The sequence below is a fragment of the Hyperolius riggenbachi genome, chromosome 1 (genome assembly GCF_040937935.1).
Source record: "Hyperolius riggenbachi isolate aHypRig1 chromosome 1, aHypRig1.pri, whole genome shotgun sequence".
NCBI classification, from domain to species: Eukaryota; Metazoa; Chordata; class Amphibia; order Anura; family Hyperoliidae; genus Hyperolius; species Hyperolius riggenbachi.
In genome coordinates, this window is record NC_090646.1 from 595,765,264 (window position 1) to 595,837,352 (window position 72,089).

The 72,089-nt window shown below is 44.5% G+C and overlaps 1 protein-coding gene across 1 annotated transcript; it reads right to left on the reverse strand.

The window, feature by feature from the left end:
* Positions 1-3,684: 3,684 nt before the first annotated feature.
* SNX18 (sorting nexin 18) lies at positions 3,685-54,381 on the reverse strand. Its single transcript, XM_068249409.1, has 2 exons — positions 52,759-54,381; positions 3,685-4,438 (listed from the first exon to the last, which is right to left on the reverse strand). The coding sequence occupies exons 1-2, from the start codon at positions 54,263-54,265 to the stop codon at positions 4,185-4,187; spliced, it is 1,761 nt and encodes a 586-aa protein (XP_068105510.1). The 5' UTR covers positions 54,266-54,381; the 3' UTR covers positions 3,685-4,184.
* Positions 54,382-72,089: the final 17,708 nt, after the last annotated feature.

Consider the following 72,089-nt stretch of genomic DNA (forward strand, 5'->3'; position numbering starts at 1 on the left):
AGACAGAGCTCTCTGCCACTTTGAAAGTTGTGGATCTCAATGGCTCTTTTGCATAGATATCAACTGGAGTGTCTTAACTTCTACTGTACTTTTTAATCAGTTTTTACATCCGATTCTGATTTTTAATCTTTACTGCATGCTGCGTTTTTGATCCGTTTTTCTGTTGACTGTATTTAGGGAAAATCAGAATCGGAAACGTAATACGAATCGAAAAAACGGATTTGCAGTGTGCGTTAGACTCATGTCTCTGCTCCTAATGTTGTATTTCTTAGCTGTACTACACATACAAATCATATCAAAAGTTTATTTTCACTTCAGATTCCCTTTAAGTCAACTTTCGATATTACTGGAAGCATTTGAACATATACGTAAATGAAAATGAATAAGTTGGGGGGGGGGGGGGGGGGTTTACAGGTTTTACATCACAGGATTTGGATGCAGCATTTCTTTAAGGGCCCATTCACACCAGAAGTGCTTTTCTGAGCGTTTTGCGATTGATTATAGTTTTTTTTAAATCACTCCCATTCACTTTCATTAAAATTGCTGTAAAATCGCCACGATTTTGCGCACGTGCTCGCGAAATCGCAGCGATTTTTATGAAAGTGAATGGGAGCGATTTTAAAAAACGATTCTAGTGTAAAAGGGCCCTAAAGCACAACTGATGTGAGAAGGAAATTGAGACTGATGTACTGACTTCCTTTTTAGCAATGAAACTTATCCTGTGCCTCTAATAGGATTAGCCACAGACCCTGAACAAGCATGCACATCAGGCCCCTGACTGAAGTCTGACTAGATTATCTGCATGCTTGTTTCAGGTATGTGATTCAGGTACTACTGCAGCAAAAGAGATCAGCAGGACTGACAGACAATGTTTAGTTCCTTAGTTGGTTGAAAAAAACAACAACACATTTGTCTTTCAAGTCCAGCCAGAAATCTGCATTGTTTAAAAGGAAAAAAAATGGCAGCCTCCACATCCCTCTCACTTAATTAGCTACCTGACTCCTGGGATGTATACAACCCCCACCCTATAAGTTTCCTTCAGCTTTCCAGTCTCTGTATCCAGTGATCTATGAGATGTTAATTATTCCAGTGTTCTCCCCAGAATTTTTTTCCAGCCGGGTGGCATTAAAAAGTAGCCGGGTGGGGCGAAAGGAGAAAATGCAGGGCCGATGCTTCTATGAGCAATTATGCTTACAGCATAGGAGGAGGTGAGCCAATGACAGCCGGGTGGTCACCAAAACTAGCCGGGCGGAGCACCCTGCTAAAAGAGCCTGGGGAGAACACTGTATTCCATATTTTTTTTTCAGACCAATAAAATACTGCAGGTGTTGCATTTTATTAGTCTAAAGTTGTAAGCTGCATAAGGCCTGGGCCCACTAGACCTGTTTCAGTAGCATTTTGGAATTGCCAGTAATTTCAAAAGTACTATGCTAACCCATTAGCAACTTCAATAGAGTTATCTTGTGTGAGATAAGTGCACTGCTTTTGTCTTGCGTCAGCAGAATTTGTTGTGCTGTAAACTATAGTAATGCTTTGATCTCTCTCTACTAGCAGAAAATATAGAAACTGAAAGCAGAAGTCATCCGTTATTGTCCCACACTGCCCCCTAGGGACAAGTAGCCATAAATACACATTACAGCAGTACTAATTAGAAGCAAGGAAATGTAACAAATAAGATATAAAAATCTGTTAAAATAAATTGGCCTGGAGCTCTTGCATGCCTCTAAATAAACTGGCTGCTAACAAAATTCAATGAAGATGATCCCACAGTAGTGATTGCAATCTCCTAAAATCGCATTCGCGGCGCTTACAGCATTTTTGGAGAGTTTGCGTTTCAGTACAAAGTATAGGATTGCCATAAAATCTGTACAAAGTGATTTTGCAGCGTTTTTACTGTCAAACCTATGAAAAAAGCAAATTGTTATGGAAATCACAATAGCTGTACAAATGACGTGCATTAAATCTAAAATAGGTAAAAAAAAAAAACAAAAAAAACAATGGTCATTGTTTTGAAAAATCACAACCAAAAATGACTGGAATGTGTGCTTTCTAGTGGATCCCAGACCTAAAATTGCAGGAATATTAGCATCAGGTCATAATTATCAGCAGCTAACTGACCATCACTGTCTGTACAAAAACACCAGGTATGGGGAAGCGCCCATGTGTGGTGTGCCAAAGCCTTAAAAGGGACTCAGAGCACCTCTCATGGCTATGCCTTTAAAGTGTAACTGTCAGGCATAAAATCAAAAATCAATTCTTTATTTTATCTGGTAAACAAGTAATAAGGATGCTAATCAGGAAATTCAACAGTTACAATCTCTATTACTTTTCTTGTTTATGAATGATCATTCCCCAGTTTACCTGACTCTTATTTGGTATGTTGCTGCAAAAAGGAAGTTGCAGGGCATGCTGGGCTGTGTTTTTTTTGCTTCTTTATTTCCCCTCAGACTTAACTAATGTACAGAAGCAATAAAGGACAACCCAGCATGCCCTGCAACTTCCTTTGTGCGGCAACGTACCAAATAAGAGTCAGGTAAACTGGGGAATGATCATTTATAAACAAGAAAAGTAATAGAGATCTTAACTTTTGGATTGCCAGATTAGCATCCTTATTACTTGTTTACTAGATAAAAATAAAGAATTCATTTTTGATTTTATGCCCGACAGTTACACTTTAGGCCAGACGACTTCCAACAAAGTCGTGCTATGACCCCCCTGGAGGAGCCTCTTGCAATGGCCATGCGTGTCACTTCCTCTTTCTGCTTCATTCAGTGATGCACTTCTCTAACAGAGAAGACAGGGGTGGCAGCCGATTTTTAGATTGAACAAAACTATTTGGTGTAGAACGGCGATTCAGGCATCAAATGAAAGAGGAGAGCACAAGCTACAGAAAGGTATGCATCTTTAAGTACTTTGCAGTACTGGTCAGAGTCTCTTTAAAGGCATGCCCATGAGAGCTGCTCTGAGTCCCTTTAAGTCACAGTTTCAGTGACAAGATTAGCACAAGTCTAAAGAAGCTGGCACTGCCGTCAGTAAAAGCAGCCCTTTATTGAAAAGTAATTTAAATGAAATGCAACAAAACCCCCAGTGCTGCCACCTAGTGTATAACTCTGCCCCCAGTATGTGCATTTATACATTACCTGTTCTGTGTCGCCCACCGCCGGGTGCCCATCCGCAGTTCTTCCTCTATTTGCACCAGCCACCAGCGTATTGCGCATGTGTGACGTCACATGCGCTACACACTAAACTCCAGCAGTGTGTGAGGCGCAAATAGAAGAGGAAGAACCAGAAGAGGGATGGTCAGCCCGCGGTGGGGGACACAGGACAGGTAATGTATAAATGCACACACGGGGGGCACATTTATACACTGGGGGGCAGTGCCGGGGGTTTCGGAGATATTTAAAGCTGAAATCTATCAGGAATTGGCCTGCGGTGAGTGGGCAGCCGACAGATCTCTCTCTTATTAGATTCGATCAGAGAGAGATTTGTCTCTGTCAAATCTGCCCATCATCACCTGTATGGCTACCGTTATTACTTTAATGATTAGATGGCCACTTGAGTAAATGCCAAAACCCTTTGGGGCCTCAATTTCCTTTTCTCTTTTATAATCAAGCGAGGATCAGCTCTCTTTATCTCGAGGTAACACAGAAAGTGACCAGAATACAATGTAAATTCTCCATAGAAATAGGATGCATCATTCTCCTGTGGTAAAATATGAATTTATTACTAGAAAAAAAAAAAACAGGATGTTTAAGAAGGCACAAGAATAGTTGCTCAAGTAGAAGTCCTGTAAACAGAGGATTTGTTAAATCCAAAATGTAATTTAAAAAAAAAAAGGCAACTGATGACGTTTCGTGTGTTAATTAGGAAGTCCGCCCCTTAGTATGCGCCGTGAGATCATATTCCCCAGAACTGGTAAGGCAAGTCTGCATACTCCAGAGCACAGGTAACAAGGGTAGTGTAAGCATAGATAATATAATTTAAATATAAATGTGCTATGCTGGATCTACGTGGAACTATTATACCACGGTTCCATTTTCTGCGTCACAGTATACTAGAAAATAAATGTACGACCATTCGTGTACCACCGCCAATTATTGGCAACAGGTTGTTTCTTGTGGGTGAACCCCGGATTTATAGCTCCCCGTCACGAGGAGAAACAGTTCAGAGTTCCCGGGCCGCGCCTAGGCCGCGTCATACTTCTGTAGCGCCTCCTCCAGCTTTAGCGTCACTTTTTGAAAGAACATTATCTGTTGCTGCAGGAAATGCTGCATTTGTGATTTGAAGTCCCGGACGCGGATTCTGTGGAAATGTTGGATCTCTGCCAGGGTGGCGTAGGAGATAATGTTACAGCGGTCTTGGATGTCGTTGGCTTTCTGCAGCTCCATCTTGCCCTCCTCCACGTGCTTCTTGCTCTCCCGGACTTTGGTTAGCGCACCTGCGAAAAAAACGAGGAGGGGAAGTGGTTACCACATGTATTATTTATAGGAACAGCAATAGCCATTTATCATTACAGATCCATAGAGAACGGACCCATTTTCCACAGCACCTTACAGGAAGTACAGGGCTCACAATGTTATGTTCCATCTGTCTCAGGTGATTAGTGGTGCCCAAACAGGCAAATTCAGCTGGCAAATATTTTTATTATAAACATGTAGTGTTCAAAGAACTCTTAGAAAGAGGTGTCCATGCTAAATAGAGGCATGCTACATGGTGGGTAGCTTTCTTATCTCTCTTTAACCACTTGAGGGCCATAGGCCTACACCCCCCTAGTGACCAGGCTATTCTTCACGATTCAGCGCTTTGCAGAGCCATACAACTTAGCACACATATGGATCCCCCTCCCTTTTCTTCCCCCCAACAGAGTTTTCTGTTGGTGGGCTCTGATCACTGCTGTGATGTTTGCTTGTTTATTTGTTCTTTTATTTTTAATAAATTTGTCTATTTTTTCTTTATTTTCTTTTTCCCCTTCCCTCCCTCCCGAACAGCCAATCCCAGCGATCAGCTCTCATAGGCATCAGCCAGTACCATTATCAGTTGCCTAGCTGTCCTGCTGATCTATTTGGCTGCAGTAGTGTCTGAATAATACCAGGAACAAGCATGCAGCTAATCTTGTCAGATCTGACAATAATGTCAGAAACATCTAATCTGCTGCAAGCTTGTTCCAGGTCTACAACTAAAAGTATGAGGGCCCGTTTCCACTAGCGCGAATCCGCATGCAGACAACGCATGCGGATTCGCATAAGCAATACAAGTGGATGGGACTGTTTTAACTTGTCAGTTTTCATTTGCGTTTTTCTGTGCAGGATTTTTCTGCACGGTAGACCCTGCAGAATTCGCCTGCGTGTGGAATGCAGGCGAATCGCAGGCAATGTATTTAATAGGGAAATCGCATGCGTTTTTTGCATGCGTTTTTTCCCGCGATTTCGCATTGAAAGTAATGTAAATTGACACAGGCAGTGACATGGTTAAAATCGCATATACCCTGCCTATGCGAAATCGTATGCGAAATCGCGGCAAAAAACGCATGCGGAATCGCATCCGCATGCGATTTTGTCAGCGGTGATATGCGGCGATTCCGCACCGCAATAGTGGAAACGGGCCCTTAGAGGCAGAGGATCAGCAGGATAGCAAGGAAACTGATATTGCTCAAAAGGCAATTCGTATGGGCAGCCTCCATTTACCTCTCAGTTCAGGTTCAATGCAACTTTAGAATATATGGCAGATGGGTTAGGACTCCTCTTCTAGGGACAAAGCACTTGCTCTGCTTGGGTCCTGGCTGCTCAGCATGTGTGGAGGGGGGGGGAAGGGGGGGGGGTGAGGAACAATTGAGAGGCACACTGTGGGAACTTCCTTTGAAGTTCCAGGAGACCGTTATCTGACAAGAGCAATGTGCTCTGGCAGGTTATGCGAGGGAAGACCAGTGATACCAATAGGACATCTGTGCATACTTTAGAATCCCAACCAAAATGATCAGGAGCCGTTATTTTGGCAGAGGACTATCAAAACCGTGTAGGCACCTTTAAAGCGGACCTAAACTCAGACCTCCTCTCTGCTCTAAAAGATACACAACAGCATAATAACCTTTAAAAAAAAATTGTTATAGTTGATACAAATCCTAAAATAAATCTGCACAGTTTCTACTTCCTGATTCATGGAAGCAGACATATTGTTTACAGCCTGTGCTTTCAGATGGGCTTATCTGCTCATCTGCCATAGGCAGTCATGTGACACGGGGGGGGAGATAAGATTACAACTAAACTAGACACAAATGAGGGGGAATTACACAGGTTAAATACATACAGGGTGAATTTCTGTTATGTTTTCCTTGTGTCCTGTGCAAGAGAGATCAGGTCCGCTTTAACTACTCCCTCATAAGAACAAGGCTTGAGAAAGCCCCAGGAACAGGATGGCGAATGACCGGATGCATCTTACAAAATTACTGGCAGCTAATTTTTGCATTTTCTTTTATTTTAATGGAACTAGAACTTAAAAATGTCCTACTTGCTCCTAAATTGCTAAAAATATGTTCAACAAAAGGTGTTCTTCCTTCGACAACTGAAAAAAAAAAAAAAAATCAGAATGCTGCAGGAGCTGCTGATTAGCTTCTACACTGCCACTATCAAATCTATCCTCTGCACCTCCAATATCTTTGGCATGCAGACACACAGAGTAATCAACGCTGCTGAGAGGATCATCCGGTTATCCCTGCCACCACTGGACCTACTCCACACATTTAGGTTGTGGATCAGGGCCAAAAGGATACCGCTCGACCACCCCATCCCAGCAGTCATTACTTCAACCTTCGCTGTTATAGAACCATCCCCACCAAAACCTCCAGGCACAAGAACACCTTCTTTCCCCCGGCAGTTCTTCTCCTGAACTCAACTCCCCACACCAGCAAAATCCCCTAACCCCTTACATCTGCTTCTCCTGGTTACCTTTGCATCACTGAACTTAGACTTCAATAACTATGTCCGTTTGTCCACGTTGATTAATGTCTACTAATTGCACTATTGCGGTGTGTACCACAAATAATTCCAGGTGCGACAACTGTCATACTTGGCACATAAAGCTCATCCTCATTCAGATACAGTGTATTAGACAGTTCAGAGTCCGAGTTGTGCAAGACCAAGATTGTTCTAAAATAAGAAACCTTCTTGTGCAAATATATGTGGACACGCCCCATACACACCTGCAAGCCACACAATGAAGAATTGACCAATTGTTACTTCCCAAATCAAACTGGTCTCACGTTTTCCCAATCACTTTCCCTTACATTACAAGCGAGGTAATCGTTTAGGTGTGACATCAAGTTCAGCACAATATAAAAGGTTTTTAGCTACTCTTGTGGTGCCTACAAAGATACTACATATGGTGCGAGAAAAACGTGCAGCTTTTATGATCTTATCTCGGTGACAGGTTTTCTTTAAAAGATTAAATAAAAGTTCAAACATTCTAGCTGTGTGAGCTTCTGATGCATAGGAATGGAATTTATATCTAGGCAGATAATGCTGCCGACACATACGGGCTTCAAAGTCATTTTATTGGGATTTTTACTGAGCGGTTGAAAAAGATCAGCGTGATGCCTATTTCCCTCACATTGCCCTGATACTTTCTGCGTGTGGGCGGTTGGGGGGGCTTTGAAGTTTACACAGGTCACAACCTCTCTGGGTCTGGCCATCTTGTGCACAGTGCAGCATTTGTAGGCCAAGTCTGACATTCTTGGCGTTAATCACAAGCAAATAGCTCCATCTCTATTGATGTAATTACAGTCCTTTGTATTGGATGGCGGCGCACAGTCATGTTTACTGGTCACACTGCAGTAAGCAGAAACAGGACGACCATAGCAAGATGCAGAGGAATCGGGATTCAGGCTACACTCCTGGCCCTGTATGTGGCATCACACAGTAATGTACGACAACACAATGGCTGCAGTCATGCATGGCGGATGTTGTGTTGGTAGTATAGTGCCTTAAAGAGAATCTGTACTCTAATATTCTTACACTAAAAAGCATACCATTCTATTCCTTATTTTCTCCTGTGCCCCTCTGTGCTGTTTCTGCCACTCTCTGCTGCAATCCTGGCTTGTAATTAAAGTTTTAGGCAGTGTTTACAAACAAACTAACCAGCTTGTGATAGGCTCACATAAACAGTGTGTGAGTCATACAGAGTGTGCAGGGGGCCTGCAGAGGGTGTGTATCGCTTCTATCCAATCACAAGCAGCCCTGCACATTTCACACATTCAAACCTTAGCCCGACAGACACGACAGAGGAAAGGAGATAAGATTTATTACAGAGACAGTGCAATTAGGAAAGGCTGCAGTAAGCCAGAGCACATTAGAACAGGCATAGGAACTTATAGGATAGAAGAACTAAGGCTGAAAAATTTGTTACAGAGTCTCTTTAAAGAGAAACTATAACCAAGAATTGAACTTCATCCCAATTAGTAGCCGATACCCCCTTTTACATGAGAAATGTATTCCTTTTCACAAACGGATCATGAGGGCACTCTGTATGGCTGATATTGTGGTGAAACCCCTCCCACAGGAAACTGTGAGGACCATGGTCCTGGCAGCTTCCTGTATGTGAACCTCATTGCACTGTGAGAAATAGCCATTTATAGCGGTTTCCAACTGTCAAAAAAGCAAGCAGCAGCTACTTCCGGTGCCATCACCTGCCAGCAGTAAAAATGTCACCATGTGGTAAATGTCAGAATGCAAATCAGGGAGAGGAAAGATTTTACAAGGGGCAAACACTAACAATCATTTATACATAATTATTGTAAAAATGAAGCACTTCTTTTTAATACATTATTTTCCCTGGAGTTCCTCTTAAAGCTTTCCTGACAAATGTGAAATTCCATTAACTAGACTTGTCAGACTGGATGGTAATCTTATCCGCTGTGTTTCCAAACAAGAAGGTTAAAGAGACACTGTCTCTTTTGAAGGGCTGCGGCGAGACCCCCGAGGGACGGAGGACGGCGTGGGAAGCCTCATTGGGACCCTGAGGCTTCCAGCTCCCGAGGCGAGTACCCCCCAGGGGAACTTTTTGATGTTACAGGTTTTCTTTAAGAGAGTGACAGCTAACAATGACATCATAGACACATCCTGTACTCAGATGTGTGGCAGGAGTTGCTGAAGTCCTCCAGTGATCCTGCAAAGCTGGCATGGATACATGAAAACCCAATTCCAGGCAGAAATTCAAGAATGAGAGGGATATGGAGGCTGTCATATTTCCTTTGAAACAATGCAAGTTGCCTGGCAGCCCTGCTGATCTTCTGCCTCTAATACAATTAGTAATAGACCCTGAACAAGCATGCAAATTAGACTTAAAGCACCACTGAACCGCGGTGAAATCTATTAAGCAAAGCCCATGGTGGGCTAGATTACCTTTTAACAAGTGTCCTGGTGCTGCACGTTGTACTTTGTCTCCTCCCAGTGGAATACGAAACCCAGGAAGCTCCCCCTAGCGATGGCAAGTCATTCGAAAATCGCATATTGGGGAGGGGGCAACGAGCAGAGCCAAGACAATTGTTAAAAAGGTAATATAACTCACCATTGGCTTTATTTAATGGATTTTACCCCGGTTCAGGTGGACTTTAGGTTTGACTGCACTTGCCACATGCTTGTTTCAGGTGTGTGTCAGACACTACTGATGCATGAAAGATCGGCAGGGCTGCCAGGCAACTGGTATTGTTTAAAAAGGACATGAATATGGCAGCCTCCATATACCTCTCTCTTCAGTTGTCCATTAATACTGAGCTGGGCAAATATCAGGAGCCAAGCAGCCAGTTTTTTTTCTGGTGTCAATAAAACTGACGCCTAAAGGCTCGTCCCGAAGACGTGACCTTTTGCACAATTTTCCCGATGACCGGTGATTTTTTTAGTGACGAGCGATTGTTTCCATGATCTCATGACAGATATGTGCACGCTATTAAATGAATGAGGTTTTGCAATGGTTACGACCATCGCAAAGTGCTGCGATCGTTTGACTTCTCATTCGTGCCGTCATATACCGTTGCGTGTTCCTGCAGGTACGAAGGTGGATCGGGGAATGCTCATTCACTCTGTGGCATCGCTATGAAGTTCCCCCGACCCATCTTCTGAAATCTTCAGCTTATATATTTCTTGCTGGTTCATACATACTGTATTTGTCTATCCCAGCATGAGGGCAGGTTCTAGCCCACTTGCCACCTGAAACAAACACCTTCCTGCACCACCCCTTCCCAGGTAGAACTGTGACCACCATCTATGTCACTCTGTACTTCCTCCAGTATGGAAATACAGTAGAATACAAAAGAACCGGCTGTGAGTGAAGTAGTGCCTGGCCATAAATTGCTGACAAATGCAGGTAGAGGTAATTTGCCATTACACTTTCATGAATAGATTATGAGGGAGGCTGCTATCCAATGATTTTTCCAGCAATTGAAAACACACTTCACCTCCAGAGACTACAGAATTGTCTTCTGCAACACACACACACACACACACACACACACACACACACACACACACTGTACACACACACACACACACACTGTACACACACAGTACACACACACGGCCTGAACTCAGAACTCTGCTCTAAAAGATACGCAACAGCATAATAACCTTTAAGGAAAAACATTTTTGTTACAGCTGATACAAAGCCTGAAAAAAAATCTGCAGTTTGTCTACATCCTGCTTTCTTGGAGGCAGACATAGTGTTAACCTCCTGTGTGTACCAATTACCTCACTGCCGTGGCAGTCAGTTGACACAGCTGAGGGATCAAATTAAAAAAATTGTGCTTAGCCACAGATGAGGGGGAATTAGACAGGCTAAACTCTCTAAATACATACAGGGTACACTTCTATAGGTTTTCCTTCTGTCCTGTGAAAGAGTTCAGGTCCACTTTAAAGCCCAACTCAATAGGTTTCCAATAGGTGTCGTACAGCTTCCTGTGCGGTTTGTGCCTCACTTCCTGTCCCTGGGTACTCTATGGAGCTTTGTGGTTTAATAGGCTGAAACCTGGTAGACCTAGGTCAGAAAATGGGATACAGCAATAAAAAACAGTTAGGGATTCTAACTCGACCCTACATAGAAATGTTTTATTTGTTGTGGTCTCTTGCACAGATTTTTCCACTTCCTGTCTAAACAGGAAGTATGGAAGTGATCACAGATGTAGCGGAATACAATTTGAAGAAGAGGCTGTTACCTCTCGCCACATCATTCAAAGCTAAAATACATTTTTTTTTTCTGGAATTGGGAAGTTCCATGAATATCTTTGCCCATCATCCTTCTATGAGATATAACACAGAGCAGACGATGAGGAGACATCCCCTCTGAGCAGCCCGCCTCAGCAGATCTGGGTGCCAGATGGAGTCTGTTTCCCTATGAGTCAGCAGCAGGGACATCCAGCATGATGGGGATGAGGTTGACGAGAGTCCGCAGCAAGATGTGGAATTCACACTTCAGCACAAGAGGAAATGCTGCAGGCAGATCCGATAACCAGGAAGCTAAAGCAAATATTCTACACACATTTTTCCCCTGACATAAAAATATATCACCTGAATTATAAACCCAGGTCTGAAGCACAGCCACGTAGCCCTACAGATCTGTCATTACGCCAAGCTCATAACAGGACTATAACAAGGGGAAAGTCATTACACATCATTTGTTCCACACGGCCAGAGATGTAAGATTATAACTACACTATAGTAATTACATAATCCACCCTCTCTTCAGGTTCAGCAAATATCTAACCACAATGTAAATGTGAACAGAGGCTGACACAGCGGCTTACATCTCTAACATAGCAAATGGGGTGGAATGAATGCACACAAGAAACAAAACTTCCTAACCATGTATTTTTTCCAGTGAGTCCCATGTCAAAACACTGAGCCTTTGCCTAGATACAGCAACTACCTGATAAGCGAGGATAAAGATTGGTGATAGCTCTACAGCAGTGTTCCTCTTAAACTAAAACTGAAGCGAAATAAAAAAATAAAAAAAAAGGTCAGATACTTACCTAAGGAGAAGGAAGGCTCTGGACCCTATAGAGCCTTCTTGTTCCTTTCACCAGGGCTGTGGAGTCAAGGAGTCAGAGCAATTTTGGGTAACCGGAGTCTGTGATTTCATAAACTGAGGAGTCAGAGTCAGATGATTTTTGTACAAAATCCATAGCCCTGGTAAGTATTAGACTAAGGAGTTGGAGCCATTTTGGATACCCGGAGTTGGAGTCTGTGGTTTCATAAACTAAGGAGTCGGAAGATTTTTGTACCGACTCCACAGCCCTGCTTCTCACAGTCCTGTTGTACCATTGTCGTCACTCCTGTAGCTCGTATTCAACCAACTGGTCAAATAAGCCTTTGGGGATTCTCTGTGGCCTTTGAAAGCATTCACATCCCAGGTTGCTTATAAAGATGGGTTGCTTCCTACTGCTCATGCGTAGTATAGAACCGCCCAGCTTCAGAAGCAGTTGGGCGCATAAATACTTCAGAAGCCTTTCAAGGGTTTCCAGGAGGTGGCAAATTTGAGCCAGGGACAGTACTGAACTGCGGGAAGGCTCTACAGGATCCATATAGTGATAAATGGTACTTGTTTTCCACATGTACCTCCAGTCCTTGGGCATTCACGATCTCGCCCTGTCCTGGCTTTCATCCTACCTCTCCACCCGCTCCTTCACAACTGCCTTCAATGAGTCCTCGTCTACCCCCAACCACCTCTCGGTGGGAGTCCCCCAAGGTTCGGTCCTTGGCCCCCTACTGTTCACCCTATACACATCCTCCATTGGCAAGGTTATCTCCTCCATGGGTTTTAACTATCATCTGTATGCAGATGACACCCAGGTCTACCTCCACAGCCCTGACATATCCACCACTACCATGGACAAGGTCTCCTCCTGCCTATCAGCCATCTCCTCCTGGATGTCCGCTAGGTTCCTGAAACTAAATCTAGACAAAACGGAATTTATGATCTTCCCTCCACGGCCATGCACGAACCTCCCAGATGTGCATGTCACTGTTAACCACACTACCATTCGCCCTACCTCTCAAGCCCGCTGTCTGGGTGTCACCCTGCACTTCCACCTTCGTAACATCTGTAAGATTCGCCCTTTCCTGACCTCTGCCACCACCAAACTCCTCATCCATGCCCTTATAACTCCTCATCCATGCCCTTATAATTTCCCGCCTTGACTACTGCAATGCCCTGCTGTCTGGTCTCCCTATGACCCGAACAGCCCCACTGCAGTCCATCATGAATGCGGCAGCCAGAATTATTCACTGCTCCCATCGCTCCACCACGGCAGATCCCCTCCTAGAATCCCTCCACTAGTTTCCTATCCAGTCCAGAATCAGATTCAAGATACTGTGTCTGACCTACAAATCTGTCCACAAAACCTGTCCAACCTACATTTCCGATCTTACTCAGAGGTACACACCTAGCCGCTCACTCTGCTCTTCCAATGAACTTCGCCTAACCGCCCCCCCCCCCCCCCCCCCGCATCACCCAGTCCCATGCACGCCTCCAGGACTTCTCAAGAGCTGCTCCAACACTATGGAACTCCCTACCTCCACCCATTAGGGCAGCCCCCTCCTTCAACATCTTCAAGAAAGCCCTCAAAACTCACCTTTTCACTCTGGCCTACTACCCCTCACAAGTGCTCTAAACTTACAGCTGAACTCTGGTCCCCTACCATTTGTGTCCTTACCTCTCCCTCTAGATTGTAAGCCTTTGGGCAGGGTCCTCCTCCTTTTGTGTCCTACCTGATCTTGCACCTCCATTACTGTGAACCCATGCTATTTATCTGAGTGAACCTAACTTGCCTAATCTCCATGCTCCATCCAGTGACTGACTAAGCATTACCTTGTACTAATACTGTGCTGTGTGATCTGGTTTTCTTGTATTCCTGTATTGTCATATTGCTGTATGTCACCCCTAAATATTGTCTGTAACCTAAATTAATGTTCAGCGCTGCGTAATATGTTGGCGCTTTATACATTCAATAAATAATAATAATAAGAATAATAATATTCTGGCGTATAAGATTACTTTTTAACCCTTGAAAATCGTCCAAAAAGTCAGGGGTCGTCTTATACGCCGGGTGTCACTGATGTCGGGTGATACACCCTATCCTGTTACCAACTCTCAGATCTCACTGCTGAGGACTGTAGTGAAGCGGCGCAGGTGCACATGTGCGAGATCTGAGAGGCAGAGAAGGAGGTAAATAGGATACAAGGGCGGGTCAGAAGGGTAAAAGAGGCGTATTTTATGGGCACAGAGCAATCTGTTCCTCCATACCGCTCTGATAAACAGTTAGACAAGGAGAGCTGACCAATCCAACCAGTCAATCGCCTATATACTGTTATATACTGGGTACCACATACAGTACAGCACCAGTATCTGTTCATACATAGCACCAGTATATTATTATTTTTAAAACATTTATTTGGTGGGTGTTGGAAGAGGTCTTATACGGCAAGTACATCCCAAACTATATTTTAACTGAAAAAGTTGGGGATTGTCTTATACGCCCAGTCGTAATTTTTCTTCTTTGCCTGTATAGGAGCCTGACATCACTTTGCTGGTTGTATCAGCACTATGCACAAAACAGGGACATCTCATTATTTCCAGCTTCTCGTTGATGTGTAAAGGCCCATACCCACCGAATCAGCGAGACGCCCGAGGGACAGAGGACGGCGTGGGAAGCCTCATTGGGACCCTGAGGCTTCCCCCTCCCAAAGTGAGTACCCCCCAGGGGAACTTTTTGATGTTACAGTTTGCCCATTCCTGAGCTAGATGGATGAAAAAGAGATGCAATGAATCCTACTCCCAGCTCTGTTCTGACTGTTGGTCTGCTGTTTTCCCAGGCCATAGCTTGAGTACTCACACCTGTGCACACAGCTTGTCCACAGATGTGAGGAGCCTTCCTCCCGGAGGAATTACTTCAAGTTCCTCTCCACACACAACAAAACAGAGAGGAGAGCACACTGGATAGGTTTAACAAGGCATACAAACTATTGCAATGGCTTCCAGCAAGATCTCCTCAAAAACATTTTTTTTTACAGCAGCTGTACACTGAAGTTGGAAGAAAATATTAAATAGCATTCGATTACAAAACTCTGGTTTATGTTGCACTACAGTCATGTAAGCCATTTACATTGATCTAACCATGAAATGACCATAAAAGCTTAATAAGGGTGATCTGATAAACAATGAAATGTTTAGTCAGTTAACAGAGAATCACTTGCTGATTATTATTATTTATATAGCGCCGACATCTTCCGTAGTGCTGTACAGAGTATATTGTCTTGTCACTAACTGTCCCTCAGAGGGGCTCACAATCTAGTTCCTACCATAGTCCTATGTCTGTGTGTGTATTGTGTAGTGTATGTATCGTAGTCTAGGGACAATTTAGGGGGAAGCCAATTTACTTATCTTTATGTTTTTGGGATATGGGATGAGACCGGAGTGCCCGGAGGAAACCCACGCAAGACACAGGGAGAACATACAAACTCCATGCAAATATGCCCTAAGTCGTATAAAAACTACTTTCAGCACATTTCTAGAGAATAGTCAAAGACATTTATCTGCAGGACAATAAGAGAATCTTCTGCAGACATCAGCTGTTTTATGGATAAAATCTTGCTAGAAACTGAGTTTTACCATTACACACAAAGATGGTGATTGAACTGCATTCAAGCATATCTTTATGGGAAAGTATACAAGTCTTCCAATCAAGGCATTGTTAGTACAAGAACACAGACAGGAAGTGTGGTTTATAGACCCGGCAGCTATTTATAGGCGTTTTATCTGACATGGAAAATAAAAAATGTACATGGTGACCACAGGAGTATTTTTAGTGTGTGTTTTCATTTGTAATCCTTATTGTAGTGAAATTACCACCCAGGCAGAAAGCTGTGCTAGCAGAGACTTCATCCAAGTATGGGCAAGCCGCTGGTACTAAAGTGCTCCAGCTTTTACCCAGATGCTTGGAGTGACAGCAGCATAGTATAGGCTCGTTATAATAAACTCTGATATAGTAAAGCTTCGGGTATAGTAAACAAAATGTCCAGATCCCGGCCAAACACCATTAGTATATGGGAGAAACACCTGGATAAAGTAAACCAAGATAGAACAGGACTTCTGTTCTAGTAAGCCAGTTTTTTGGCCCCTGCAGTATTCGGTATCCGGCTATAGTGGAAAGTGGGCGGGCACATGTCATATGTCGGTCGGAGACCCATGAGCCGTGGTCAGTGGGCGGGGCTGGCAACAACTTATAGCCTGCTTGCCCTCTGTACACTTCTCTAGGCCTGCATGCATTACCTCAAAATTAAGACCTATGCTTCCTGTGTAGGCTGCTGCCTGATTACTGAGGGAATTGCCGGTCATCTGTGAGTTGCTTGTGCATGGCTGCAATGCTACAGTATCATCCAGGCTGCACAGAAATGTGGACAGAGAAGCACACTATAAATATTGTACCTGCATTAACTGGTGAGATCTACAGTAAGTTTATTGCATATTGAGCACTGTGCATTTTGTGTACTGGTACTTTGTACACAAAACAAACCGTGGCCTTTCTGTCGATGACTGAAGCCTAACCATAAAAATAAAATGGCTCCCATCTGGAGTCTAAATGTTGTGGTTAGGACTAGAGTGGCCCTGAGCAGACAAAAGATCTCCAGTCTTCCTAGAGATCCCCTTTAAGACAGCAGTCATTCTGGTCAGCAAGCTTCTTTTATGAATGCCAGCATCAGTCAGGGAAGTTCCCCCTCAGGGCATAACTGGTAATTGTTTTGTTTAAGGGAAGCTAATCCTCTTGCCTATAATCATCATAATTGTTTAAGGTAAATAATTCAAGCTTTAGAGCCCTCTAATTACAGCAAAACCCACAAATTTTGGTGATTGAGAAATCCTTCCATGACTAACACACGACGTAGAATGGATAGAAGCTGCTAAATCATCGTCGCCTATATAACAGGAAAAGGACTTCTGTTATAAAAGCTCAGCCTTCACTCCCACATATTAAATGTTTAATAAAGATTTTCAGCATTGAACTCCATGTGACCACGGCACGTGACTGAAACGTCTAGGGTGCTGCTGGGAATTTTACAGGAACACACTGAGCATGCTCTGTGCCTAGAAAGAAAAGAGCTAACAAAATATTAAAGTGCTATGACGCTCAGATCAGAATTTCTTCTTTGCTCTAAAATATTATTTACAGCAAAAAGATTGCACTACAGTACAATCCCTTTATAGTAAACTCTAAGACCGGGCCAAGTGGTTTATTATATCAGAAATGGTCATACTCAAGCACAAAGTATACTAAAGTACGGTACTTTTTATCTTAATTCAGTCAATAATTGGGAGTAATTTTTAATCTTTTCAATACTTTGACTTGGGTTCTCTTTAAAGGATACCCGAAGTAACATGTGACATGATGATATAAACATGTGTATGTACAGTGCCTATCACACAAATAAATAGGCTGTATTATTTTTTTTCTTTCTCTGCCTAAAAGTTAAAAATCAGGAATGCAAGGGACAGTTTCTGTCCAGGTCGGAACTGGGTCACACTGGGGGCTCGTTTCCACTGTTGCGGTGCTTCGCCTGCATTCCACCGCGGACGAAATCGCATGCGGGTGCGATTCCGAATGCGGTTTTGCCGCGATTTCGCATAGGTAAGGGTATGTGCAAATTTAACCATGTCACTGCCTGTGTAAATTAACATTATACCTATGCAAAATCGCATGCGACTTCGCGACAAAAACCGCATGCTCAAACCGCATGCGGTTTCCCTATTAAAAGCATTAGCGGAGATTCGCGTGCATTCCTCTCGCACGCTAAATCTCACGGCTCTGCCGTGTAGATTTCTGCCGCACACAGAAACGCTCCCGCAGCCACACAAGTGGAAACAGCCCCATCCACTTGCATTGCCTATGCGAATCCAGATTCGCTATAGTGGAAACGAGCCCTGGGTCAGACTATCGCATAACCCTCACTGATAAGGAATTACAACCATAAAACACTTTCCTTTCAGTAAATGGCTTCCTGGAGCAGGAAAGAGATAAAAAAAAGGTCAATTTATAGATCTGAGCTCTAGCATACTTCAATGAAGGTGTCATTGAGCAGTGACAGTGAAAAAGTAAAAACTTAAAAACCAGATTTCAATATAAAATAAAACTGTGGGGTATCTAAAAAAAAAAAAAAGGCATTTGTAGTACAAGGAGGATAGATACAATTGTTTTTCTCATCAGTCTATTTTCACCTCGGATGTCCTTTAAAAGCAGTCTGTGCTTGATTGTTAGTCAAAATAGTTTAAAAAAAAAAAAAAAAAAAAAAGAAGAAGATTAACCACTTAAGGACTGCAGTCATAAAACCCCTTAAGGACCAGAGCCTTTTTTTTCCCATTCGGACCACTGCAGCTTTCACGGTTTATTGCTCAGTCATACAACCTACCACCTAAATGAATTTTACCTCCTTTTCTTGTCACTAATACAGCTTTCTTTCGGTGCTATTTGATTGCTGCTGCGAGTTTTACTTTTTATTATATTCATCAAAAAAGACATGAATTTTGTCAAAAAAATTACTTTTTTAACTTTCTGTGCTGACATTTTTCAAATAAAGTAAAATTTCCTATACATTTGAGCGCGAAAGTTATTCTGCTACATGTCTTTGATAAAAAAAAAAAAACCATTCAGTGTATATTTATTGGTTTGGGTAAAAGTTATAGCGTTTACAAACTATGGTGCCAAAAGTGAATTTTCCCATTTTCAAGCATCTCTGACTTTTCTGCGCACCTGTCAGGTTTCATGAGGGGCTAAAATTCCAGGATAGTACAAATACCCCCCAAATGACCCCATTTTGGAAAGAAGACATCCCAAAGTATTCAGTGAGAGGCATGGTGAGTTCATAGAAGATTTTATTTTTTGTCACAAATTAGCGGAAAATGACACTTTGTAACAGAAAAAAAAAAAAAAGTTTCCATTTCTTCTAACTTGCGACAAAAAAAAAATGAAATCTGCCACGGACTCACTATGCTACTCTCTGAATACCTTGAAGTGTCTACTTTCCAAAATGGGGTCATTTGTGGGGTGTGTTCACTGTCCTGGCATTTTGGGGGGTGCCTAATTGTAAGCACCCCTGTAAAGCCTAAAGATGCTCATTGGACTTTGGGCCCCTTAGCGCAGTTAGGCTGCAAAAAAGTGTCACACATGTGGTATTGCCGTACTCAGGAGAAGTAGTATAATGTGTTTTGGGGTGTATTTTTACACATACCCATGCTGGGTGGGAGAAATATCTCCGTAAATGACAATTGTTTTATTTTTTTTTACACACAATTGTCAATTTATTGAGATATTTCTCCCACTCAGCATGGGTATGTGGAAAAATACACCCCAAAACACATTATACTACTTCTCCTGAGTACGGCGATACCACATGTGTGGCACTTTTTTGCACCCCAACTGCGCTAAGGGGCCCAAAGTCCAATGAGTACCTTTAGGATTTCACAGGTCATTTTGAGAAATTTCGTTTCAAGACTGCTCCTCACGGTTTAGGGCCCCTAAAATGCCAGGACAGTATAGGAATCCCACAAATTACCCCATTTTAGAAAGAAGACACCCCAAGGTATTCCATTAGGAGGATGGTGAGTTCATAGAAGATTTTTTTTTTTTTGTCACAAGTTAGCGGAAATTGATTTTAATTGTTTTTTTTCACAAAGTGTCATTTTCTGCTAACTTGTGACAAAAATAAAATCTTCTATGAACTCACCATACTCCTAACGGAATACCTTGGGGTGTCTTCTTTCTAAAATGGGGTCATTTGTGGGGTTCCTATACTGCCCTGGCATTTTAGGGGCCCTAAACCGTGAGGAGTAGTCTTGAAACCAAATGTCGCAAAATGACCTGTGAAATCCTAAAGGTACTCATTGGACTTTGGGCCCCTTAGCGCACTTAGGGTGCAACAAAGTGCCACACATGTGGTACCGCCGTACTCAGGAGAAGTAGTATAATGTGTTTTGGGGTGTATTTTTACACATACAGATGCTAGGTGGGTGAAATATCTCTGTAAATGACAATTATTTGATTTTTTTTTACACACAATTGTCCATTTACAGAGAGATTTCTCCCACCCAGCATGGGTATGTATAAAAATACACCTCAAAACACATTATACTACTTCTTCTGAGTACGGCGATACCACATGTGTGACACTTTTTTGCAACCTAGGTGCGCTAAGGGGCCTAACGTCCTATTCACAGGTCATTTTGAGGCATTTGGATTCTAGACTACTCCTCACGGTTTAGGGCCCCTAAAATGCCAGGGCAGTATAGGAACCCCACAAGTGACCCCATTTTAGAAAGAAGACACCCCAAGGTATTCCGTTAGGGGTATGGTGAGTTTATAGAAGATTTTTTTTTTGTCACAAGTTAGCGGAAAATGACACTTTGTGAAAAAAAAAAACAATACATATCAATTTCCGCTAACTTGTGACAAAAAATAAAATCTTCTATAAACTCACCATACTCCTAACGGAATACCTTGGGGTGTCTTCTTTCTAGAGTGGGGTCATTTGTGGGGTTCCAATACTGCCCTGGCATTTTAGGGGCCCTAAACCGTGAGGAGTAGTCTTGAACACAAATGTCTCAAAATGACCTGTGAAATCCTAAAGGTACTCATTGGACTTTGGGCCCCTTAGCACAGTTAGGCTGCAAAAAAGTGTCACACATGTGGTATCGCCGTACTCAGAAGAAGTAGTATAATGTGTTTTGTGGTGTATTTTTACATATAACCATGCTGGGTGGGAGAAATATCTCTGTAAATGACACATTTTTGATTTTTTTTACACACAATTGTCCATTTACAGAGAGATTTCTCCCACCCAGCATGGGTATGTGTAAAAATACACCACAAAACACATTATACTACTTCTCCTGAGTATGGCGATACTACATGTGTGACACTTTTTTGCAGCCTAGGTGCGCTAAGGGGCCCAACGTCCTATTCACAGGTCATTTTGAGGCATTTGTTTTCTAGACTACTCCCCACGGTTTAGGGCCCCTAAAATGCCAGGGCAGTATAGGAACCCCACAAGTGACCCCATTTTAGAAAGACGACACCCCAAGGTATTCCGTTAGGGGTATGGTGAGTTTATAGAAGATTTTTTTTTTGTCACAAGTTAGCGGAAAATGACACTTTGTGAAAAAAAAAAACAATACATATCAATTTCCGCTAACTTGTGACAAAAAATAAAATCTTCTATAAACTCACCATACTCCTAACGGAATACCTTGGGGTGTCTTCTTTCTAGAGTGGGGTCATTTGTGGGGTTCCAATACTGCCCTGGCATTTTAGGGGCCCTAAACCGTGAGGAGTAGTCTTGAACACAAATGTCTCAAAATGACCTGTGAAATCCTAAAGGTACTCATTGGACTTTGGGCCCCTTAGCACAGTTAGGCTGCAAAAAAGTGTCACACATGTGGTATCGCCGTACTCAGAAGAAGTAGTATAATGTGTTTTGTGGTGTATTTTTACATATAACCATGCTGGGTGGGAGAAATATCTCTGTAAATGACACATTTTTGATTTTTTTTACACACAATTGTCCATTTACAGAGAGATTTCTCCCACCCAGCATGGGTATGTGTAAAAATACACCACAAAACACATTATACTACTTCTCCTGAGTATGGCGATACTACATGTGTGACACTTTTTTGCAGCCTAGGTGCGCTAAGGGGCCCAACGTCCTATTCACAGGTCATTTTGAGGCATTTGTTTTCTAGACTACTCCCCACGGTTTAGGGCCCCTAAAATGCCAGGGCAGTATAGGAACCCCACAAGTGACCCCATTTTAGAAAGACGACACCCCAAGGTATTCCGTTAGGGGTATGGTGAGTTCATAGAAGATTTTATTTTTTGTCACAAGTTAGTGAAAAATGACACTTTGTGAAAAAAACAATAAAAATCCAATTTCCGCTAACTTTTGACAAAAAATAAAATCTTCTATGAACTCATCATACACCTAACAGAATACCTTGGGGTGTCTTCTTTCTAAAATGGGGTCACTTGTGGGGTTCCTATACTGCCCTGGCATTTTACGGGCCCAAAACTGTGAGTAGTCTGGAAACCAAATTTCTCAAAATGACTGTTCAGGGGTATAAGCATCTGCAAATTTTGATGACAGGTGGTCTATGAGGGGGCAAATTTTGTGGAAACGGTCATAAGCAGGGTGGCCTCTTAGATGACAGGATGTATTGGGCCTGATCTGATGGATAGGAGTGCTAGGGGGGTGACAGGAGGTGATTGATGGGTGTCTCAGGGGGCGGTTAGAGGGGAAAATAGATGCAATCAATGCACTGGGGAGGTGATCGGAAGGGGGTCTGAGGGGGATCTGAGGGTTTGGCCGAGTGATCAGGAGCCCACACGGGGCAAATTAGGGCCTGATCTGATGGGTAGGTGTGCTAGGGGGTGACAGGAGGTGATTTATGGGTGTCTCAAGGTGTGATTAGAGGGGGGAAATAGATGCAAGCAATGCACTAGCGAGGTGATCAGGGCTGGGGTCTGAGGGCGTTCTGAGGTGTGGGCGGGTGATTGGGTGCCCGCAAGGGGCAGATTAGGGTCTAATCTGATGGGTAACAGTGACAGGTGGTGATAGGGGGTGATTGATGGGTAATTAGTGGGTGTTTAGAGGAGAGAAGAGATGTAAACACTGCACTTGGGAGGTGATCTGATGTCGGATCTGCGGGCGATCTATTGGTGTGGGTGGGTGATCAGATTGCCCGCAAGGGGCAGGTTAGGGGCTGATTGATGGGTGGCAGTGACAGGGGGTGATTGATGGGTGGCAGTGACAGGGGGTGATTGACAGGTGATCAGTGGGTTATTACAGGGAAGAACGGATGTAAATAATGCACTGGCGAATCGATAAGGGGGGGTTTGAGGGCAATCTGAGCGTGTGGGCGGGCGATTGGGTGCCCGCAAGGGTCTAATCTGATGGGTAACAGTGACAGGTGGTGATAGGGGGTGATTGATGGGTGATTGATGGGTAATTAGTGGGTGTTTAGAGGAGAGAATAGATGTAAACGATGGATTTGGGAGGTGATCTGATGTCGGATCTGCGGGCGATCTATTGGTGTGGGTGGGTGATCAGATTGCCCGCAAGGGGCAGGTTAGGGGCTGATTGATGGGTGGCAGTGACAGGGGGTGATTGATGGGTGGCAGTGACAGGGGGTGATTGACAGGTGATCAGTGGGTTATTACAGGGAAGAACGGATGTAAATAATGCACTGGCAAATCGATAAGGGGGGGGTTGAGGGCAATCTGAGCGTGTGGGCGGGCGATTGCGTGCCCGCAAGGGTCTAATCTGATGGGTAACAGTGACAGGTGGTGATAGGGGGTGATTGATGGGTAATTAGTGGGTGTTTAGAGGAGAGAATAGATGTAAACGATGGATTTGGGAGGTGATCTGATGTCGGATCTGCGGGCGATCTATTGGTGTGGGTGGGTGATCAGATTGCCCGCAAGGGGCAGGTTAGGGGCTGATTGATGGGTGGCAGTGACAGGGGGTGATTGACGGGTGATTGACGAGTGATTGACAGGTGATCAGGGGGGATAGATGCATACAGTACACAGGGGGGGGAGGGTCTGGGGGGGGTCTGGGGAGAATCTGAGGGGTGGGGGGGGTGATCAGGAGGGAGCAGGGGGCAGTTTAGGGACTAAAAAAAAAAAATAGCGTTGACAGATAGTGACAGGGAGTGATTGATGGGTGATTAGGGGGGTGATTGTGTGCAAATGGTGGTCTGGGGGGTGGGCAGGGGGGGGGTCTGAGGGGTACTGTGGGCGATCAGGGGGCAGGGGGGGGCAGATCAGTGTGTTTGGGTGCAGACTAGGGTGGCTGCAGCCTGCCCTGGTGGTCCCTCGGACACTGGGACCACCAGGGCAGGAGGCAGCCTGTATAATACACTTTGTAAACATTACAAAGCGTATTATACGCTTCCTATCCGGGGATCGTCGGGTTAACAACCCGCCGGCGCTTCCGATTGGCCGGCGGGTTGACGTCGCGGGTGGGCGGAGCCTATTGCCGGTGGATGCGCGCGCATCCCAGCGCGCGATCCCCGGCCAGAGAGTGCCCCAGGACCTGACGCCAATCTGCGTTACGTGGTCCTGGGGCTGCCACTTTGCCGCCGCCAATATGAAGTAGGCGGTCGGCAAGTGGTTAATACCCGATACAGGAGGGTGGCTGGATCAGGCAGCGTCCAACACTGCCCCTCCTATATCCTGCATTACAACACTTTCGGTTCTGTGACCTTTGGAGTCATGACGCTGGCAATGCAGCTGTGTGCTCTCTTATGAGAATACAGAGTGGTGATTAGCGTGGAGGGGGCGGGAAACAGACAGAGCAGAGCCAGTGAAAGGCTCTTAGAGGTGGGAAAGGGCATTACGCAGGAGTTCCTCTCCTGCAAGGGAGTTAGTCTGCCGACAAGCGTGCCTCATCCATACCGTTTTCAGCTATTTTTTCGCTGGACGACTCAGGTGTGGACATATAAATTATGGAGGTTAATGCAGAGCAGTGAAAGGCACTTACCAGAGCTCAGGGCAGTTAGCAGCTGTAAGAAGAGAAGTTGGTGCCCAGAGCTCTGCGAGTGTCTTCTGCTGCACGCTGCTCTGCATTATGGGAGAGAGGGCTCTGTAGTGGGGATAGTGTCACACTGAGGCCCCTGGTTGCTTGAACTCAAGTAACCAGAAATGACACATATCCGACATCAGGCAATCGCCACCTGTGCCAGGTAATAGAGATCCTTACTATATTACCTTCTGTCTAGAAGAGGTTGCTGGACAGTTAGTGCTGGTTCACACGGACGGTAGGCGGCTTCCGGCCTGTGACGTCTCGTGTGTGGGGTGTCAGTACGACGATCATCAGCTTCCATCGTGATCGGCGTTTCTCATCCCCGTAAGGGGAGATGAAGACGCGGCGGCTAAGCGACCCTGCTCGCTGCATGCGGCTTCTAGGGCCGGCTAAAATAACGCGGTAAATCGGGATCGGAACGCTGCATTTGCGCAATCGCCGGTAATTGTGCGATGCTAAATGCTCCCATTCAAGTGAAAGTTTAGCCAACAAGTCCCGAACGCTTGGTGGTAAACATCGCCAAGCATCCATTTGGACCATCCCTAAGCCTGCAGCAGTCCCATCACAGTGACTAAGATGACAGCACGTCTGATAGCAGCTCGGTGGCTGGGAGTTGGCGCAGTGCGTGTTGCAAAAACACCAGGGCAGCTGTGTTTGTTTTTCTGTGTGTTACAGGATGTGCTGCAATCATCTTATTTTAATGAAAAGCTCTACAGTATTTTGTAATAATGCTGGCACAGGCCTAAGGCCAGTTCCTTAGAATGCTATTATGACACTACTGCAGGGATGTATGTTCCTCTGCAAGTATGAGAGTCTCTGAAGGTGTGACATCCTTGCCGCGCAGCAAAGAGATGGCAGCAGCAGCACATGATTAGGAACTGCTCCAGCATAGCAGCCTAGTGGAGAGTAGAGAAATAGCAGCAGCAGCATAGCAGGAAGCAGAGAAATAGCAGCAGCAGCATAGTGGAGAGCAGAAAAATAGCAGCAGCAGCATAGCAGGAAGCAGAGAAATAGCAGCAGCAGCCTAGTGGAGGGCAGAGAAATAGCAGCAGCAGCATAGCGGGAAGCAAAGAAATAGCAGCAGCATAGTGGGGGGCAGATAAATAGCAGCGACAGCAGCATAGCGGGAAGCACAGAAATAGCAGCAGCAGTATAGTGGGGAGCAGATAAATAGCAACGGCGTAGTGGGGAGCAGAGAAGTAGCAGCATCATAGTGGGGAGCAGAGAAGTAGCAGGAAGCAGAGAACTAGCAGCAGCATAGTGGGGAGCAGAGAACTAGCAGCAGCAGCATAGAGAGGAGCAGAGAAGTAGCAGCAGCATAGTGGGGGGCAGATAAATAGCATCGGCATAGTGGGAAGCCGAGAAGTAGCAGCAGCAGCATAAAGGGGAGCAGAGAAATAGCAGCAGCATAGCGGGAAGCACAGAAATAGCAGCAGCATAGTGGGGAGCAGAGAAGTAGCAGCAGCATAGTGGGGGGCAGCTAAATAGCAGCGGCATAGTGGGGAGCAGAGAAGTAGCAGCAGCATAGTGGGGGGCAGCTAAATAGCAGCGGCATAGTGGGGAGCAGAGAAGTAGCAGCAGCATAGTGGGGGACAGATAAATAGCATCGGCATAGTGGGGAGCAGAGAAGTAGCAGCAGCAGCAGCAGCAGCATAGTGGGGAGCAGAGAAGTAGCAGAAGCAGCATAGCAGGAAGCAGAGAACTAGCAGCAGCATAGTGGGGAGCAAAGAACTAGCAGCAGCATAGAGGGGAGCAGAGAACTAGCAGCAGCATGGAGGGGAGCAGAGAAGTAGCAGCAGCATAGAGGGGGACAGATAAATAGCATCGGCATAATGGGGAGCAGAGAAGTAGCAACATAGTGGGGAGCAGAGGAGTACCGGTAGCAGAAGCAGCATAGTGGGAAGCAGAGAACTAGCAGCAGCATAGTGGGGAGCAAAGAAATAGCAGCAGCATAGTGGGGAGCAGAGAAGTAGCAGAAGCAGCATAGCAAGAAGCAGAGAAGTAGCAGCAGCATAGAGGGGAGCAGAGAAGTAGCAGCAGCATAGTGGGGAGCAGAGAAGTAGCAGCAGCAGCATAGCAGGAAGCAGAGAAGTAGCAGCAGCATAGAGGGGAGCAGAGAAGTAGCAGCAGCATAGTGGGGAGCAGAGAAGTAGCAGCAGCAGAATAGCAGCACAGTGAGGAGCAGAGAAATAGCAGAAAATAACAGTGTGAAAAACAGTCTGTCTCTCACTGAAAATTGCATTTGAGATTCTCATTGAGGGCTCGTTTCCACTATCGCGCACCCGCATGCGTCCAACGCATGCGGATTCGCACATGGTATACAAGTGAATGGGCCTGTTTCCACTGTTGCGTTGGTGATGTGCGTTTTTGTTTGGTGAAAAAACACACAAAAGAGCCAACGAATTCGCCTGAGAGTGGAATGCATGCGAACTGCATGCAATGTATTTAATAGGGAAATCGCATGCGTTTTCCCCATGAGTTTTTTGCCGCGAATTTGCATAGGTACCGATGTAAATTCACACAGGCAGTGACATGGTTAAAATCGCATATACCCTCACCTATGCGAATTCGCGCCAAAAATCGCATGGGGAATCGCATCCGCATGCGATTTCATCAGCGGTGGAATCCAGGCGATTCCGCACCGCAATAGTGGAAATGAGCCCTTAGAGAACAAGAATTGATCCATGAACGAGACTCACAAATGGAATCATGGCAAAATAGCTGGGATTTTGTAGCCATTTTCAGTGTGAAAAAGGTTCCTAAGCGATTGGGATAAACTTGGATATCTATAGAAAAAAAACCAGGGGGGGGAGCTTGCCTTTAACTAAGGGTATAAAAAAAACCTCCAGCTCTGCGCACCAGTAGCAAACATGATTCCTCCAATGCTGCATGAGGCTTTTTTTTCTGCACCACACTGACAGGGTAGGATGATTATTCTCTCTATTTTGCTCATCTCTCCATCTTATACTCCTAAAACTTTGTAAAACATTTACCTCTCCTTAGAATTCCTCTAATGTTCCAAGCATTCCAAATTATAGACAAAGAATGAGATGCTAATTTTGTTACAAACTGCATGAAGCATGGAACAGGGAGGATAAACCGCAGTCGCTGTCTATGGGGACTGGCTCAATTCCAAGTTGCGTACAATTTGCTGTGGCCCGGGCTGTTCCGCGTCTGCGCATTACTAGCTGCGCAGGTGCAGAACGTTCCTGGCGATGGGACCTCATCACGGTCGTGCTGTGAACCATGACTAGCCGCAATGGGGATATAAACCAGGGGACACAGCGGAGGAATGGAGGAGCCCAGGAGAACGCTGATGGTGCCCATGGCCGACATGGGGATGGAGGAAGCCCCAGGTATGTATAATGGCTACTTATTTAAACATATCTGGTATCCTTTTAAGTGAACCAGCGATGAAAATAAACTAATGAGATAAACAATTAGATCTGTCCTTATACTCCTAAAATGACTCTTAGATATCTCAAGGTTTTATTTTATGTATAAACATTTACAAAGCAGATTTAAAGGGACTCCGAGCAGTGCAGAAACTATGGAAAGATGCATATCATTTTAAAGCTCTCTTTCTCCTCTTTCCAAAGATATATAAACCAACGTCGTATGCCTTTTAGTTTTCGCTATTTTCGTGATTGAAATTGCCGCAGCCGCGATTTCAATCGCGAAAATAGAGAAAACTAAAAAGGCATAGGGCGGCGATTTAGGTGTCGCCAGAAAGAGGAGAAAGAGAGCTTTAAAATTATATCCATCTTTCCATAGTTACATTGTATTACACAGGACGACACTTTCCCCAGTGTCAGCAGCTCCATTCAGCAGACTTTAGGAAAAAGTCGCCCTGTGTAATACAATGTAACTATGGAAAGATGGATATTTTAAAGCTCTCTTTCTCCTCTTTCTGGCGACACCTAAATCGTCGCCCTACGCCTTTTAGTTTTCTCCATTTTCGCGATTAAAATCGCGGCCGCGGCAATTTCAATCGCGAAAATAGCGAAAACTAAAAGGCGTAGAGCGTCGGTTTATATATCATTGGAAAGAGGAGAAAGAGAGCTTTAAAATGATATGCATCTTTCCATAGTTTCTGCACTGCTCGGAGTCCCTTTAAGTTTTCATAGTCTCTGCTTGATTGCAGTGTCTCAATGGTCCCAGAGTGAAAATACATGAACTATTGACCTTTTTATCTTTTACTCTCACAGTCAGAAGCCCAGGTATCTGCTTAGGAAAGTGTTTTATAGCTGTATTTTGTTATCAGTGAGCCAACTGAGTCCTGACTGGAGGAAAACTGTCAGTTCCATAGCTAATTATAAACTATTTCAGTCAGGGGAAAAAAAAAAAAAAAAAAGGCGCACAGCATAGGTGTCTGTATGCTTGCCACTGTATATACACATGTCTATCTTACCATGTCATCTCTGGTACACTTGAAGGTTTGCTTTAAAATAAATAATTTAAATTCAAATGTAATTACGGTAAAACCAGCAAAAAACATGATTCCAGCACGAGCATCTGCCACTGACCTTCCTGTCGCAACATTAACCAACAGCCTTACACTTAGCACTTGTAATAAATGGCATGACTACGTAGACATACAAGAAAAGCCAATTAATTTTTCCATTTTAACTAACGTCTCTGTCTCACGATGTAACACTGGAAAGGAAATGCATATTTGTAGACCAATGCTCACTAATGCCACTACAGCAAAACAGAAATTTGTCTTTGTAAAACAGAAGGTATTTGCCATTATTCAGGTTGGAGAGATCTCTGAGGTATCCCACAATGCACCACTGCTGAATATGCAAACCGTTCTTTTGTTGTCCCCGATACCAAAACACCCCTCCAGAACCGCTGAAATGCAATGATGTGTCAGCTTGTTAATATTACAGAGCCAATCTAATCCAACATGCATACAGTGTTTCAGACTGGTTGGTCCTCATCAGTGCATGGCATGGATTAATATGGCTCTATGACGTAGGACTTGTGAGCTTGCTAGGCAATCTGTAACTCTGGGTGTTTCAAGTCCTACCTCAAAATTCATCAATCCAACAATCTTTTTGGTCAGCCAATATGGCCTGCCTCCACATAATGGCACTCTGCTGCATAAACACCTGGGGCTGGAAAGAGGGTGTCACATGACCACTACACTGGATTCAAATTATTAATATTTGTTATAGTGCTAACATCCTCCGCAGTGCCCCTTAGAGGGGCTCGCAATATAATCCCAACCATAGTCATGTGTCCTTCATTAACTTACCTGTAGGTTTTTGGGAAGTGGGAGAAAACCCCACACAGACATGGGGAGAACGCAAAAATGCCATGTCATGGAAGTATTTGCAAGAAACACCCCACTTCAGTATGAAATCTGTAGAAACCTGGGCTTGTGGGTTTTATCCGTGTCAAGTTTTTGCATGCTGCCTCTATATTATATGATTACTCCAGAACTGGTGAATGTAGACTTCTGGAGCAGATTCTTGGGCCCAAAGGGTCCGTAAAGGGGAACTTCAGCCTAAACAAACATATTGTCATTAATACATTAGTTATGTTAATTAAAATAGATTGGTAATATAATCTAACCCACCCTGTTTTAAAAGAACAGGAAAATGTTTGTGATTTCATTAGGGCAGCCATCTTTTTGGTTACAAGGAGGTGACCGGGAGCATGAGACACAGTTCCAACTGTTCTGTGCCCTGATCCCAGCTGCGCGCGATAGGCTTCAAATCTCAAATTCAAAATTTAAAATAAATTTGCACCAAAACAGAAGGAGAAGAACATCAGAAATCCCATCATGTTTTGCACAGCATCAGGGGAAAATGCCCGGGCAGCTTTCTTCTGTGCAGCTAAAAATGAGGCTTGGGTAAGAAAAACAAAGTTCTGATGCTGTGAAACTGTTAAAGAAACACCAAGCCTTTTCAGCGCTGCTGAGTAGATTTTTAGTCTGGAGGTTCACTTTAACGGCTACCTCTGCTGAGTTTAATACAGCCTGTGTACATAGCTTAATCTTCCCGTGCTTACTAATAAAACAGACTTTTCCTACCCTTCAAAGGAAAAGCTGAGCTTAAAGTGGACCCGAACTCTTGCACAGGACAGAAGAAAAACAGAAATACACCCTGTATGCATTTAGAGGGTTTAGCCTTGCTAATTGCATAGCATTCTGTGATGAATAGATATCAGCTGTACAATATATAGCTTCCCTAATGCCTGGTACACAACATGTAATTTTCCATCAGATCGACTGGTCGAATAGATAATTCCAGTCAGGTTCAATCAGGTTTGCAGTTTATTTTCTGATCACTTCTGCACAAAATCCAGGGCTGTGGAGTCGGTACACAAATCTTCCGACTCCGACTCCCCAGTTTCTGAAACCACGACTCCGACTCCAACTCCGGGTACCCAAAATTGCTCAGACTCCGACTCCTTAGTCTAATACTTAACAGGGCTGTGGATTTTGTACAAAAATCATGCGACTTCGACTCCCAACTCTGACTCCTCAGTTTCTGAAACCATGACTCCGACTCCAACTTCGGGTGCCCAAAATTGCCCCGACTCCGACTCCACAGCCCTGACAAAATCCATAGTCAATCTGATCAGACTTGTTGGAAATTAACTATTTGACCTGTCAATCTGATGGGAAATTGCATGGTGTGTACCAGGCATTAGAGAAGTGATCCCTTCAGAACTGTTAGGGGTAGCAGTCAAAGCAGACCTGAACTCAGAACTTCATCACTGCTCTAAAGGATAAGCAACAGAATAATAAGCTTTACAGAAAAAACAAACTTTTGTTACAGCTGATACACATCCTGCAATAAATATGCAGTGTGTCCACTTCCTGCTTTCATGGAAGCAGACATAGGGTTAACATCCTGTGTTTACACATTACTTGTGATAAGTCACAGATAAGGGGGAAATATGCTGGGACAGCTATAAAGCTCTCACTGTTGACAAGCCAGTTTCCAAGCACAATGTATATTGTTCAGAATAGCAGGTATTCCAACATCCGCAATACATGATCGGCATACCTTTACTGCAGTACTGAATGTGCATTGTATACAGCGATTACATAAGGCAGAGAAAATCCTCCTTTATTCATCTAGGCTCCATCCCCCAGTCTTCAGTCTTCAGCAGCTGAGACAGATCTTGGCAACACTCCATCCCCTCACAATTACACTATACAACCGTGATTGCACACATTGGAGACAGTGGTGTAGCTAAGGAGCTATGGGCCCCGATGCAAGTTTTACATGCCCCCCCCCCCCCCCCCCCCCCCAAGCACACTATACATAATTCATACGGCGCACCAAAACTTGCAAAGGACAACTATACTGTCAGAGGTGCAAGAAGGGGATGGGAAACTGTGTGTTAATGATTACTACTATTTAAAGCATCTATACAAGTGATTATTACCAACACGGCCAATAGAGAGCCGATATTGTGCTTGAGAGATAGCCCCTCTGACTCAAGGGCCCCGATGCAGTCGCTACCTCTGCAACCCCTATTGCTACACCACTGGTTGTGAAAGAGTACTGTGATTTAATGGTTTACGTAAACTTACACCATAAAAAAGTAGTAAGATTGGACAGGAATGTACAATAAAGATTGTATAGTGTCCGGGAAGCTTAACGTGGACCTGAACTCTTGCACAGGACAGAAGGAAAACAGAGAAATGCACCCTGTATGTATTTAGAAAGTTTAGCCTGTCTAATTCCGCCTCATCTGTGACTAATCGCCACCGTAATTTGATCTCTCACCTTTGTCAGCTGCCTGCCTCGGCAGAGCTGCTAATTTGTAAGCACAGGATGTTAACCCTATGTCTGCTTCCATTAAAGGGGAACTGAAGTAAGAGGTATATGGAGGCTGCCATATTTATTTCCTTTTAATCAATACCAGTTGCCTGGCAGCCCTGCTGGTCTATTTCTCTGCAGTAGTATCTGAATAACACCAGAAACAAGCATGCAGCTAGTCTTGTCAGATCTGACTTTAAAGTCTGAAACACCTGATCTGCTGAAGGCTTGTTCAGGGGCTATGGCTAATAGTATTAGAGGCAGAGGATCAGCAGGGTTGCCAGGCAACTGGCATTGATTAAAAGGAAATAAATATGGCAGCCTCCGAATACCTCTTACTTCAGTTCCCCTTTAAAGCAAGAAGAAGACACTGCAGATTTATTGCAGGATTTGTATCAGCTGTAACACATTTTTTCTTAAAGGCCATCAGAGTGTTGCTTATAATTTAGAGCAGAGAGGAAGGTCAGAGTCCAGGTCCGCTTTAACATCCAACCTGCAACTTGAAATGAGTGAAGGTTTCAGGCAAAGCACACTTTTTTCCCCCCACATTTTTGTTTTTTGCTGAAGCGAAATACCAATCAATTTCTAAATTGGTAAACGATCAGACAGGAAAGCCAAATCAATGTATACATGGCGTGTGTGCTGCTCTCATGCCCTCCATTTTGTTCTCAGCAAGTTCCATTAGGGTTTCAGCTATACTGATTGGTCGTTTATTTATACAGGAGTACCAACATCCCCCACAGCGCTTTGCGGAGTACATAGTCATGTCGGGAACTATCCCTCCCTGGAGCTCACAGTCTAAAGCATAGCATGTGATGGGCAGGATTGATAAATATTTACAATTACATTTAATCCAATCATTTCTTGGTTGTTTCCATCTAGTTCAGCCTCTCAACCAGGGTTTCCCCGAGTACTCTGCAGGGGTTCCTTGGAATTTTCCCTCATCGTGGAGGAAGTATAATAGAGCACATTATAATAGGGGTACTGTAAAAAGAGGCACTAAATTGGGGTTCAGAATAATAATGAGCACATTAATAAAAAAGCTCTAGGATAAGGAGACGTATAATGAGTGGCAGTGTAATAGGGGGTAGTAAAAAACAGCCACACATACTTTTAAAGACCATGCCCCCTGCAGAATAAATGCAGGGGTTCCTCGGGATCAAAAAAATAGTTTGCAGGGGTTCCTTGATATCCAAAAGTTATTTGCAGGGTTCCTCCAGGGTAGAAAGGTTGAGAAAGGCTGATCTGGTTGGCAACTCACTGCCAATGAACATTCATTTTGATCAGGAGTAAGGGCTGGTGCACACCGAGCGGCTTTTTCGGCGTTTCTGCAGCCGCTTGTGGCTGCGGATACGCTTGGTCAATGTATCTCAATGAGGCGTTTTGCTGAAACGCATACTCCAGGGGTGAGGCATTTTTTGGATTGCGGATGCGTTTCTGCCTCAATGTTAAGTATAGGAAAAACGCAAACCGCTCTGAAAAACGCCTGTTCAGAGCAGTTTTGCTGGCGTTTTTGTTACAGAAGCTGTTCAGTAACAGCTTTACTGTAACAATATATGAAATCTACACCAAAACCGCTACACAAAACCGCAAAACGCTAGCTGAAACGCTACATAAAAATAAGAAAAAGCGTTTCAAAATCTGCTAGCATTTTGCGGATCTGCTAGCGGTTTTTGGTGTGCACCAGGCCTATCTATTGCCTCAGGTGTACTGGCCCTAAAGGTGTGCACATATACGCTTGAAAAACGTCACTCACGTGGCTCGGGATGTGATCCTTTGGGCAAGATGTTGGGGCTGCGTGCTGTACAGACGTGCTGCAATGTTACAGCCACACATTCTGTTTATATGGCATGGTGAGGAGGGGCAATGGAGTGGTGCATGATGGGGTGACTGAGTGGGAGGGGTAAGGAGGAGAATAATGTGTTTGGCACGCTGGATATTTTGGCGACGTCTCAGGAGGCAGTACACACACTATATTCTCAGTGACACAGCCCCAGCCTCATCCAAGAACAATGTAGTGGGGGTCAGTCTGGCTATTCCTCTGCCTAGACTGGCATGAAGAATAAAAGGGGGACCCATTATTGTTATCGGTTTGGCTGCTCTCCTCTTTAGCTGCTGCACGCCTATGTCCTGCCTGTTTACTAGCGTTTAAAGAGAGTCTGAAGCAAGAATAAATCTCGCTTCAGAGCTCATATATAGCAGGGGCACGAGTTCCCCTGCTAAACCGCAGCTATCCCGCGGCTTAACGAGGGTCCCTGTCCCCCCAAATCCCCTCCGTAATGCGGGGGAGCGCTTGCTGGTTGGGGCAGGGCTAACCGCCGCAGCCCTGCCCCACGAGCATCTGTCAGCGCGTATCTCCGCCTCTCCCCCGCCCCTCTCAGTCTTCCTTCACTGAGAGGGGCGGGGGAGAGGCGGCGATGCGCGGCTGATAGACGCGAATGGAGGCAGGGCTGTAGCCGTTAGCCCTGCCTCCAGGAGCGACCAAGCCTGCGACCAAGTCGTGCGGGTGGGGTTTGGGGGTGAAGGGACCCCCGTTTAGCGGCGCGTATGCGGCGGTTTAGCAGGGGCACACGTGCCCCTGCTAACTATGAGCTCTGAAGCGAGATTTATTCTCGCTTCAGAGTCTCTTTAAGCTACAATATATGACAGTTGTTTTACATGACCAATGCAATAGCGATGAAGAGCAGAAAAGAGGGTTCACTGCAGGTAAATATGCCTTTTCTAATGTAAACAGGTCCATCCACACTTTTCCACCCATCTATCATCCAAATTTGGTCTGTTGAATGAAAGATGGTTCTGTGAGTGACAAGCGACTAGACGAGCGACATAACAGGCGGTTTGTAGAATCCAACAGCCGGTTCAACTCACATGACTGTTGGGCTGATATTGTGCAGTTGGCCACGTGATTTAAACGCCTTGTACTTGTTTTGAATGTGGGCATATCGTGCAATTCGTCGTTCACTTGCATGCACAGTATTTGGTCACTGGTGTTTGGAAAATACAAGTCATGCAATCGCTTGGTCGTGCGGTCGGTCATGTCGAAAAGTTACATGTGTGTACAAGCCTTAAAGGGATGCTAGGGCGAAAAATGTTAAAACTTAAAATATGTACAAACAGACAAATAAGAAGTAGGTTGTAGAAATCTGACAGAAGTGACAGGTTTTGGACTAGTCCATCTCTTCATAGGGAGTTCTCAGCAAGGCTTTTATTCTTTATAAAGATATTCCCTAAAAAGGATTTAGACAATGATGCTGGCCAGTTTCCCTGCTTGCTACAGTTTTTTGGCAGTTGGACAAAGCGACTGCCATTCACTAAGTGCTTTTGAAAATAAATCAATCCCTGAGAATACCCCCATGAAGAGGTGGACTAGTCCAAAACCTGTTGCTTCTGTCAGATCTCTACTACCTACTGAAAGTGACAGCAACATAGGAGAAAAGTAATTTATGGCTCATTTTACTCTGGAAAAAATGAACTTCTTATTTGTTTAGGTTTGCACATATTTTAAATTTTACAATTTTTCACTATAGTGCTCTTTTAACCACTTCACATCCAGACCTTGTTTCCCACTTATGGACCAGAGCAGTTTTGACAGTTTAGCTATGTCCTTATTTAATCAGAAATAACTTTATCCCTACTTATGACACAGAAATGATATATATAGTTTTTTTCAAGACAAACTAGGCTTTCATTGTATGCCATGTTTTTCCTCAAACAATTTTGTTTTCTATGAATTTTAATGGGAAAACAAAGAAAAAAAAAATAGAAAAAACATTTCTCAGTTTTACCAATTCCAGTTTAAAAATAAAAAGTGCTACTGTAGATAAAACACACCAATTTTGTTTGGCTATTCTTACTGCTTATCACAAAACTTAGATTATGTTCCAGTCACAATTTATGGTGAAGATATTTGATTCTGAAATAATGGAAATAATGCTACAGAGTGTATTTTTCACTATGAAATGAGAAAATAAAAGTATTTTTAATAGTAAAAATCAATCTCATTAGCTCAGGAAACATATATTCCCATTCACCAATTAGTGCTGCATCAGATAGTGCCAGAAATGTGCACAGGAGCAAGCCCAATCCTGCACAGCACTGCTTCAACTACAAGTCAGTAGATCTACTGACTCGTGGCTTAGATGAAGTCACAGAGGACGTATATCTACTGACCTGTGGAAGAAGTGGGTAAGAATAGAAGTTTGATTCCACTTGAGCTGTACTAAACTAGATCTGTAAACACAAAACGAAAGAACAGCATCATGCTGGTAAATGGCAGCGCTTGTCGTAGCGCCCCTGTGTGTATTCATCTATTCTAGACCTGAGATAAAGCTAGATATTTCTGGCTTCAGTCACCACAGTGTAAAAGGCCTTCACAGCTACATTCTGCATTGCTACTAGCAGCTCAGCACAAGTCCGGTATGTCATGAAAGGGACAATAATAAATAGCTTTGTAGATAATCACAGGGTACAGTCATCTAAACACAATGGTACTATTTGCAGGGGGGAAACATTTACATGAGCCAAAGCCACTTCCTCCTCTGGCCTGTAGCTCCATTTCACAATCATGGGGTCTGTCATAAGGTTCTGTAATTGTTGCACCTACAGTCATGTAGAAAAGTATACCTCAGGTTTTTCAATTTAAAGGACAACTGAAACGAGAGGGATATGGGGGCTGCCATATTCATTTCCTTTTTAACCATACCAGTTTCCTGGCTATCCTGCTGATCCTCTGCCTCTAATACTTTTAGCCATAGACCCTGAACAAGCATGCAGCAGATCAGGTGTTTCTGGCATTGTCAGATCTGACAAGATTAACTGCATGCTCGTTTCTGGTGTGATTCAGACACTTCTGCAGACAAATAGATGAGCAGGGCTGCCAGGCAACTGGTATTGTTTAAAAGGAAGTGTGACATCCTCCATATTCTTCTCACTTTAGTTGTCCTTTAACAAAGTAAATCTGCATTAATCTGCAATGCACATTGTATCGTGTATTCTACATCTGTAGTTTGCTTGCGAGTCACGTTGCCCTTCACTTCATGCCACTCAGATGCTTCCTCCTTGCAAACAGGAAGGAGGAAGTGTTGGAGTCAAGCAAGATGCAACATGCCCCTCATCAGATAGGGAAATCCGGTTTTTTTTGGTACTGGTTGTATGAAAGGATAATTGTACCTGGCTGTGAAAGTACAGTTGCCTAACAAAGTGCATCTCCAGTTACGGAAACACAACTGTATTGCATCCTCTGTCTGTCGCCAGGCTAAAATCCAATACAGTAGAATCCTATTATAGTAAACTCCAGGGGACCAGGAACAGTGGTTTACTATTTCAGAAATGGCCATTCTCAAGCAATACATTACAATAACATTTCTATAGCGCTTTTCTCCCATAGGACTCTACTAGCACATACTATATTACTGGATCTTAATTTGGTCAATACTTGAGTCATTTTTTCTTCCCAATGCTTCAGCAAGTGAGGACAGACAGTGTCTAAGCTAGATAAAAATGCTCAGTGATCAGTATGCAGGGCTTTGCATGGAATAATCATGCAAGAGCTTGCACAGGAAGCATAGGTCTTGCCAGTTAAGGCATGTACAGTACTTATAGTGTGCACCTCTGTCCACGTCTGTGCAGTTCGTAAGATATTGTAGCGCTGTAGCCATGCACAAGCAAGTCACAGATGACAGGCAATTCCCTCTGTAATCAGGCAGCAGCTTACACAGGAAGCATAGGTCTCACCAGCAGCTTTTGAGGTAATCCACACAGGTCCAGAGTAGCGTGCAGAGAGCGAGCAGGCTACAAGTGGTTGCAAGCTTGCCCACATCTTTAATCATTGTGCACTTAAGTGTTCTGAAGCCAGGACAAATAATACCTGGTTTCCCAGAACACACTGGGTGGATGGGAGTGGGGGGGTTATTCTGCTTAACAGCCTGGTCTAAGCATCGCTAAGAGAACATGGCCACATACCAATATTGTATTTTTTCTTTTCCGGGTCAAGAAGTTTACTTTCTGACTGACATCAGGAAGTGTAAAAAAAAAAATAAAATAAAATAAAATCACCCACAAAACAAGCGTGAGCAATTAATGTTGTGAACAAGGCCTCGCAGTTTCTGCTGTGTTACTGAATGTAATCTGGCATCTATCAATCTTTCTATTAGGTTTGTACCATGATCACTATAGTGAGAGGTATATGGAGGCTGCCACATTTATTACCTTTTAAGCAATGTCAGTTTGCCTGGTCATCCTGCTGATCCTCTGCCTCTAATACTTTTAGCCACAGCCCCTGAACAAGCATGCAGCAGATCAGGTGTTTCTGACATTGTCATATCTGACGAGATTAGCTGCACACTTGTTTCTGGTGCGATTCAGGCACTGCTGCAGCCAAATAGATAAGCAGGGATGTCAGGCAATTGGTATTGCTTAGAAGGAAATAAATATGGCAGCCTCCATATACCTCTCGCTACAGGTGTCCTTTCCCATAGTAAATCTGCATTAATTGATGGGTCCTTTAACCCAAAGTGGCTGAATCCAGAGAAGAGAGAAAACAAAGTGTACCTCAGTGGTTAACAACAGTACATCTGGCCCATCAATACACTCTTTATATTCACTTTTCATACTGATGGCTGCCGGTAGTAGACTTTGCCTTGTTCAGTTTTGGGTTTAGCTGTGCTTCCAATTAAAACAAAGTTACCACAGCTTTACTTGACTATGTGCCACAGTAAACAGTATCTGTTGAACAATGTGAAATGTCCCATAGTGCTGCTATCCAAGCACTGCATTGTTACTTTAGCTTTGTGTTTACCAGGTGTAAACAGGTCAGACTGGCCACATTCCCCTGCAAAAAGCTCCCATTTAGGGCAGACAAATATACCCCAAATGTGAAGCCTGCCTTGTGACTAATGTGTAATAAAATGAGGCAGAGCTGCCCGCTAACACCAGCTTCCCACAACACACTTTATTCCTAACAGGAATTCAATCACAGCAGAAAGTACAAGTCTCCTCGGCACACAAAGAGCAGCCCATGTGATGAATGGTAGCTGGAGACGGCGTCTAGAGTTTCACTGCTGAGGTCAGACCATGGGAGAGGCCAATGACTTCATACTTTCTATGAAACGCAGCCCATAGCCAGTGCAGCTCAGGCCACTCAATACATCACACAGCAGCCTGCATCGTCCCAGAGCAACACCACACCTACTGAGGAGACCGTCCACAATGGTAAGCTAATTACCACAGATACAGAAGGGCACTACACAAGGCTTTGTGAAGTGGACCTGAACTCTTGCACAGGACAGAAGTAAAATAAAAAGATGCACCCTGTATGTATTTAGAGAGTTTAGCCTGTTGAAATCCCCTTCATCTCTGACTAATCAAAACTATAATTTGATCTCTCAGCTGTGTCAGCTGGCTGCCTCAGAAGAGCAGCTAATTTTTAAACACAGGGGGTAGAGTAATAAACCATTACCGCATTCGGTAATGCAGAAAACAGCTGACTTTACCGAGCACTTATGAAAATGTCAATTCATAAAAACAGTTACCGCATGGAAAGCTGAAATTCCCGAGCAGTGAGGTAAATTACTGACTTGTGCAGTAATTACCTCAACATGTGTCAGTAAATGTCAATTCATAAAGATTGGAGCAGGCGGTTATGGCACGGAAGAATACTCTTCTGGTGTTACCGCCAGTTTACTTCGGTAAACCCCCCCCCCCACTTCTACTGCAGCTGTGAAAATTTTTATGAATTATCACACAAAAGTCTAAGGGCCGGTTCACATTACAAACACGGACGGCCACGCATGCGGAACGCAACGCGTACGAACGCACGCCATCCGCGTTTGCATGCGTTGCGTGGCTGATCCCATCACTGAAAAGTGAATGGGACAGCCGCGCGTTTTTGCTAAATCTGCGTGCAGCATGCGTTCCCGGACCGCACAGGTCCGGAACGCATGCAGTGTGAACATCAGACAGTGCACTCTATGCACTGTCTGATGTCGTGCGTGTTGGCCTTCTGCACGCGTTTCCAAAACGCGCCTGGAAACGTGTGCAGTCTGAACAGGCCCTAAAATACCGAATGCGGTATTTTCCGGACCATTTTTTTTTTTTTTTTTACTGCACAGCCTTTTATGGATTGACCCCAGGATGTTAACCCTATGTCTGCTTCCATGAAAGCAGGAAGCAGTCACACTGCAGATTTATTGCAGGATGTGTATCAGCTGTAACAAATATTGTTTTTCTTTAAAGGTTATTATGCTGTTGCTTATCTTTTAGAGCAGAGAGGAAGTCCTGAATTCAGGTCCGCTTTAAAGAGAACCTGAGGTGAGGGGGATATGGAGGCCGACATCTGCACTTCCTTTTAAGCAATGCAAGTTGCTTGTCCTCATGATCGATTGTCCGTAATACTTTTAGCCATAGACCCTGAACAAGTATGCAGACCAGATGCTCTAACTGGATTAGCTGTATGCTTGAATCAGGTGTGAGATTGAGACACTACTGAAGCCAGAAAGATCAGCAGGACGTCCAGGCAACTGGTATTGTAGTACAACATGAACAGAAGTGGCTGCCATATTTATGTCCTTTTAAACAATACCAGTTGCCTGGCTAGCCTGCTGATCTGTTTGACTGCAGTAGTGACTGAATCACACCCCTGAAACAAGCATGCAGCTAATCCGAACTTAGAAACACCTGATCTGCATGCTTGTTCAGGGTCTGTGGCTAAAGGTATTAAGAGGCAGAGGATCATCAGAACATCCAGTGTACACGTGATTCAGAGAGATTGCGATCATCGCTTTTATAAGCATTGTATCACAATCTCTCCTTAATCGTGAGAAAATGCTGCAGGTAACACGCTTTGCGACTACCTTAATCGCAAATCGTCCGCGATCGGCTGCAATCACAGCAGTGAGATCACTGCTATAGGGTTACAATTGAGCTATAGCGCTTTGGCGATTAGCAGGAATCCCCCGCAGATTCCCTAGTGTGAATGGGCCATAAAGGATACCAGATGCGAATCAACCAAGAGAAACAGGCATATACTGTCACTTGTCCTGATGCCTACCGCTCCCCCCGCCTTCTGCCTACATGTCCCTCCGGCAGCCTCTTCTGGTTCGAAGGGGGTTGGGCACAACTTCAGGAGCGAGATGGAGGAGCGTATTGCGCATGCGCTGACTGGCCAAAATGACGGGACCCGTTACCAAAGATACAGAAGGCTGAGAACGACAACGTGGGAGCGATCAGGCTGGAGGAAGCGCCAGGTATGTTAAATATATTGTATTTACTCGTCTCTGGTGCACTTTAACTTGTGCAGAAGGCACTGAAAGTGTTACGCCTCAGTGTTTACCATATAGACAGCTGCCTTGGCAGAGCTCTCCTGCAGTCTACTCACAGTTGTGGATAAGAACTAATTAGGCAGCTTTATTTGCCTAATCACAGAAGTGAATTTTATCAGCAATTAAACGTGGAACAAAGACTTTTCACTGTGTGCTGTGCAAGGTAGGCATACAGTAGATACAAAAAGATAAATATAAGATGAACCAAGGAGAGGGACCAGGGGGACAATCCGCTGCCATCTATGGTACTCAAACGCTCTGCAGCAATACATGAATCAGACGCCCTGCAGTCTGACTTCGGGGAAAAACAGAGAGAGAGAGAAGTGAAGAGGAAGAGAGAAAAGGTTTATCCCCAATGGTGGCTGTTGGCTAGTTAAGTGTCCCGGATTAGTGTCCTGACCAGGCCACCGCTGACCTAAATAAGCTTGAGGCTGCTGTCCCCACCACTGTGGGGGACGAGGATGGCATGTCCCCCCCCCCACGCCCCCATCACCACCACAGATACAGGATGGTACAGAGCCCTGTCGGAACTATGGAGTAAGTACAAAATCTGACTCCAATGCCTCAATTTATGAAACCACCAACTCCAGGTAACCAAACATTGATCGGACTCCACAGCCCTATTAATGAGTGTACTGTTCTTTGGAATGCATCTCTGCTGATATCTGATTCAGTAGGACACTGTGGCAAGGTAGATATTGAAAATTTACCACATCGTACCAGTGTGTGACTAGCAGGGCTGTGGAGTCGGAGTCGAGGAGTCGCAGCAATTTTGGGTACCTGGAGTTAGAGATTTCACAAATGGAGAAGTCAGATGATTTATGTATTCACTCCACAGCCCTTGTAGCATGAACAAGCCACAACTCCAGTCCTTGAGGCAAGGTACGCACATAGCAGAAACGCTAGCGTTGCGGAAAATGTGTTTTTGGCACTAATGGAAGTCTATGGGCTGCAGGAAAAAACGTATATGTGTTTTTGATGCGTGCATTTTCAAAAACGCTGGTTTTGTTGCATGATCTTCAAAAACGTAGCAAAAACGCACATGATGAAAGTCAATGGAAACGCAATGGTATGCGTTTTACATGCGTTTTTTGAAGAAAAAAAAAAGTTTTATGATGTATTTCCGCTTCCTGTCTTCCTAATGATTTGCATAAAATGCAAAAGAAAAATGCATGAAAACGCATATGCGAACCGCAAACGCATTAAAACGCACACAAAATGCTTGAAAAACACATCTGCAGTAAAAAAAAAAAAAAAAAAAAAAAAAAAAAAAAAAACACCCCATCGCACACAAAATGAACATAAAACATGACATAAAATTCAGCTTTTTATGTTATGTCATGTGTGCACCTATCCTGAGGGTGGGCATTGCTCAAGTATTTTTAGTATAGCTCTAATTGAAAGATGGGAGCGCACAGAGTCAGGTGTAGTCAAAGTATATGGACTCTGTACATCCCAAAATCCTGGCACGGGCCAACCTTGGAGTTGGCGCCCTGGTCTGGAGGCCTCATTCAACATCATCTAGATAGATAATTCCCACAGAACCCCCCTGAAAGAGAATAGAGAATCTGCTGCTCTGGACAGCAAGGTGAGAGGACAATGATCAAAAGGAAATTTGTTTTGATTAGCTCTATCAAATATGGCAGAGATGGGCTTAAGTGGGAGAAAGACAAGTTCAGGTTTGCTTAACAGAATGCCAATTTAACACAAAAATTGTTTTATAGAGCATCAGTGAAATGTGTACGAGTGGATCTGGCAATACTGGTTCAACTGACAGCAAAATCCATAAACAGAATTGTTCTAAACTACTAGTTCAGAAAGAAGCTAAAAATACATTTACAAGAGGTGTACCGCGTGTCACCAGGTAGACAGCAAACACCTAGAGACAGTAATCGTCACAGCTATCCATAGACTGTGCATCCACTTCACCTCAGAGCTTTCATAAACAGTCACTGTACAGACACGCTGATGGGGGATCCCTGCAAAGCAGTACATTCTGTATTTGGAGTGGAAACAGACTATAGGAGGCATCCCACTACAAGCTGTAAAAGGGCAAATAGCTAATGATTTTGGATTTGGGTGTATCGTACAGGGCTGTGGAGTCGGCACAAAAATCTTCCTTCCTCAGTTTATGAAACCACAGCTCCGACTCCTTAGTCTAATATTTAACAGGGCTGTGGATTTTGTACAGAAATCATCCGACTCCGTTTATGAAATCAACGACTCCGACTCCCCAAAATTGCCCCGACTCCAACTCCACAGCCCTGGTATCGTATATGGCTATTAAAGCAGCAGGATAACATACAGGTTAGGGGGTGGTCTTTGATGTAGGGTTCAAGCCTTTGACCAGGGTCCAAATAGCGGCTCAAGCCAGTACATGAAAAAATAAAGAGTCTTTTGGCAAGGCTCCCTAATGACCCTGGTTGCCTGTAGTGAGAGCCCTAAGGCCACATACACACATCAGACCATAGTCTTTGGAAAATGAAAGATCACAGACCAATCTTACCACCCTTCCTGTAGTATAAGAGCCATACTCTACACAGTCTTTTCTATGGAGCTGAACTCCACATCAGGAAAAAATCTTGGCAAGATGCTGCACAGACAGATGCTGTACAGACACAAAAGATCAGTATCTGCAAAAGATCTGTTCCTGCCAAAAATCCATTCCTGCAAATTGCAATTATAGTCTATGAGATCTGCAGATCATCATACACACATGATTTAACTGACATTCATCTGCAGATCCGCAGATCTGAAAATCCATCCTGGTGGATCTGATCTGCAGATGAATGTCAGTTAAATCATGTGTGTATGATGATCTGCAGATCTCATAGACTATCATTGCAATTTGCAGGAATGGATTTTTGGCAGGAACAGATCTTTTGCAGATACTGATCTTTTGTGTCTGTACAGCATCTGTGTGTACAGCATCTTGCCAAGATTTTTTCCTGATGTGGAGTTCAGCTCCATAGAAAAGACTGTGTAGAGTATGGCTCTAATACTACAGGAAGGGTGGTAAGATTGGTCTGTGATCTTTCATTTTCCAAAGACTATGGTCTGATGTGTGTATGTGGCCTAAGGCCCGAGACCCACTAGAGAGTTTTCAGCAGCTATTCATGCTTTCTAGGAATTGCTGGCGATTCCAAAAGTGCTTTGCGGCTGAAAGTGAATGGACATGATCCCTATGCATGCAGCAATTTCACTGCAATTTCAAAAGTGAAAGCAAGGCCCAAAATCACCTTCCCTGAAATCGCTAAAGAAATCGCTCTGCTTTTAAGTAGTGAAATCACCAGTGTGGTCCAGGCCTTAGGGGCTGCAATTCTGAAGGGATTTTGAGTCCGCCTGGAGGAAAGTGCGATATAAATGTTATGTGCCTGGCCACATCAGTCCTGCTTTAAAGGGAACCTAAACTGAGAGGGATATGGATGTTTCATTTTAAACAATAACAGTTGCCTGGCAGTCCTGCTGAAGTCTTTGGCTGCAATAGTGGCTGAATAACACACCTGAAACAAGCATGCAGCTAATCCAGTCTGACTTCAGTCAGAGCACCTGATCTGCATGCTTGTTGAGGGGCTATGGCTACAAGTATTAGAGACACAAGATCAGCAGGGGAGTCGGGCAACTGGTGTTATTCTAAAAGGAAAAATCCATATCCTTCTCAGTTTAGATCCCCTTTAAGGGTCCATTCTCACTGGGGTGCCGCCTCCGTTTTGAAATCGGACGCAGTACCTATGCTATTGCGAAGCCACAGCTGAATTGCTTTAGCCAAGCCATGCATGGCTATAGGGATTCGGATGTGTGCTGTGGTAAACTGCTGTAAGCCATCCATATTGCACCAGCATGTGGATTCTGACAGCAAGCATATTGACTGAACAGGAAGCTTTCCCTGTCCGACATGAATGAGGGGACACACTGCAAATTCTGACATGGTGAAAATGGGCCCTAAAGGAACCAGAGGTGGAAGACATATGGAGGTTACCATATTTTTTTCCTTTTAAACAATACCAGTTGCCTAGCGTCCTGCTGATCTATCTGGTCAGTAGTGTCTGACTCGCACACCTGAAACAAGCATGCAGCTAACCCGTCAGAAAAATCTGATCTGCATGCTTGTTCAGGGTCTATGGATAAAAGTATTAGAGGTTGAGGATCAGCAGGACAGCCAGGCAATGTGAATTGTTTAAAAAGAAATAAGTCCGTGCACATCAATTTTTATAGCACATTCCATCATTCTGATAAAATATGACAGTTTCCTGCTGACTGCAATACATCCAAATTGATAAACAAAATTCTAACAGTGGCCCTGTACACATTGACTACTGGTGAATCAAACAATCATTTTGGCTGCGGAATCTCTCATGTGCATATGTAAAGATGACATGAAGATGGTGCAAAATGACTGTAAGGTCTGTGGCTGGCTATAGTGAGTAGTGATGGTCAATGAGGTGCAAAGAACTCAGTGTTGATGAAGAATTATACATTTTTTTTATGCCTATTTATGGAACTTGAAAATAGACCAACTAAATTCAAACTGATTGGTCCATTTTCAAACTGCATACAAAACATACATAATCCTACATCAACTTACTTACATCAAATTGACTGTCCCCAACATGTTGGTAAGGAAGAAATTGTCACAGCATCACAGAGACTTGCTTCAGGCAACAACCGTGGCCGTTACAACAGAAATCTTGTGCATGAGTTGCAACTACTGCAAACACACAGTATCATTTTTACAATCAAATGTTTACACAAGTACAAACACCTACTTCACTGTTACTTAAAGAGAAACTCCGACCAAGAATTGAACTTTATCCCAATCAGTAGCGGATACCCCCTTTTACATGAGAAATCTATGCCTTTTCACAGACCATCAGGGGGCGCTGTATGACTGATATTGTGGTGAAACCCCTCCCACAAGTTACCCCTCCCACAAGAAACTCTGAGTACTACTCCTGGCAGTTTCCTGTCTGGGAACCTTGCTGCATTGTGGGAAATAGCTGTTTACAGCTGTTTCCAACTGCCAAAAAAGCATGCAGCAGCTACATAATCTGTCAACAGTAAAAATGTCACCATGTAATAAATGTCAGAATGTAAATCAGGGATTGAAAAGAATTTTACAATGGGCAAACACTGACTAAATCATTTATACATAATTATTTTAAAAATGAAGTACTTTTTTTAGTACATTATTTTCACTGGAGTTCCTCTTTAAGCTTCTCATTGAGGTTTCACTTCCTTAAAGGGATACCTAAGTGAAAATAAAAAAATGATTTTTACTCACCTGGGGCTTCCCTCAGCCCCCTGTAGCTGTCTGGTGCCCTCGCAGCCTCTCTCCGATCCTTCTTTCTTTGTGGGCAGCTACTTCCGGGTTCGGCGACAGCCGCCAACAGGCTGGGAACGCGAGTGATTCTTCGCGTTCCCAGCCACAATATATCGCCCCCTATGCTGCTATTGCGGCAAGAAGGCAATAGCAGCATAGGGGGCGATATATTGTGGCTGGGAACGCGAAGAATCACTCGCGTTCCCAGCCTGTTGGCGGTTGTCGCCGAACCCGGAAGTAGCTGCCGGTGGGGACAGAAGGATCGGAGAGAGGCTGCGAGGGCACCGGACAGCTGCAGGGGGCTGAGGGAAGCCCCAGGTGAGTAAAAATCATTTTTTTTATTTTCACTTAAAGAGGAACTCCAGTGAAAATAATGTAGTAAAAAAGTGCTTCATTTTTACAATAATTATGTATAAATGATTTAGTCAGTGTTTGCTCATTGTAAAATCTTTCCTCTCCCCGATTTACATTCTGACATTTATTACATGGTGACATTTTTACTGTGGGCAGGTTATGTAGCTGTTCCTAGCTGTTTTGGATGTTAGAGACAGCTGTAAACAGCTAATTCCTGTCTGTGAACATTGTTACATTGTGGCAGTTTGCCCAGAGTACCGTGGTACTCAGAGCTTCTTGTGGGAGGGGTTTCAGCACAAAATCAGTCATACAGCGCCCCCTGATGGTCTGTTTGTGAAAATCATCATATTTCTCATGTAAAAGGCGGTATCAGCTACTGATTTGACAAATAGACAAGACAAATAACATTTATATTGCGCTTTTCTCCTTGCGGACTCAAAGCGCCAGAGCAGAGCAGCAGCCACTAAGGCGCGCTCTATTGGCAGTAGCAGTGTAAGGGAAACTTGCCAAAGGTCTCCTACTGAATTAGTGCTGGCTTACTGAACAGGCAGAGCCGAGATTCGAACCCTGGTCTCCTGTGTCAGAGGCAGAGCCCTTAACCATTACACCATCAGCCAAAGCCATTGGATAAAGTTCAATTCTAGGTCGGAGTTTCTCTTTAAGTATCTCTTTAAAAAGGAACTCCAGTGAAAAAGTGGCTGGATAGTGTAATGGTTAAGGGCTCTGCCTCTGACACAGGAGACCTGAAAATCGGCTTTGCCTGTTCAGTAAGCCAGCACCTATTTAGTAAGGAGTTCTTTGGGCGAGACTCCCTACCACTGCTACTGCCTACTGAGTGCGCTCTAGTGGCTGCCTCGCAAGCGCTTTGAGTCCGACAGGAGAAAAGCACTATACAAAAAAAGGTATTATTATTCATTTTTACAATTATGTATAAATGATTTAGTCAGTGTTTTACTATTGTAAAATCTTTCCTCTTCCTGATATAAATTCTGATATTTAACGCATGGTGACCTTTTTACTGCTGGCAGGTGATGTCACTGGAAGAAGATGCTACTGGCTTTTTTGGCAGTTGGATCCAGCAGTAAACAGTTGTTATTTCTCGCAATGAGGTTCACAGACAGGAAACTGTCAGGACCATGATCCTGAAATCACACTGTGGGAAGAGTTTAACCACAATATTAGCAATACAGAGCCCCCTGGTGATCCATTTGAACAAATGAAAAGATTTCTCATGGGAAAGGGGGTATCAGCTACTGATTGGGATGAAGTTCAATTCTTGGTCAAGTTTTCTTTTTAAAGGTAACCTGAATCTAGGGGTTTATGGAGGCTGCCATATTGATTTATTTTTAAACAATACCAGTTGCCTGGCAGTCCTGCTGATCTGGCATCAGTATTGTCCGATTCACACACCTGAAACAAACATGCAGCTAATCTTGTCAGACTTGTTAAACATCTGATCTGCATGCTTGTTCTATTGCTAAAGGCGCATACTCACTTCGTGATTTTTTACAAGGTTCTTCCGATGAAAGGAAATTTCTTTAAATGACAAGCAATCTTTTCTGCGATCTTGTGCCGTGGGTACATGTGTGCGATTACACTAACGTTTTGCGATATGAGGCAATTACGATGGATCAGATCGTTAAAGGGGTTCTGTGTTATTCAAAAAGTAAAACAAGCTGACACTTACCTGGGGCTTCTATCAGCCCCCTGCAGCGGTAATGTTCCGCGCCATTCTCTCCTGATGCGCTGTTCCCCGCCGCCGGTCCCCGTGTAATCATGCAAGTGATTACACTGCGGCTGCGCGGCCGAGCTCTCGCTCCCGCATGTGTCATCAGAGCTTACTGGGCAGGCGCAGTACAAGAAAACTTAGTACTACGCCTGCGCAGTAAGCTCCCGATGACGTGAACGGGAGCGCGCATTATTTGGCTACGGCAGACAAATAATGCCTGGCGGCAGGGAACGGGTGATCAGAGGAGGACGGTGTGGGACATTACCGCTGCAGGGGGCTGATAGAAGCCCCAGGTAAGTGTCAGCTTGTTTTACTTTTTGACTACCGCAGAACCCCTTTAAGATTCCCGAAGACTCCAGCACAAAACACCGCGATTGTTTAACCTCTCGTTCGTAGCCGTCTTATGCCAGCGCATGTTCCCGTGTCTCGGAAAATAGATTGGGGAACACTCATCAAGTGGCATCGCTGTGAATTTCCCCGATCCATCTTCAGGTAAGTATTCAGCTTAAAAATATTAAGGCCCATACACACAATTTTTATCTGCAGATGACTGGCCAACTTTACCACTGCCATGTAGTATGAGGGCCAACAGATTTTGAACACTAAAGCTGGATACACACAAGATAAATCTTTAAAAAGTGAAAGATCAAATCTACAGATAATCCTTGTAAAGTAAAAGTTCACAAAAGAGCCAGATTAAATATTTAGCTTTCAATCTTTCGGATTCATCCTGGTGGATCAGATCTGCAGATGAATGTCCGTTAAGGTGTGGAGGAGATCGCCAGATATCATAGACTATGAAAGCATTTTGCAGGAACTGACCTTTTGCATGTGCACAGCATCTTTAGAAAGATCAGCCTTTTAAACTTCACTGACAAACTTGTGCGACAGATTAATTCCTCAGTTTGCAAAGATTTTTATCTGATGGGTGTACTCAGCTTAAAAGAAACTGTGTAGGTATGTTCTCATACTACATGGAAGGTGGTAAAATTGCCCTTTGAGCTTTCATTTTCCAAAGACTTTTATCTATTGTGTGTACCTAGCTTTAGAGGCAGATGATCAGCAGGACTGCCAGGCAACTTGCATTGTTAAAAATTATATAAATATGCCTCCATATGTCTCTCACCTCAGGTTCCGTTCAACAGATCATCAATCAGTCCAACTGGGTGACCATTCTACTGTTCATGGATATCATGATCTGCATAAGGCACTTCTGGGCAACCAATCAGCAGAGAAATAAAGCTCTCTTTTCCTAAGATTACCCAGTGACAGAGGTATCGGCCTCACTCCCCCCTCCTGCTAAAATCCTGAATTCCACGCAAGTAGAGTGTGCCTGTTTATCCTAAAGTCCTTCAAACAAAAGATCTCAGAGGCTGGAATGCACCCCACTTGAATGGCCACATTTCCATGTTTACTGCCAGCTTCAGGACCACACAGGGCATTATTTCAGGCCAATTTAAAAAGGACAACACTGGTACAAACCATCTACCCATAACGGCATTAAACTTCTCAGCTTGTGGCCAAAGAAGGCAATGATGGTGAGAGCTACAGGACTTCCACAGAAAGGCAGTCACACACTAATGATGTGGAAAGTTCTGTAAACGCTGGAAGCAAGATATCTTCTTTCATTGATCTGTCAGAAGTAATGAAAACCAGGACCAGTTCCCATGGATTCATCATCTTTGAACCAGTAAATTTATAGCTCAAGCATACTTCAGTTTATTTATTCATTAACATTTTCTCTTAAGTTTTCTCCTACAAAATAATTTTTCACCTCTTCAAATTTACTTTTCAGTACTTTGCAATTGAAAAAGTACAAAAAAAGTAGGTGAAACTGCACTGTAAAAATTGTCTTGCTTGCGAGGCCTTTTATTGGGCACTGGTCTACTTTAGGGGACCAAGCAGGAAACCTCATAGGGAACATTTCTCCAATCACAGCACCCTCTACAGAAAGAAGTGTTGTCATTGGCCGAATAGTGTTGGCGTAGTTTACAACAACCAATTAGTATCCTAGCAGTCCCAGAAGGTGCCATCCACACAATCACGTTAGTGGAATTTCCCAAAGAGGATTCCTTCTGGGTCCTCTAACAGACTAGCACCTTTTATTGACTAGGTATGACAATACCACTTAGGAGAAAACTTGGAAGAAAAAGTTAAATTGCACTGGGGCTCAATGCTGATGCAGGAGACCTGCAACCGAGTTGACAGGAAGTGAGGGGCAACAGTAAAAATGTAAGAGACTAGTGCTGGTTGCACAAGTGACAAGATGATTTAGCAACCTCTTACTAAAGGACCATGCAGTACAAGTATAAAAAAGACTGTATAAAAAACAGCTGGTTCAGACAGGATGCTATGTTACAATACTACTGTATTTCACTGTTGCTTAGGAAAACAAAAAAAAAAACGATGAATATGCAAATTCCTATTAAACAAGGAACTGGAAATTTCCAAGGGATAATCAGACTATGGAACTGCAACCAAAGTGTCAGCTGATTACTAGAGTATCAACAAGATGTCAATAATTCTGGCTACCATCATCAGTCCACAAATGCGATTACCGTGTGCAAATGTTCAGTTCCTGTGAAATTAGAATTTGCATGTTAAACGATTGTTTTTGTAAACCGATAATCATTGTATGAGAGCTATCGTGTTTAGGGGACCCAGCAGGAAAGCTCATTGGGAAATTTAGCTAATGTGGTTGGGCAGGCAACACACTCTTGAACATCTAGGTTTTAGATCGGTTGTAGTAAATTACGCCCACACTATTCGGCCAATCACAAAACTTGGTACTGTTATTGGAGAACTGTTCCCTAACAGGTTTCCTGCCCCCGGTCCCCTAGAATAGTACCAAGCATTCTTCCCACTACATGTTCCAGACATTACCAGTCATTAGAGATGGTTGCCAATGTCAAGTCTGACTTTTGAAGGAGCTTCTCTTTCTCCACAGAATGCACAACTCACCTGGAATCGGGGCTGTGGAATCGAGGAGTCAGAGCAATTTTGGGTACCTTGTGTCGCAGGTTTCATAAACTAAGGAGATGGATGCTTTTTGTAATGACTCCACAGCCCTGCCTGGAATGAGTCAGTATTTTACATAGGACATGTGTTGAACTCCATTCCTCAAGGGCAATATCCATGCCAGCGTTTAGGATGGACTGAGAAATGGAGGTTGTTCTTGATGAATCACACCTTTCCTGATTCAACCCTATCAATTAAGTTGGGCTGTGCAAAAAATGTGTGAGGACCTCAGCTCTTGAGAACTGGAGTACGACATCCCTGACCTAGGTGAAACAGATTCAGAAGGCCGATTCATCAGGTATCATTCCTCCAATTCTGGTTAGCCAGATGCAAAGTTCTAATTCAGTGCAGGGGAGTTGATGCTTGATGTAGACCAAGAAAAACTGCCAGAACCTCTGTCTCACCAAGGGAGGAAGTGATGTAAATTCCCTCAGACAGACACAGAGAATAAAGATGTGTTGTGAAATTAACCTAGGCAGTTTTTCTTATTCTACAACATGCTGAGCTGAAACTTTCCACAGGGCTAATCAGCAGTTGAGAAAGGTGTTTTTTAAGGTTTGTCTTCATTTGGATATTAAAGTAAAATGTAAGCATAAACAGGACAACCATCACAAACAAGTTTGGTTACCTCGCTGGACATGGATGATGTCAGGAAAGTTAGCCAGATGGCCCTGGTAGACCGCCAGCAAGTCCATGATTGGATCAAGATCCTGGCGGGGCTGCTCTGCAAACATCTCCCCAATAGAATCATAAGCATCCGCTGTAAAGGCCATTGCCTTATTCAGGCCAGTGGAGAAAGGCTGTTGGTCAATCTCAAAGGCCTGACCCAAACCCTTAAAGGACAGTCCAACTTTCTGATACTCTTTCTTGAAGCCAGAAGCTTGCTTGCGGGCAAATTCTCCAGCTGTTTGGTTGAGAAGAAGCACACTTTCATCCATCCGCTTCGCGAATGACTTGAAGGCATCCAGTTTGCCATCAACCTCTTGGGGTTCCAACACTGGTGATGCTGGCATTGTGGTCAGGGTCAGGAAGAAGTTAGCACCCACCATCTCATCCTTCTCACACTTCCTCTTACCCTGTTTCCAGGCTTTCTCATCTGTGCATGTGAGGAAGTGCTGAAAGGCATCACAGCGGGCCAGCACTGGATGGCTGCACATATGATCCATCCACCAAATCAGGCCCTTTCTGCGCTTGGAGATAAAGTCCTCCTCAAAGCGGCCTGTGGCTTGTTTCTCTGGGATTCGGGGAACCGAGATGACCGGGAACTTTTCCACCAAGCGGGCATACAGCCAGTCAAAGTGCTTATAGCGCCGGTGAACTTGTAGCCCCGTGTGGCTGGGTAACAGACGATAAGATATGTAGCTCTTCATGCCCTTAAACTTGGTCTGCTTGGTGGGCTCATCAATGGAGCAATGGAACGGGTAGGGATTCTCCTGCCACTCTGGCCCATTGGGACCATGGGCCACACATAATTTGTCCCCATCCCTCACAAATCCAGCTGCTTCACCCAACACAAACGCCTCACCGCCACTCTTCACAAAAGCAGAGAACCGATTGAGATTGCGGCCAACGGTGGACGTTCCCTTAGCGGCCGACGCAGATGAGCTGGTCGTGTTATAAGACCCTGGGGGCAACTCAGAACGGGTGGACATGCGGTACCTGGTGCTGTCGTAGTCATGGAAACCGCCTCCATAGTAGCCAGGTGTTGGGGTACCACCAGGTTCATCGGCTGCTGTGGAACTACTGTCATCCCACTCATCGTCCCAATCATCATCACTGGCCTGGCTGTGCTGGTATGGAAGGGAGCTGGGCCGGGAGAAGCTCTGGAAAGTCTCCTGCGTCCGGAAGGTAGGGGGTGGCTGGGCAGGCTCGTACCCTCCAGGTGGCAGGTTGGCATAACGATTATCCACGACGGGTGGAGGAGGAGGCGGGGGAGGGGCGACCGATTCCCCCCTGACGATCTCAACATAGGAGGCCGGGAAGAGCCCCCTCTCTCCGCGGCTGTTCACCCCCTCCAGCCAGCCCTCGATGTCCTGATCGCTGCACAGGTTCAGCTGCTCCGACTCCCGCAGCGACACCTCGCCCGGGTTCTCCGCCCGGAAGTCATACAGCGCGCGGGCTCGGAGGAGGGCCATGCTGGACGGGAGACACCCGGAGCGGCGGACAGACGCCCGGGAGCCGCTGTGTGCAGGAGCGTCTGATGTGACCAGAGGAAACAGACCCGCTACCAGTGACCCTGACTCCTCCCCCGGCGCCTCCCCCCGCCCCGTCTGCGTTCCGTACTGGCCAGCGGGCCATCCCTAGTCTTCCTCCAGCCTCATCTGTCTCCCTCCGGGATTCCTCCTCCTCCGTCCCCCTCTGCTCTGACCGGGATGCACCTTCCTATTCCTCCTCCGTCCCCCTCTGCTCTGACCAGAATCCCCCTTCCTATGACTCCTCCGTCCCCCTCTGCTTTGATCGGGATCCCCTCCTCCTCCGTTCCCTTCTGCCCTGACCAGAATCCCCCTTCCTATTCCTCTTCCAGCCTCATCCGTCTCCCTCTGACCGGGATCCCCTCCTCCTCCGTCCCCCTCTGCTCTGACCGGGATCTTCTCCTCCATCCTCATCCGTTTTCCTCTTACCGGTATGGGGACCCCCTTCTCCATCACCATCCTTCTCCCTCTGTACTATCCAGGATCCAAAAATTATTTCTTCTCCATCACTATCCTTCTCCCTCTTTGCTATACAGGATCCATTCATAGCTCCCAACTGTCCCGCTTTCGGAGGGACAGTCCCTCTTTGTGAGCCCCCTGTCCCTCTTTCTCCCTCATTTGTCCCTCTTTCAGGACTGATGTACAGATCTATGTAAAAATATGTATTTTTCTACTGAAAAATGTTTTTAATTGACTCTAACATGTATTCCCAGCCTTTAAATTGATGTATTTCTTATTTTCAAATGTTAATATGAAGGAAAATGGACCAGGATAAGAAGGACCAGTGTGGTTTGAATTATAAAACAACATATTTTTCTTATGAAATCTTTATCATTTGTATGACTGAGGGTGTACTGGGGGATGGTTAGAGGTGTGGCTTAACCACTTAAGGACCGGGCTCACTTTCAGCTTTCTGTGCTGAGTGGACTCTACAGCCCACAGCACAGATCGTAATTGAGCCAGGGCGACCAGACTTCCCCCCTTTTTTCCCCACTAGGGGGATGTCCTGCAGGGGGTTCTGATCGCCGCCGGCTATTATGGTTCAGCGGGGGGGGGGGGGGGGCTCCTCAAAGCCCCCCTCCGCAGCGATTTCCGCCTTCCCTCTACTTCCCTACCTCTCCCGTGGCTTGTGGGCAGCGCAGGACGGATATCCGTCCTGCGCCGTGTAGTATAGGCTTCAGCCTATCAGAATGCAGCGATCCCCAGCCAATCAGAGGCCGGGGATCGCCGATCTCCTTTACGGCGCTGCTGCGCAGCAGCGCCGTATGATGTAAACAGCGGGGATTTCTTCCCCGCGTGTTTACATTACGCATGCGAGCCGCGATCGGCGGCTCACACACTGTTCACGGAGACACCCTCCGTGAACTAGCATGGAAAGGCTGCTCGAACGAGCGGCCGTTTCCATGGGAAACCACTAACGACCTGCCGACGCCTATCGGCGTTAGGCGGTTGTTAAGTGGTTAAATGTCCCTCTTTCTGATCTCAAAACGTTGGGAGCTATGCCAATTTATTGCCCCTCAGTCACTATCCTTCTCCCTCTGTGATGTCCAGGATCCCTAACATATTGGCCTTGCTCCAACGAAATATTCCATCACCATCTTCTCCCTCTGTTCTATCCAGGAACCCAAATTTACTGCTCCATCACCATCCTTGTCCCTCTGTTCTATCCAGGAACCCAAACTTACTACTCCTTCATCACCATCCTTCTCCCTCTGCACCATCCAGGATCCCCAACTTATTGCTTCTCCATCACCATCCTTCTTCTGTCCTATCCAGGAACACCAACTTAATGCCCCTCCATCACCATCCTTCTCCCTCTGTACCAGGGCTGTGGAGGCGGAGCAATTTTTGGGTACCTGGAGCCGGAGTCTGGGAAAAATTGCTCGGACTCCGACTCCTAATAAATTTAAACTGTAATTAAAATAGAAAATATGATAAAATGTTCTATTTCTCAGATAATAGTCATCATAAATACCGTATTTTCCGGAATATAAGACGCACCTAGGTTTAGAGGGCAAAAATCAGGGAAATATATATATATATATATATATATATATATATATATATATATACTAAACCTGGTGCGTCCATGTTCTAGGAGCGTTATGAACATGTCCTCCCCCATTGTCCTCCTATGTTCACTATGTGTCCCCTTCTGGCCCCCTGTGTGGTTCTCTAGTTCCCCTGTGTCCACTCCTGCCCCCCCCCCCCCGTGTGGTTCTCCTGACCCCATGTGTCCCCTCCTGTCCTGTGTGTGTGTCCCCTTCAGCCCATCTGTGTGGTCCTCCAGTCCCTGTGTCCCCTCCTATGTGTGTCTGTGTCCCCTCCTGCTCCCCTATGTGTGTTTCCGTGCCCCATTTAGCCCCCATGTTGTCCTCCTCTCTGTGTCTGCTCTAGGGGAATGACTCATTGAATCATTAACATGAGCCGTCACTAGGGGAAGCCGCGCGGTACGCAAGATGACTGCAGATCGCCGCCGCTGGAGGAAGGTGAGCCGCTTTGCCGCTAACAATTTTTTTACAGGGGTAGCTCTGACAAAATGGAGGCAGAGAGGACCAACCAGCGCTGGAATCCATAGGGAGTTGAGTAGCTCTGCAGTTATTGTTACCGGGGCAGTGGGGACCGTCAGAACACACAGGGGGACAAGGCAGGGAGTCCCCGAAGTAGCGGTTTTTAAAGTCAGATATACATATCTTATTGTGACTGTATATATGATGTGTACACAGGAATCTCTTATATATACTAAATAACATCTATGTTGTAAGATTATAGCCGTGTCACTAATAGAGATGGTCAATGAGATGGAAATAATTCTGCATTGATGCTGATTTATGCAAATGTATGCACTCCCTTTGCTGATGAAATCAAATAATTTGATATGTTGTTAAAATATGGCTCGGTGACTACGAATTTAAAGGGTACCTGAGACGGATGAAAATAAAAGTTTTATACATACCTGGGGCTTCCTCCAGCCCCCTTCAGGCTAATCAGTCCCTCGCTGTCCTCCTCCGCCACCTGGATCTTCTGCTATGAGTCCCGGTAATTCAGCCAGTCAGTGCAGTCTGGCCGCATGCTGCTTCCACAGCCAGGAGCATTCTGCACCTGCGCAATAGTGCTGTGCAGGTGTAGTACGCTCCCAGTGGCAGAGTGTATGAATGCGCACTACGCCCGACTGGCTTAAGTACCTGGACTCATAGCAGAAAATCCAGGTGGCGGAGGAGAACAACGATGGACTGATTAGCCTGAAGGGGGCTGGAGGAAGCACCATGTATGTATAAAACTTTAATTTCATCTGTCTCAGGTTTACTTTGTTACACAGTAGTACTATACTCTACATATGCACTCCCCACAGAGCTTCAGGGAATCCACTGAGAATGTTGTGCACATTGAACACAGAGGTGTTGTCTATCACCCATAAACCTGGTTCAGATTGTGCATGAAGAATGTGTAATAGAGGAAGAATAGACCTATTCTCCTGCAGAGTACCTGCACATCATTCTTACATGTACCCACAGTCACATTGCCTAGGGCCTGATCCATGTTCAGAATGTGCATGAAGAATGTGTAATAGAGGAAGAATCCCCTCATTCTCCTGCAGAGTACCTGCACATCACTCTTACATGTACCCACAGTTACATTGCCTAGGGCCTGATAATGTTTTTTGTTCCTGTCTGTACCTTCTACAAGTAATCTTACCAAGGTCTAGTTTTAGTCTATGACTAAAAGTATTAGAGGCAGAAGATCAGCCAGATATCCAGGTAACTGGTATTGTTTAAAAGGGAATAAATATGGCAGCCTCCATATCCCTCTCACTTCAATTGTATTTTAAAATTCCTAAGCGTTGGCAGTTAAGAGATGCATTTCATGTTACATACTTTCAATCAACAAAATTGTAATATGCAAATTAGAGGAGTCGAAGTCGGTGGAATCCTAACCTGAGGAGTCGGAGTTGGTGGATTTTTGTACCAACTCCATAGCCATGCTCTGTACTGTCCAGGAACCCCAACTTACTGCTCCTTCAGCACCATCCTTCCCCCTCTATACTATCCAGGATCTCCAACTTACTGCTCCTTCATCACCATTCTTCTCCCTCTGTACTGTCCAGGAACCACAACTTATTGCTCCTCCATCACCATCCTCCCTCTGTACCATCCAGGATCTCCAACTTACTGCTTCTTCATGACCATCCTTGTCCATCTGTACTATCCAGGAATCCCAACTTACTGCTTCTCCATCACCATCCTTCTCCCTCTGTGCTATCCAAGTTCTCCAACGTATTGCTTTCCCATCTGTTGACAAATGGCTAGAATCCAATCCTCCACCCATCTCCTCTAGTACTTGCCAGAATCCTATGCTTATAATTATCTCCATCCATGTCCCTCTATAGTATACTCCCTCTATACTGGCCAGCATCCGGCATATTCCTTCCACATTCCTCTGTACTGGCAGGGACCACCCTCCATCCCCATCTGAATAGTCCAGAATCCCCTTATAAATTCCCACTTATTATCCATCTCTAAGTTAGCCAATAAATGGTATCATCCTGATTCAAAACTTCTTGCTTTTACTCATGGCTAACACGGTACAACACTTTACTGCTTCTACTATGCTGAAAGATACCGCAATGTACCGCACATTCCTGGAACTGAAAAAAGACCTAAAGAAACTTGCACAGCTGGACAGCGACATCTTTTTCTTGACTACATGCAAAAAGGAGAACCTTATACCACAAGGACTGAGGATACAGAATCCCACCCTGCATACATACAATAGCAGGTTTGCAGAACAAATCTGCAGGAGGAGCTCGGAGAGAGTACGAAACAACCTAATAAAAATCTGCTATAACCTGAAGAGGATTGTGAAGGACCATATACAAAGTCTGAAATCATCTTTAACTGATGACCCCACAGGAGCATGGGGACAGCTGCAGACCTTTTATAGGAAATTGCAGAGGATCTTAATTAAAAACAAGAAGAAAAAACTTCAGAGACTCAAAATAAAGAGTGGACACTTGGATACCGCAGCAGCAGAGAAAGAGCAACCCACAGGTGTCATTAACCTTTCCTCTTATCAGGCCACTGAAGCTGAAATGGCAGTACTGTCCAAAGGCCTGTCATTTTGCCCTGCAAAGCCCATAGACAAGATTGCACTCTGTGGTGATATGGAACAATTCTTCAGGAAGCTACGTCTCAAGGAACACTACTATGACAAGGAATCTTGCAACACTACTGATAATGAGCCAACACACACCAGATCCACAAAAAAACGCGGATGGACCCCTGCAGCTGGAAAAAATCCTACCCTGGCCAAATACATCAACAAATTTAGACGCCAAATCTCTGACAGGGTTCTGAATAAAAGAAAAACACTGGCTCATAACATAACATTGCAAGAGCAACAAGCTATCACATCCCTTAAGGAGAATAAGGACATTATTATTAAGCCAGCGGATAAAGGGGGTGCCATAGTCATCATGAACACCGGTGACTATATCCAGGAGGCACAAAGACAGTTGTCTAACACCATGCACTATGCCAAATTACAGGAGGACCCAACAAAAAGGTACAGGATGGCACTCAATAGGATGGTAAAGAAATTGCCCGTAAACACCAGGCTTCATGTACAGACTCTTATCCCGGAAAAGCCGAGAACCGCCTGCTTTTACATGCTTCCCAAAGTCCACAAAGAGGGGAACCCAGGCAGGCCCATAATCTCAGGGAATGGAACTCTCACAGAGAATATCTCAGGGTAGTTGGAAAACATTTTGAAGCCTCTAGTCTGTAAAAGACCCAGCTACATACAGGATACTACACACCTCCTGAACCAACTGGCAGCCATTGGCCCAGTGCCTGAAGGCACCATTCTTGCCACTATGGATGTAGAGTCTCTGTACACCAACATTCCCCACAATGATGGAATTGCGGCCTGTCGCAAATATCTTCAAGGTTTGGGCACACCTATAAACTCAATTGCTGGACTAATGAGATTCGTTCTCACACACAATTATTTCACTTTTGGGGAGGACCTCTATTTGCAGCAAATGGGAGTGGCAATGGGCTCACGGTTTGCACAGCAGTACGCAAATCTCTTCATGGCAAAGATTGAAGAAGAATACCTGAATACTTGTCATATAAAACCCATGGCCTACTTCCGTTTTATCGACGACATCTTGATCATCTGGTCTGCAAGTGAGGAGGATCTTGTCCAATTTCACAGGAACTTCAATGCTTTCCATCCCACAATCAAACTGAAATTGAGCTACTCTCACAAGGAGATTAACTTTCTTGACACCACCATATACATCAGAGAGAACAGCTTACAAACGTCCATGTACCGCAAACCGACGGATCGTCCCACATACCTCAGGTATGACAGTTTCCACCCCAAACATATAAAGAATTCCATAATTTACAGCCAGGCAATAAGATGCAATCGGATCTGTTCTGACAAGGATGACAAAGACAAACACCTGGGTTACCTGAAGAAGAATTTCATAAAACAGGGATACAATCCTCTAATGGCTGAGACCCAAATCAAGAAAGCTAACAACATCCCTAGGACTCAGCTCCTGGAGTACAAGCAGAGCCAGGAAGAGAGCCGTGTCCCACTGGTAGTAACCTACAACCCACGCTTGGAAATCTTAAGGAAGATTGCAAAAGAACTTCATCCTGTTCTACACAAGGATCAGAGACTGAAAAAGATATTCCCTGAACCTCCCCTCCTTGCGTTCCGACAGCCACCCAATCTTAAGCAGATGATAGTGAGGAGTGCCTTAAATAGGCAAGAACAGAATGGAACATTCCCCTGCCGAGGGAAAACATGTGGGACCTGTGAATACATCCATTCCACTGACAGGATACTAATACCGGGTACACAACAGGAATACAAAGTACAAGGCACCTTTTCCTGCGACTCATCTAATGTGGTATACCTGATCATGTGTGCAAAATGCCCCAAAGGAATTTATGTGGGAGAAACAAGTCAACCACTGCGGGATCGCATGACACACCACAAATCCACTATTAACAGCAGGAAAAAGGATATTACAAATTATACTGATCTCCCAATACCAACACACTTTTGTTTACCTGGACACAGTTTAAGCGATTTTCGCGTCACTGTATTAATGGGTGGCTTCAAATCGGGAAACATGAGACTAACACAAGAAACTAAGTTTATACATTGGTTCAAAACTGTACAAGATGGTTTAAACAAGGACTCCAACTTCTTGTGCTGGTACGATGGGTTTTAAATGCCACAGTTCTTTTAATTTAAATTTTTCTATCTTTTCATTCATTTTTGTGCCATATGCTGTGTAAGATGGAATTCACTGTCACTATTCATTTTATTTGCTTTCAGGTGCTGGCTTTAAATGCCACAATTCTCTTAAGCTTAGAATTAATGGTGCATGTAACCAGGCCAGTTACAATTTGAATTCGGAATTTACGATGTCTCTTCATCACCAGAGTCTGCTTTATGTCATGTTGAGGATTCTATTGATCTTATCAATTTAGATAGGATGCCTGGGAAAGCCTCCTCAGTAACAGTTAAGGCATCTAATTACATTTATGTTTGCTAAAGAATGTTTCTCCTCTGTATGTCAGTGTATATAAGCTGTGTTTTTCAGTTCTGGTCAGGAACCAGTCCGACGGAGGCTTTTTATAAGTCGAAAGCTCACTGTTTATCCATCTCTAAGTTAGCCAATAAATGGTATCATCCTGATTCAAAACTTCTTGCTTCCACTTTCTTGGATCCCCTCCTTATTCTGCCTCTTCCTATATTTTTTCCCCAATCTCTGAACAGGATCACCAGTGTTGGGACAAGGTTCTCCAGCAACAGAGGCAGAGATGCAAAAGTGTGCCCGCATCAGAGGAGGGGTGGCACTGAGGGGGAAGGGGTGGCACTGAGGGGGAAGGGGTGCACCTCTGGGCGCCCTCATGGCTCTGTTCCCAGAGGTTGGTGCCTTTCAATAGAGCTTCTCCCTTGGCTTGGCCCTAAGGATCACCTCCTTATACATCCCCATTCACTAGCCTATATCCTATCATTCTTTCTTATCTCAGTTAGACCTCCTCTGTTCTGGCCAGGATCCCATCCTTATCCATCTCTATATTGGTTCTCAATACATTTATTTCTATACTGGCTATGGTTCCCTGCCCTCCAATTCCTCTCCATCACATTCCATCTACTTCTGCCCTGACCGGGATCCCCTCCTTTTATTGCCATTCACCCTCCAACCAGGAGGAGACCAACAGTCCCAGGCTATTTGTACCCTCTGGGAGTACCCATAGAAGTATTTGCACCGGTCATGGGACGTGACAGTAACTGCTTCTACTGTGTTTTGGCTATTAGAGCAGAGTACCATTAGCCCGGGACTGTTGATCTCTTCACCCAATTTAGCCATTCATGTGGAGGGGGGGGGGGGGGGTATCACAGAGTTCGGAAGTTTGACGGCAGAAGGGATAACCTCCGGGGCCTGATGGGAGCCAACTGAAGAAATGGTAGCCTGAGTGTGAGGGGTCGTTAGCAGTCCTCGTTGCTCTGGAGCGCAATCAGGGGTTGTGGAGTTCTAGTGGGGGAGGGGTTTTCCAATTATCGACTCCGTCTGATGACCCTCTGAAGTTTGTCTTTGTCACCAGTGGAGGAGCCGGTGTACCAGATCAGAATGGCGGTACAGAGAATAGATTCAGTAGTGGACAGAAGGACCTTCGAAGTTCCTGAGCCATACAGAACTTCAACTAAGTTGACAAAGGAATAATAGTATCTGCTGGACCTTCTTCTGGCTAGAGATTGTTGGCCTTCCAGCTCAGGTCATCTAGAAAATGAGTGGTGGCCGACATCTGGTGAGTCGTTAACTGGGGGGGGGGGGGGGTGGAGGACCAATGCTCAATCTCTCCTGTGGAATATTGAATTTCAATGTATGCAACTATCATGTGACTGTTCAGCTTGAGTGCTGCACCATGTACAGTTTGGCTCTTGTATTGCCTGGTACAAGGTTTTGAGAGCGCTTTATTGGATAAATCAAACCAGGCCGGCAGCAGACTGAGCAGACTTATAGTTGCATTATACCATAGCACTTTATTGACTACTAATTATTACCTTTTTACATTGTGAATATTGCACAGGCTGTGTTTCTTAGATGCTAATTGTCTTTAGGAGTATGGAATTATTTGGATTATGGAAAATAAAAGTGGAGCCGATACTCTGAGCAAGGATTGCGATTGGTGTGTCTGCCCAACTGCTAAACATTTCAATTAGTTTTGCTCCAAACTTCGTTGCACTGGTTTGCATAACTGATCCTCATTGTTGGTACTATTAGTTAGTGTTGTCCTCAGTCACATATTGCCCGGGGTCTCTGTCAGTAGTCGCTCATGAATCCCCAGTATCTAACAGCAAGCATAGTGCAGCCCCCAATATCTGTTAATGGTTACAGATGCCCATTAGCGTCACTGACACAGTATAGACCCCTATCTCTCACAATTGTCATAGGCGCCTGGCAGCATCCACAGTGTTGGCCCCAATCTCTGGCAGCGGTCTAAAGGTACCCAAACATTACTCAATTTGCAGCATGGGTAATCATAATGATAAAATCTGCCAGAGATCGATGCCACAATATGGCCACCGCTTCGTAATCTTGATTGATTTCTGGCCAAAATCTTTCAAAATGATCCATCCGGCAGAGAGATCTCGTTCGGAATGGTCGTATTGGGTGCACGGCAGCAGCAGTGTTTGATCTCCCCATGGACTCCTGGCTGGTCTCCCCTTAAAAAATTATTCTGAGTATTTTCTTGCTTGCTGGTGGTTTAAAGAGGAACTCCAGTTAAAATAATGTATTAAAAAAGTTTTTACAATAATTGTGTATAAATGATTTAGTCATAGTTTGCTCTTTGTAAAATCTTTCCTCTCCCTGATCTACATTCTGACATTTATCACTGCTGGCAGGTGATGTCACTGGAAGTAGCTGCTGCTTGCTTTTTTGGCAGTTGGAAACAGCTGTTATTTCCAACAATGCAATAAGGCTCCCACAGTGTGATGTCAGGACCTCAGAGCTGTGAGGTGCTGACATCACACTTTGGGACGGGTTTCACCACAATATCAGCCATACAGGGCTCCCTGATGATCCGTTTGAGAAAAGCAATAGATTTCTCATGGGAAAGAGGGTATCAACTACTGATTAGGATGAAGTTCAATTCTTGGTTACGGTCATTTTATTGATAGGATGTGAAAATATCGCCTAAGAGAAAGAAGGTCTTGGGCTCCTCCACCTTCCATTTGAGGATGCCCCACTGATTCTCAATAGGGATTAAACCTTTACCCTCCGTTTCTTCAGCAAGGCAGGAGGTGTGGAGGTGTGTTTAGGGTTGTTATCATGTTGGACTACTGCTCTGTGGCCCAGTTTCTGAAGGGAGTGGATCATGCTCTGCATCAGTATGTCACAGTACATGTTGGCATCCATTGTTCCCTCGATGAACTGTAGCTCCCCTGGGCCGGCAGCATTCATGCAGTCCCAAACCATGACACCCTTACCATGTTTGACACACTTGACTTTGTACTCCTCACCTGGTTGCCGCCACACACGACAGCATCTGAACTAAATAAGTTTATCTTGGCATCATCAGACCTCAGGACATTGGGGTTGAATTATTAAGCTGAGCTGCTAAAGCAGAGCAGCTTAATGAGAGAAGCGCCAGTTATGCACACGCTACGCGCGGTAGTGCAGCCTGGCGTGTGCTGCTAACTACCTCACGCTCCTTGCTAATAATGGCCGCTCCACTGAACCCACCTTGAGCCTTGGCGGTTCCAGCTTTAATGGACATGATCCCCTCACTTTGATTGGCCCAATAGGCTGCTTGTCAAGTGAACTGTCATCTTTTAGGCTTAGTTGACATTATAAATCGCTGATCGCTTTTTGAAGCGATTTTTCAGGCGTTTTTTGAGCGATTTGCGATTTTTGTAATCACTTTTGTTTTGCGTTTTGAGCTTTTCTGTTTGCAGACAATCAGGACGTGAACTCTTTGATCTGGAATTGAATATCTTTAATGCAATTTTTAATAAAAAGAAAGCGCTCACAAAATAGCTTTACCAAGCGCTTTTACAGCACTTTGTGATTTTCCTATACCTTCCATTGAAGCGCAAACGCTCAGAAAATGGTGCAGGTCCCGCGTTTGTGATTGAAAAAAAGCTCAACGCTCATGTGAGAATACTCTCATTCAAATTTATTACACAAGTGCTTTTAAAGCGCTTTTAAAAAAAGGCTAGTGCTTAAAGGGGCACTATGGCAAACAATTTTAAAATTTAAAATATGTGCAAACATATACAAATAAGAAGTACATTTTTTTCCAGAATACAATGAGCCATACATTACTTTTCTCCTATGTTGCTGTCACTTACAGTAGGTAGTAGAAATGTGACAGAAGTGACAGGTTTTGGACAAGTCCATCTATTCATGGGGGATCCTCAGGGATTTAGTTATTTTCAAAAGCACTTTGTGAATGGCAGTTGCTTTGTCCAACTGCCAAAAAACTGAGCAGGGAAGCTGGCCAGCATCATTGTTTAAATCCTTTTTAGGGGAATATCTTTATAAAGAATAACCATCTTGCTGACAATTCCCTATGAAGAGATGGACTAGTCCAAAACCTGTCACTTCTGTCAGATTTCTCCTACCTACTGTAAGTGACAGCATTATAGGAGAAAAGTAATTTATGGCTAATTTTACTCTGGAAAAGCCATACTTCGTATGTGTGTTTGCACATATTTTTAATTTTACAATTTTTCGCCATAGTGCCCCTTTGTAATAAGCTCAACTTCAAACTCATACTATATACTAACGGAAGGTTGTAAATATGCATGGACCTGGAAGCATCTGTGGGCAGCAGCTTAGTGTGGGTGGGGCAGTTGTAGGCTGCAGCTTAGTACTGCAGCGGCTTAGTTTGGGTGGCTGCTTATTGCAGGGTTGTGATGTGTACCAAAACCAACTACACAAAAGTGTACATGCTAATGTGTGCAAACCAGGTGGGTACACGCACTGGTCAAAAAACTAAAGACAAAAAAACAAAAGCACTACCAGTATATGCTGTTCAACCACCTGATATTTATTGAAGATCAAAAAATTCTTTCACCTTGGCTAATCATAAAGGTCTATAAGTAAGTATTATATATTGCACACAATTATAATGCACAAATACTCGTTATGCGGGGGTGTTCCCCAAATATGTCTCAACAGAAAGTCTCAGACGACCGTACACAGACCAGATTGTAACCAAATTAACCATGTCACTCCCGTGCATGGGGAGAGGCAGACACGGACACCTACAATGCCAAGAGATTAAAGCATCTAATATGCCAATTGCCTGTCCAAATTTGTCCACATCACCCCATGCACCGACAGTACGGTGGTCCACAGCAATAAAAATGTGCCCCCCCACAATCACAGCACCATGCCCTGCATACAAGTAATCTCATAGGGGTACTATGTTATATGGGTCGTCACCCACAAAAAATGGCATTAAAAAATGATGAGAACACAGTCTATAATGGCATATATGAAAAAAATCCGCAGAAGGTCTTACATCCAAGATTCAATTGTGTAAAACAGAGTTTAACATCAAAAAAGATCATCATGAAAGATCGCTGCATTTTTCCAAAAGTCTTTCAGACCGTATAAGGATGGTGCACCTAGCCGACTTGCTGCAATATAAATTTGTAGGCCCATACTGGCAAGATAGTTCACTATTCCAGCCAAGTCATATATCACACCATCAAAGTTTCAATGCATACAGTGCTCCACCATAGATGAATGTACATATGAACTCTGTGGATATTAGTGCCATATACACTGTCTCTCATAGTTACCACCTCCTCCCTTGATGCGAAGTGCAATGTCCGCATAGACTGTTTCAGCCTGCCCGGTTAACCGCAGTGTGCGTGATAGATATCTGCGGGAGTATCCGACTCAAGGCCTTAGACTTGTGTCATCACATCCGAGCGGGAATCCGGTCTTTGGAGGTATACGCCATAGCTTCGGGCACCGTGCTCCGATCCGGCGGGAGGGCAGAGGGGGCAAAGAGGCACATCTCAGCGCGTGACGCAGGCCTACGTCGACGCGTTTCGCCCCGCCCAGGGACTTCCTCAGGACGTACTGCGCAGAGGATAGGGGAATATCTTTATAAAGAATAACCATCTTGCTGACAATTCCCTATGAAGAGATGGACTAGTCCAAAACCTGTCACTTCTGTCAGATTTCTTCTACCTACTGTAAGTGACAGCATTATAGGAGAAAAGTAATTTATGGCTAATTTTACTCTGGAAAAGCCATACTTCTTATGTGTGTTTGCACATATTTTTAATTTTACAATTTTTCGCCATAGTGCCCCTTTGTAATAAGCTCAACTTCAAACTCATACTATATACTAACGGAAGGTTGTAAATATGCATGGACCTGGAAGCATCTGTGGGCAGCAGCTTAGTGTGGGTGGGGCAGTTGTAGGCTGCAGCTTAGTACTGCAGCGGCTTAGTTTGGGTGGCTGCTTATTGCAGGGTTGTGATGTGTACACTGCACATGCAATTCTTTTGATAATTGGGGGTTTCCTGGTTTATTAAAGCAGGAAGAGTTTATTATTATTGATTTATATAGTGCCTCTATATACCTCTCACTTTAGGTTCCCTTTAATTACTGAACCTGACGTGAACAAATATGTCAGGACAAACCATCCGAACATCAGTGATCTCAGCACTGCTGGACCTGAATTTATGAGTAAGGGAATATACACTATTGCCGTAGTTGTAAAAATAAGGAGATGCACTCTATCTCTTCCACACCATTAGACTGGCTGTCTTGCTCAGGGATTATTCCTTCTCTTTACACCTGATCTGCATATTGGATGAGGAGCACAACTCCCCCCCCCCCCCCCAATACATACTGTGAGCATACTACTGTGATGTAAAGCTAAGTACTCACTGTAAGACTGAATCGCTGGTAACTGACGATAAACAAAGTGTCTATGGGCTTTCCTGGATCTTTAAAACAACAATAGACCACAAGATGACTACAGATAATAGGATTGTTAAAGAAAGAGGGATGCAAGGGGAAGCTCAAGTATTTTGACAGGTGAAATCTTGCCGTAGATCTGGACCTTAAAGCAAACATGAGCTGAAAATTAAAAGTCAAAATAAACACACATTATACTTCCCTCCCATGTAGTCTACTCATCTATTTCTCCTCTTCCGCATCCTGTTTGTTCACTGTGATTTCTCCGTCCTCCATTTTAAAAACGGTGATGACTCTATAACAGCTTCCAGGTCAGCACACTGTTAAACTGTAACATTGCCCATAGGAGCCATTGAGAAACATGGACATCACCTTGCACATCAGTTATCCTTTCAGTTATAACTGACAGCAACTGATATATTTTTCAGTTCTGAAAATCTTGTCAGACCTGATAGGAATCGTTGCTAGAAGAAAATGGTGAGCTTCTGAGAGGAACTGAGGGCAAGATAAGTATGTAATATTTATTTAGAGATACATGGGCAGCACGGTAGCCTAGTGCAAGGAGTTTGTATGTTCTCCCCGTGTCTGTGTGGGTTTCCTCCGGGTACTCCGGTCTCCTCCCACATCCCAAAAACATACAGATAAGTTAATTGGCTTACCCCTAAATTGCCCCTAGACTATGATACAGGCACTACACGATACATACATATACATAGGACTATGGTAGTGACTAGATTGTGAGCCCTTCTGAAGGACAGTTAGTGACAAGACAAAATATACTTTGTACAGCACTGTGTAATATGCCGTGCTATATAAATACATAAATAAATGATGTGTTTGTTTTTAATCATTTTACTTTGTTCAGGTTCCCTTTAAGCTGCCATGTGCAGTGTTCTCCCCAGGCTCTTTTAGCCGGGTGCTTCACCCGGCTAGTTTTGGTGAGCACCCGGCTGTCATCAGCTCACCTTCTCCTATGCTGTAAGCACAGTTGCTCACAGAAGCACCTGCCCAGCATTCTCTCATCACGCCCCACCCGGCTACTTTCATGCCACCCAGCTGGAAATAATTTCTGGGGAGAACACTGACGTGGAACACTTCCGTCTTCTGAGGATAATTGGTGATTTGACTGAACCACTTCTCAGTCCTCCGAGAGGTCCAGGGAATACTTATGTTTGGTTCGGGGTACTGGAAGTTGTCACTGTCAATCTATTATGGTACATGTATAAATCCTGTAAAGGTTAGAAGTTTCAAGGAATGTTTGAAAATCATTTAAACCCAGTTATGGAGTGCTCCTATCAAAGAGAAGAGCACTTGAGAATATGGTATTCATTCTAGAGGACACTTAGCAATCACTGGGCCTGATTCATGTAGGTCTGGTAAAACCGCCCTGCACACATGGCAGTTTTACCGGTACCAATACTAGGGGACACCGCGTGTTACCCAGGAAAGGTGCGTTGCGGTAATCGCATAACCTGCGATATCCCTCTTGCATTAGTACCGGTAAAATTGCTGTGCGCTCCTTGTGCATTCCAGTTTTATCGGACCTATGTAGTATGTAACCCTTTTATCAAGGTTACATGCTACTATAAAAATGTTGAGAAACAGTGCTTGATCATTAATCACATCACTCTGGGGGTGACACACTTGGCAAATCTCTGATTTTGTGCGCAAAGCCACATGAAATTTAGTGCGCAGGTGCCTTTGTGTTATACGGCATTGCATGGTACCTGCACTGCTCTTCAATGCAGCACTGATTCCATCACCTGACACCGCAGAGGACTGCGCTATGGACAGGAATGCATGCAGCATGTGCTGCAATACCGCTCAGTTCATCAGTGGTCTGTGCACTTCTGTGGTCCCTACATATCGCACACCATACCCTTTGCTGAAATATGCACAGCAACGTATCTTGTGGGTACAAACTGACTCAGAGCACAGCTGCTGATCTGCTGTTGGTTTAGTTGGGGTTTTTAATTAGCAGAAACTTTTTTTTGAGTGTTTTGACTTTTATGTATTTCTAAATATTGTTAAGGCCAGAACCCGAAGTCTGGTCACTTCTGGTTTTTGCTGGCCAATTTGGCCGACCAATCAGCTTGATTATCGTTAAAAACAATTAACGGCCACTATGCACACTAAGCTCCTTGCAGTGTAGCGTGCGTTGCATAGCAACGCGCGTTCCTTTAAAGGGGCACTACAGCGAAAAACCGTAAAATTTAAAATATGTGCAAACATATACAGATAAGAAGTACATTTTTTTTGCAGAGTAAAATGAGCGATAAATGACTTTTCTCCTATGTTGCTGTCCCTTACAGTAGGTAGTAGAAGGCTGACAGAAGCGACAGGTTTTGGAGTAGTCCGGAAAAATAATTTAAACAATGATTCTGACCAGTTTCCCTGCTCACTACACAGTTTTTTTGGCAGTTTGACAGAGCAACTGCCATTTACTAAGTGCTTTTGATAATAAATATATCCCTGAGAATCCCCTATAAAGAGATGGACTAGTCCAAAACCTGTCACTTCTGTCACATTTCTACTACCTACTGTAAGTGACAGCGACATAGGAGAAAAGTAATTTATGGCTCATTTTACTCTGGAAAAAAACTTACTTCTTATTTGTATATGTTTGCACAAATTTTAAATTTTACAGTTTTTTGCTGTAGTGCCCCTTTAAATATCGACTGCTGCTGTGAAGTATTTGCGAGCCGGGCTACTGGGGCCAGTGTCCAAAACAATTTGTGTTTGGTGGTGGTATCTACATCTTTACCTGGCTCCTCCCCTTGCCCCGCCTCTCACTCTCTCTGCATGAAGGAAATGTACAGGACAGCCCATCCAGTGCACCTGTGCTCTCTCCCTCCGTGTGTGGTGTCTCCGTGGGCTTTTATTGCAGGCTGTGTTGCCAGTATTTGCTGCCACAACACAAGCTACAATGAAATTCGGAGACACCTCACACACACACACAGCAGGGAGGGAGAGAGTGCATAGGCTGCTCTGTCTATTTCCTCCCTGCAGACAGATGCGAGAGGAGGACACAGGCGGCTACTCCTCACATTGGCCACAGTAGCCTGGCCATTTCACGTTTTGGCCAGCCAGATGCCAAAATGGTTAGCTACAGGTTCTGGCTTCAACATTTCCAATCTCTTGTTTAAAAATGCCAGTTGAAAGGAAACACAATGGAAAAAGATAGCGTCGGTGTTACTTTAACCACTTCCTTACCAGTAGTCTCTGGCCCCTTGAGGACCAGACACCAGACACTTTTTGGTAAGAAAATGGGTCTCACCAACGTCACACCAAGAAGACCCTTCTCTCTTACCATTGGCGCCACTCTCCTGTCGCTGCAGCCCACTTGCCCTGTTGTCGGTATAACAGCAGCGCACCGTCAATCGGTAGTGATGGGCCGAACTGTTCGCCTGGCGAACCTCTCTGGGCCTCTTACTACTTCCGGGTCGCAATGACCCGGAGTAGTATGCCTGCGCTGCCCGGCAGAGCGCGTCCTAGATCGCGCTCCTGTTCCCGGGCACTCTCTGCGCATGTGCGTGACGTCGTTCATGACGTCACGCACATGCGCAGAGAGTGCCCGGCAACAGGAGCGCGATCTAGGACGCGCTCCGCCGGGCAGCGCAGGCGTACTACTCCGGGTCATTGCGACCCGGAAGTAGTAAGAGGCCCATGGATTTAGAGATGTTCGCCGGCGAACGGTTCGGGGACCGTTCGCCACATCTCTATCAGCCGGGCAGGAGCCGATTTCATTGGCTCCTGACCCTGTGATCCAATAACAGTAATCAA

What these genes read in the sequence shown, in the direction of transcription:
- SNX18 (XM_068249409.1), bottom strand. Translation starts at nt 54,265, where the DNA reads ATGGCCCTCCTCCGAGCCCGCGCGCTGTATGACTTCCGGGCGGAGAAC. An exon ending in CATCATCCATGTCCAGCGAG is followed by an intron (nt 4,439 to 52,758) that starts GTAACCAAACTT and finishes TTTTTTTCGCAG; the next exon opens with GTGCGCTAACCAAAGTCCGG.